This window comes from Rutidosis leptorrhynchoides, chromosome 7, assembly GCF_046630445.1.
Source record: "Rutidosis leptorrhynchoides isolate AG116_Rl617_1_P2 chromosome 7, CSIRO_AGI_Rlap_v1, whole genome shotgun sequence".
Taxonomy (NCBI): domain Eukaryota; kingdom Viridiplantae; phylum Streptophyta; class Magnoliopsida; order Asterales; family Asteraceae; genus Rutidosis; species Rutidosis leptorrhynchoides.
Window position 1 is genome coordinate 317,487,914 of NC_092339.1, and position 72,089 is coordinate 317,560,002.

The following is a 72,089-nucleotide window of genomic DNA, read 5'->3' on the forward strand; positions in this document are numbered from 1 at the left end:
ATCAACAGTTCCCAAATCAGATGTGGGGTCCGTATCAGACGCCGATGTTTCAACAACCAAAGAAATGTACCTTCAAACAGTTTCTGAATTGTAATCCACCAGAGTACTCAGGAAGTTTTAACCCAACGGTAACACTTAACTGGTTAAGAGAGATAGAAAAGGTTTTTGAGGCCTGTCAGTGCGAACCAGAATTACAGGTTATTTATGCTAGTCGTATGTTGAAAAATAGGGCAATGGTTTGGTGGGATACGGTTATTTCTAGTATACCAAAAGAGCAAGTGAACATGATTACTTGGGAACAATTTTATAGTAAAGTTTGTGAGCAGTATTGTTCGTCTTATGACCTCAATTGAATTAAGACGGAATTTCTGGCAATGAAAATGACACCTCAGATGACGATAGATGAGGTGATTGAGCAGTATATGGATAAATTAAGGTTTGTGCAACAGTGGGTTCCAGATGAGCAGTCCAGAATTCAGCACTTTGTTAATATAATTTTACCGGAGTACAGAACAATGGTTAGGATGGCGACGACGTTATCGCAAGCGTTTGTTATGGCAAAGATGGTAGAGGATGACGTCAGAGCAGCAAGGAATAGAATAGTAGGTTATGAGTTGCCACAACAAGATCAGGTAATGAGTCATTCAGACTCTAGGTCAAAGAAGTCTGTTAAGTTGAAACAGAAGAGTGGGTCAGAACATAGTGGGTCAGCATCAAGTCAGAATTCTTGGTGTTATAGTTGCAGATCATCTCATAGTGGTCCTTGTTCAGATTCAATCAAAAGATGTTTGAGATGTCGTATTGTGGGGCACGAGATTCGAATGTGTTCATTCCAAGAGGATGTATGTTGGAAATGTCATCAAGTAGGGCATAGGTCAGCTCAGTGTCCGTATGTAAGAGGATCAGGTTCTGGGGCGGGGCCAGGAGCGCAGTCGGGATCAGTAGGTGGATCTTCTGGTTCTCCAGTTGGGCAGAAAAGAAAGAATCCACCTACAGCAACAGCAAGAGCTTATCAAATGGTTGTAGATGCAGATGTTGATTATGATGTGAATGCAGGTATGATTCAAAATCCTCGTACTTTTTAGTTGTATATATGTATGATTGTGTATATATACATATATGTGCGTTTTAGATTGATAAATCTTGTTGGTAGTGTAAAATTTATTTTGTTGTGCTATGTTGTTGTATGCTTAGTTGCGACCCTTGTGTGCCTGGTTGGGTAAGGGAGACCTTTAGGTTAATTTTGAGATTGAAAACTGTGACTTTGATAGAGATGTGTTGGGTACCCTGATGTAGTGGACTTTTTGTCGACATGAGATTATATGATAGTAACACTGTTGTAACAGATATGATAGAAAGAGGACTGTGCTGATTGGATAATTCCTTTGCTTAAACAGATGTATGATACTGCTAGTTAAGCGTATTTTTGACATTGATGAACATATGTTGCGATTTCCTATGCTTGTTGGATGTGTAGTAATGTTGGTAGATTATATTTGAGTATTTGATGGACAATGTTTTGAGTAACTATGATTGGACAGATGTTGTGATTGATTAGTTATAAAGTAGTTAAATTAATTACCGATGCTTATTGAGGTGATTGATTGGACATAAGTTAGTGAATGAGACAAGTAGAATTTTTTCGTTACGAGCAACTCAGAATGAAGGTATGATTTAGGATAATATGCTTGTGTCTGGCCAACAGAAGTATATTGTGATAAATCATACGGAATTTCTGGGAAGCTGAAGGAAAATTAGGCGGCCTGTGCTATATTGGATTGTGATGTGACTGGATATGAGATGAATAACCTGTGAAGTTCTGTTGACTTACGAGGCAATTTCGTAGACATAGGTATAGATTTTAGCATGATGACTAATTCTATTGCCTAAGCTTTGGATAATTGGGAAAAGTGGACAGTATAAAGAGTTGAATTGGATGACAGATCGTGAAATTTATGATGCGGAATGGCGAAGAAACACGAATTTGACTCTGATTATTTGACTTGATCGTGTAATTTGTGGGCTTAAGTGGATTAACGGACGTTGATCGATGAAGATTATGACAACTTATTTTGTACCGGGAGTGTATTGACGTCAAGAATCTCATTTTCCTATGCAATTGTGGTGGATATTGTCGGTATTGGGGATAAGATTGATAAAGTTAACCGTGTGTTTTGGCGGTTCGAGTAACAATTTTTGGGTTTGTTGACCATAGTTGACCCGATTCCGAGGACGGAATCTCTTTTAAGGAGGGTAGATTTGTAACACCCGCGTTTTGGGCCTAGATGAAATGACCATTGTACCCTTAGGGTATGGTGTAATTAGTGATTTTAATAATTATATGTTTATAATTATTTGGTTATTTAGTTGAGACCAGTTTGTGACAAGGGTCACAGAACAGGTTCGTTTGTTGAATTTGGACTTCGTTTGGGTTGCCAAATGATGTACGAAAGATATCAGATAACTGATAAATACCCGTGTGTTGTGATGTATGAGTTTTAAGACTCATAAGTGTTTGGTGGGAGGGTTATTCTTCCATTTTCTAGAAAATTCCCCAAACCCACCCGTTCACTCACCTCTCCATCCTACCAAACCCTAATTTCTAATCTTTGTTCTTGAGCTCAAATCATTTACATTTTCGTGTTCCTTATGATCTACTGATTCTATCAAGGTAAGAATCACAAGTTTTCATGATTTAATCTTCAAGAAAATTGGGTTTTGTGATAGTTTTTACAAAGTGGGTAATTTGGGTCAAAAGAGTTGAATTTGATGTTGGTTGAGTCCAAATCTTGTGGGTTTATGTTTCTTGATGTATAGTGTCTTAGATTTGATCAGTTTTGAGGTAAAAATCGAGCTCTAGAGCAAGAATTGGATGAATTTGGGTGAAACCCGTCACTTTGGCTTCAGCTTCTGCAGATGAACTACCCTCGGCCGATGGTCTCTGACCATCGACCGATGGAGTGAGACGATCGGTCGACGGACTAGACGATCGACCGATGGTGGAAGTCCTTCGACGAACGGTTGAAAATTTAACGATCGACCGATGGTGTAGTCCACCGGCCGATGGAGTAGTGACGATCGGCCGATAGTCTCTGACGATCGACCGATGGTCTTAGACAGTGAAATTTTTACTAAGTGTTGATTTCTAGCCGTTATGCTGTCCGTTTGTATTTTGAGATTTTGATGTAAATTTCAAAAGTGCACAAGTGTTAAGGAGAAAAATTTTAGCGGACAGATTTTCTGACAAAATTTCTATATTTGTGTTATTTTGTGTTTATGGACATAAACTAACTCGTGTATATGTATTTCTCAGGAGAAAAGGAGACAGAGAAGGTTCAGTGATTAGATAGCTGAACACCTTCTCATTTGCTGGTAATCGGTGAGTGGGATTATCTCCGGGTGTAGTATACAGTAGCAAGTTGTGCTACTATGTTATACTGTTATAGTTGCTATGCTTAGTAGATATGTTGTAATAATGATCATCGTAGAGTTGCCATGCTAGTCGTAGGAACAGTTGTTCGTAGTGGTAGTTGCTTAACAGTTGTGTGCACAAGTTATAGTTGCCTGTTGGAACCTATTGTTGTTAGGTTCAGCTCAGAGAGGTCAACCTTGTTGTGGTTGGGTCCAGTTGGCTACTGTTTGTTGAGTATAGTGCTGAATGACGCATCACCTGCGTGTGGATTTACTATACTGGAGATTCAGTAGTAAGGACTTTCGGTAGACGCTAGACTGATCAGCTAGTGGTCGTGTGCTCGTACAAGCCGCCGAGTCTCTAGTTGGAGCATAGTTGCTAGTTGATTGTTGCCAGTTGATAGTTGCTAGTTATTAGTTGTCAGTTGCCTGTTATGGATTGTTGTAGTTGCTGTAGTTGTACAAGTTGGTACTGTATGCTAGATCTGTTAGATGATTCTATTCACTTAGCCTCGTGCTAACCCCCCCTCACCTCCTCCCTTGCAGGTTTTCGGTCTTAGTGCTGGTAGGGACGGGAGTTGGGTTGACGATATGTTTGACAAGACGAACTCTGATGTCTTAACTTTTATAAATATGTAACTAGTTGTTTAACGTAACACCGGTTGTTTGTAATAAGTAACTAGCTAATGATTTGTGATAATCATGTTCGTAATTAACTAAGGGTATTTATGTGAATCAAGACTTCCGCTGTGATTTAAAAAAAAAAAAAAAAAAAAAAAAAGAGCAGGGTGTTTCATTTACCTACTAAACTTGAGGTAGTAATGATGTTCATAACATCATTCGATTCATATATATAAAACTATCTTATTCGAAGGTTTAAACTCGTAATCACTAGAACATAGTTTAGTTAATTCTAAACTTGTTCGCAAACAAAAGTTAATCCTTCTAACTTGACTTTTAAAATTAACTACACACATATTCTATATCTATATGATATGCTAACTTAATGATTTAAAACCTGGAAACACGAAAAACACCGTAAAACCGGATTTACGCCGTCGTAGTAACACCGCGGGCTGTTTTGGGTTAGTTAATTAAAAACTATGATAAACTTTGATTTAAAAGTTGTTATTCTGAGAAAATGATTTTTATTATGAACATGAAACTATATCCAAAAATTATGGTTAAACTCAAAGTGGAAGTATGTTTTCTAAAATGGTCATCTAGACGTCGTTCTTTCGACTGAAATGACTACCTTTACAAAAACGACTTGTAACTTATTTTTCCGACTATAAACCTATACTTTTCTGTTTAGATTCATAAAATAGAGTTCAATATGAAACCATATCAATTTGATTCACTCAAAACGGATTTAAAATGAAGAAGTTATGGGTAAAACAAGATTGGATAATTTTTCTCATTTTAGCTACGTGAAAATTGGTAACAAATCTATTCCAACCATAACTTAATCAACTTGTATTATATACTATGTAATCTTGAGATACCATAGACACGTATACAATGTTTCGACCTATCATGTCGACACATCTATATATATTTCGGAACAACCATAGACACTCTATATGTGAATGTTGGAGTTAGCTATACAGGGTTGAGGTTGATTCTAAAATATATATAGTTTGAGTTGTGATCAATACTGAGATACGTATACACTGGGTCGTGGATTGATTCAAGATAAAATTTATCGATTTATTTCTGTACATCTAACTGTGGACAACTAGTTGTAGGTTACTAACGAGGACAGCTGACTTAATAAACTTAAAACATCAAAATATATTAAAAGTGTTGTAAATATATTTTAAACATACTTTGATATATATGTATATATTGTTATAGGTTCGTGAATCAACCAGTGGCCAAGTCTTACTTCCCGACGAAGTAAAAATCTGTGAAAGTGAGTTATAGTCCCACTTTTAAAATCTAATATTTTTGGGATGAGAATACATGCAGGTTTTATAAATGATTTACAAAATAGACACAAGTACGTGAAACTACATTCTATGGTTGAATTATCGAAATCGAATATGCCCCTTTTTATTAAGTCTGGTAATCTAAGAATTAGGGAACAGACACTCTAATTGACGCGAATCCTAAAGATAGATCTATTGGGCCTAACAAACCCCATCCAAAGTACCGGATGCTTTAGTACTTCGAAATTTATATCATATCCGAAGGGCGTCCCGGAATGATGGGGATATTCTTATATATGCATCTTGTTAATGTCGGTTACCAGGTGTTCACCATATGAATGATTTTTATCTCTATGTATGGGATGTGTATTGAAATATGAAATCTTGTGGTCTATTGTTACGATTTGATATATATAGGTTAAACCTATAACTCACCAACATTTTTGTTGACGTTTAAAGCATGTTTATTCTCAGGTGAATACTAAGAGCTTCCGCTGTTGCATACTAAAATAAGGACAAGATTTGGAGTCCATGTTTGTAAGATATTGTGTAAAAACTGCATTCAAGAAACTGATTTCGATGTAAAATATTTGTATTGTAAACCATTATGTAATGGTTGTGTGTAAACAGGATATTTTAGATTATCATTATTTGATAATCTACGTAAAGCTTTTTAAACCTTTATTTATGAAATAAAGGTTATGGTTTGTTTTAAAAATGAATGCAGTCTTTGAAAAATGTCTCATATAGAGGTCAAAACCTCGCAACGAAATCAATTAATATGGAACGTTTTTAATCAATAAGAACGAGACATTTCAACAACCGGCATATAGACTTGAAGTAGGAATTACTTGACTACTTGTGCATTTATACTCGAACGCTTCTACTCATATCTACTCTTAGTTCATCTTAATCTTACGTTGTTTAATTTGATTGACACGCCACCTTGACTTTATAGAATAATGTCGAATGCACATAGGAATCAGGGTAATATAATTGCCGGAATTATATTACGGTGACTCATATGAACGTTCCGACATTATGACATAAAGAATTTAAGGCGAGTCGAGAAAAAACTTCTCTTTATCTTTATTCTATATCACGATTAGTATTATTGAGAATACTAATCAATGATATTCTTGTGTCTTGAAGGAACAATGGCTCCTCGTCGTGTACGCCGCAATGAAACTCCCGAACAAGCTCTCGAACGGATGATAGCTACCGCCGTAGATGCGGCCATGGCCGGTCACTCATCCAACAACAACAACAATAATAACAACAACCACAACAACAACAAAAATGGAGCCGGTAACTCAAACGAAGGGTGCTCCTACAAATCCTTCATGGGGTGCAAACCTCACACTTTTGATGGAACCGGGGGACCGGTCGTGCTCACCCGATGGTTTGAGCAAACGGAAGCCCTCTTTAGCATAAACGGTTGTCAGGACCAAGACAAGGTCAAATACTCCACTCACACCTTCGCCGGTGTCGCTCTTACATGGTGGAATACTTATGTACAATCGGTGGGTACCGATGAAGCTCACGCCCTCTCTTGGGCCGACTTGAGGGAAAAGATGATTGTCGAATATTTCCCTCGTGAAGAAACCCGAAGGCTCGAACAAGAGCTAAGAACTTTTAAGGCGATCGGAAATGATCTCAAGGCTTATAATCAACGATTTTCCGAACTAGCCTTGATGTGCCCAAACCTTGTAAACCCCGAAGCTTTAAGGGTTGAACTTTACATGGATGGTCTTCCAAAGAGTATCAAACACGGAGTAATGTCATCCAAACCCACTAATCATCAAGAAGCTTTGAACATGGCCCGTAAATTGATAGAAACGGTTGACGAAATCGTAGTTCCGGCACCTAAGGCCGAGGATAAATCGGGCGGCAACAAAAGAAAGTGGGAACCCTCCCAATCAAGCAACAACAACTTTGCTAAGAAGCCTTACACCTCCGACGGCAAGAAGGGTTATGCCGGAAATCTACCTCTTTGCAACAAATGCAACAAACATCATTTTGGCGAATGTAGTAAGCTAATTTGCCATCGGTGCCAAGGAATTGGTCATAAGACCAACGATTGTAAAAGTGCCACTCCCGTCGCTCGAAAGTGGCCCAATGCACCAAAGACGGGCACTTGTTACGAATGTGGCCAAACGGGTCATTATAGAAATGCATGCCCAAAGAAGAAAGATAACCCCAACGCGCGCGGCCGAGCTTTCAACATCAACACCGAGGAAGCCCTGGATGACACTGAACTAGTCACGGGTAAGTTTCTTCTCAACAATTCTTATGTCTCTTGCTTATTCGATTCGGGTGCCGATAAATGTTTTGTATCCAAGACTTTGACTCATTCTTTTAGCACTCCACCTCTTCCATTAGATACCACTTATACCATTGAAGTGGCTAACGGGAAACTATTAAGTGCCGACACATATTACCGGGGGTGTACGTTAAACATTTTGGGTAATGAGTTTGAAATCGACTTGATACCCATGGAACTAGGTAGCTTCAATGTAATAATCGGTATGAATTGGCTAGCCAAAACGAAATCTCACATCCTTTGTGATATTAACGCAATCCGAATTCCTATCGAGAATGGTGAACCTTTGATTGTTTATGGCGATAAGAGTTGCACCAGACTCAACCTCGTTTCGTGCCTTAAAGTTAGAAAACTACTCCGTAAGGGTTGTTTTGCGATCCTTGCCCACGTTAAGAAAGTCGAGTCCGATGAGAAGCATATCGATGATGTGCCAATTTTTAGTGACTTTTCCGATATATTTCCCGACGAATTGCCGGGTCTTCCACCTCATCGACCGGTAGAATTCCAAATCGATCTTATTCCGGGAGCCGCACCCGTAGCACGTGCACCGTATAGACTTGCTCCATCCAAAATGCAAGAATTGCAAAGTCAAATCCAAGAACTACTTGACCGTGGTTTTATCCAACCTAGCCATTCACCATGGGGCGCTCCGATTTTGTTTGTTAAAAAGAAAGACGGATCCCTACGAATGTGCATTGATTATCGTGAACTAAATAAATTGACGGTTAAGAACCGATATCCTCTTCCTCGCATCGATGACCTCTTTGATCAACTACAAGGGTCTTGTGTATATTCGAAAATCGATCTCCGCTCGGGTTATCATCAATTAAGGGTTAAGGGGGAAGATGTCTCCAAAACCGCTTTCCGGACTCGTTATGGTAGTTATGAATTCCTTGTCATGCCATTTGGTCTCACTAACGCACCGGCGGTGTTCATGGATCTTATGAACCGCGTGTGCAAACCGTATCTCGATAAATTCGTTATTGTGTTCATCGATGACATATTGATCTATTCTAAAAACGAAGAAGAGCACGAACAACATCTCCGACTTGTGCTTGAACTCTTGAGACAAGAACGACTTTATGCCAAATTTTCCAAGTGTGAATTTTGGTTAAAGGAAGTTCAATTTCTTGGTCATGTTGTAAGTGATCAAGGTATTAAAGTCGATCCCACGAAAATCGAAGCCATTAGTAAATGGGAGACTCCTACTACTCCTACTCACATTCGTCAATTCTTGGGTCTCGCCGGGTACTATCGTAGATTCATCGAAAACTTCTCTTTGGTTGCAAGTCCTCTAACCGCATTAACTCACAAGGGAAAGAAATTCATTTGGGCGACCGAACAAGAATCCGCATTTCAAATCTTGAAAACAAAGCTAACCACCGCTCCTATCTTGTCACTTCCCGAAGGCAATGATGATTTTGTTGTATATTGCGATGCCTCGAAACATGGTTTTGGGTGTGTATTGCTGCAACGGAAAAAAGTCATTGCTTATGCCTCTCGACAACTAAAAATTCATGAACGGAATTACACGACCCATGATCTCGAACTCGGAGCCGTTGTCTTTGCACTTAAAATGTGGAGACACTATCTTTATGGAACCAGGAGTACTATCTTCACCGATCACAAAAGCCTTCAACACATCTTCGATCAAAAGCAACTAAACATGAGACAACGAAGGTGGATTGAAACCTTAAACGATTACGATTGCGAGCTTTGTTACCATCCCGGGAAGGCAAATGTAGTATCCGATGCCTTAAGTCGAAAAGAAAGAGCGGTGCCTCTTCGTGTCCGAGCCTTAAACATCACCATCCACACAAACCTTAATAGCCAAATTCGGGTAGCCCAAGATGAGGCTCTCAAGGATGAAAACCTTTCACACGAGCTCTTGAACATTCTCGTCTCTCGATTCGAAATTAGGGAGACCGGACTCCGATATTACGCCGGAAGGATTTGGGTGCCTAGTTATGGGGACCTACGAAGTCTTATTTTAGATGAAGCCCATAAGTCACGATACTCGATTCACCCCGGTGCCAATAAGATGTACCACGACCTTAAACAACTATATTGGTGGCCGAACATCAAAAGGGACGTAGCTACTTATGTTTCCAAGTGTTTGACATGTTCCAAAGTCAAAGCCGAACACCAAAGACCGTCCAGACTACTTCAACAACCCGAGATCCCGCAATGGAAGTAGGAAAGGATAATGATGGATTTTATCACCAAGCTACCAAAAACAACGGGCGGTTATGATACCATTTGGGTTATTGTTGACCGTCTCACCAAATCCGCACACTTCCTTGCCATGAAAGAAACGGACAAAATGGAGAAACTTGCACAACTTTACATTAAGGAGATCGTAGCCCGACACGGTGTACCTTTATCGATTATCTCCGACCGAGATGGCCGTTTCGTTTCTAGATTTTGGCGTACATTGCAAGAAGCGTTGGGAACGCGTTTAGACATGAGCACCGCATATCATCCTCAAACCGATGGACAAAGCGAACGTACAATTCAAACCTTAGAGGACATGTTACGAGCTTGCGTGGTTGATTTCGGAAAAGCTTGGGACAAGCACTTACCTCTCGCCGAGTTCTCTTACAACAATAGTTATCACGCGAGTATTAAAGTCGCACCTTTTGAAGCGCTATATGGCCGAAAATGTCGTTCACCTCTTTGTTGGGCCGAAGTAGGCGACGTACAAATCGCCGGACCCGAACTCATTCACGAAACCACCGAGAAGATCGTTCAAATCCGAGATAGGCTTCGGACGGCCCGGAGTCGTCAAAAGTGCTATACCGACAAAAGACGCAACGACCTTGAATTTCAAGTCGGTGACCGCGTCATGTTAAAAGTCGCACCTTGGAAGGGTGTAATCCGTTTTGGGAAACGCGGGAAGCTAAATCCGCGGTATATTGGTCCTTTCGAAATCTTGGAGCGTATTGGAACCGTTGCTTATCGTTTAGATCTTCAGCCTCAATTGAACTCCGTTCATCCTACCTTCCATGTATCTAACTTGAAAAAGTGTCTTGCCGAACCCGATATCGTCATCCCTCTCGAAGAACTTACTATTGATGACAAACTTCATTTTGTGGAGGAACCGGTTGAAATTGTGGACACCTCCGTCAAGACATTGAAACAAAGCCGAATCCCGATTGTTAAAGTCCGTTGGAACGCCAAAAGGGGACCCGAGTTTACTTGGGAAAGACAAGATCAAATGCAAAGGAAGTATCCTCATCTATTCGTGAATTCGGAAACGCAAGATCTCGAGGAAGAAACAACGACTACTACGCCTACTTAAATTTCGGGACGAAATTTCTTTTAAGGAGTAGGTAATGTAACATCCCGCCTTTTTCCGTTTACTTTCCGTTTATTCATTTTAAAGTCCGTTATATATTTATAACATCTTTCGTTAATATGCGTTTTAAATTATCTCGTTTAGGTAATTCACGCACCCGATTCAAATTAGAGGGACTAAACTTGCCAAGAGGCCAAAGATTTGACTAGGTCAACTAGTCAAACCTTCAACCTCCTCCTCTCATTTCAACATCTCCATCTTTTACTACTTCCTTTTTCTCTCAAAGAACACGAACAAGAATCATCATCCAAATCCGAGCTAGCGGGTGTTTTGCAAAACAAATTACATTTTTGGAATCCTTGCAACTTTCTCTTCGATTCCATACCAATTTCATTACATTTGGGTAACTTTTTAAAATCACTGGATTTTGTGTTCTTGATGTTTTTAACTTATAAAGTTGTTAGTTAGTGTCTATGGCTCAAGTCTAACATGAATATATGATTTATATGCTCGATCTCGTTGTTTTAGTGTAACTAGCATGAACATAAATAGTGTGTGTTTGATTTTGAGTTTTGGTTGATTTAATGTTGTTGTTATGATAAAGTGCAAGTATTAAATGTGTTCCTAGTATCACTAGTTTCAATTTGATGTGTAGGTTGCTTTAGAAAACTTCATGAACTTGATTAGTGATTTTGGTGAAATTGGGTTAGGGTTTGATGAACTTGAAATGGACTTTTGATGCTTGAAATGACATGAAATGTTATTAGTAAGTATTAGGTTGTATTGTATGCTTGATTACCTTCGAGACGACATATCATTCATGTAAATTGGTTGCCGAATCATTGATTTGCATTTATGAACTTGAATGCCTTAAATGATTGAGCATTCAATGTGATTTTGGTTGTTGTAAAGGTAAATGTGATTGATGAAATGTGTTTAGATGTTTTCCTCGTCAAAATACCTTCCCGATGATATAAGATACATGTTTTGGTTGTTTGCGGATCATAAAATGTGTTAGTTTGGTTTTTGGTTCGTGCACTTAGGAGTTTCTGCATCAGACTTGAATACCAACCTGGACGCCGTCCAGATCCTTGGACGCCGTCCCAGATTTCAAAGCTGGACGCCGTCCAGATCTTTGGACGCCGTCCCAGCCTTCAAAGCTGGACGCCGTCCAGAAAATCTGGACGCCGTCCAGATGCACTGGCAGGCTTCTGTCTTCGTTGGTCATTTTACGAAAAATGTTTGCTATGCTATGGACCTCCGATTCACATGAAACTTGTTCTAACATGCTCATATATGATTAAAAACCTCAGAAAAATAGTTCGGGACCCGACCCGAACGTGTTGACTTTTTGTTGACTTTGACCCGACCTAAGTTGACTTTTAATCAAACTTAACCAAATGTTTGTGCAATCGTTCTAACATGCTTTTATACTTGTACCTTGCATGAAACATGACAATTTGATTCACATGCTATTATGATCGAGTCATAACGAGCCATAGGACTAATTGAACATCTTTGACCTATCGTGTTTACCATTATTGATACAACCTATTGTTTAGGTCAAGACTAGCATTGTTCTTTGCACACGTTTACTTGTTGAAGTACTTTACTACTCGTGCACTCAAGGTGAGATCATAGTCCCACTTTTACTCTTTTGAAACTTACATTTGGGATGAGAAAACATAAACGTTCCTTTTTAACTAAGTGAACACAAGTACAGGAAAACAAACATTCTACATACGAGTTTAGAACAAAAATCCTCAATTCGATTATCATTAGTTACACTTGCCGGGTGTAAGCGAGAACTTATGTTATATGGCCATATGGGTTTGACAAACCCTCATTCAAACGGTTCGCTACCGTTTACGAATGAAATGTATTTTCGAGAAACAGTGTATGTTCTAACACTATTGTGATGGGGTTCTATGGAAGGAATGTTAAGCATTGATAATTGGGTGCTCGTGAAACAAACTTTTGGAATGTATTACTATTATCTCATTGTTGCAAATCTTGTGGTTCACTTGTACTTACTTACTCAAACCTATGATTTCACCAACGTTTTCGTTGACAGATTTCTATGTTTTTCTCAGGTCCTTGAACGATACATGATACATGTTTCCGCTCATTATTTTGATACTTGTTTTGGATGTCGAGTATATATGCATACATGGAGCGTCTTTTGGCTACTTTTAAATTGTGTCGCATAAGTTTCATTTGTACTTATAACTTTGTAACGTAACTTGTGGTGGAACTATTCTTGTAAACTTTGAACAATCTTTACATTTGAAATGAATGCGACATATCTTTTGGTCAAACGTTGTTTTAAAGACTTATGACCACGTAACGGGACCTAAGTAGACGGCGCCGTCAAACATGATTTGGTCGGGTCGCTACACCAAATTCACCATTCAAAAGCAAAATTAAATTAAACGCATAGAGGTTGACTTAATTCTTCCCCGCCTTCAAAATTTGTATCAAATGACCTCAGATTGTACTGTAAAATCAAAGGTCGAGAATCAAAAACCCTAGACTCACATAGTTAAATGCATATAAATATTATCTACTACTTGTCCACCTTTAATTTTGCATCAGCTGATCTTAAATTTTACCGTAGAATTAAAACCCTGATTTGACCTAAAATCACAAAATTAATTCAAATCAAACATGTGTATTATACAACGTCTGTTATCTAATTTCTGCATCCAGATCAAACATTTGTTTTCAATAATGATTGGGATAGTAAAAAGGTTATGAAGTATTCATGGAATTAAGGGGATAGATGAGTTTCAAAGGGAATTGTATTAACGACTATATATACGTATTGAGCATGAATTCGAATTTGAGAAGGAGCAAAGACCAAACCTGATTTGGGGAAATATAAAGCAAGTTCCGAGCCTATGAGAGAATCTTACCGAATCCCAAACCTGCAACTACGGGAATTTTGTAACGCTGATGATTTTACATTTTTACCCTTGTCGAACTCATTAATTTCCATGTATTCGTCATGTGAGAATTTTTTTTTACTAATTTTTTTTTGTTACTCAGTTTAACTGATTTTTTTTTTTTTTTTTTTTTTTAACACCAGTACGGATCACTCAGGGATGACTTAACCATCCACGCGATGTGCGGAAGGCATCCTTAGATGGAATTCAAGGGTAAAGAGGCAACTTTGTGTGCAATGCTACACCCCACAGGAGTCGAACTTCTCACCTCTCGCTAAGAGAGACAAGCCACTACTACATGAGCTACAACACAAGGTTCGGTTCAACTGAATTATTTGGTGTGAAAAGTAAGCAACTCATCAAACGGTTTATGGTCTAGTAGTATCAAGGGAGTTCATCAACTTTGTGGTTGTGAGTTAGATTTCCGCCGTGGACAAAATCGATGTGTTTGTAGATAAAGAGAAAGTAACAAATTTCTTGAGAAAGGAAGTTTAGCTACGAATGTGTAGTCACTAGTAAACACTATTGTATAGATCATGGTAATTGTATCCGTTCAACTTCGCCGTGATAGTCTAAACAGAAAGATGTAGATGAGGTTGTCGAAAAGTAGCGAGGAAAAACCAAAGTAAATGAAAGTATTGTATATGTGAAAAATGTATATATCAATAATGACACTCAAACCCTGTATTTTTTAAAGAAACCCATCAAACTCACTCCATAAAAGTCGAATGGTTGTGAGATACCTCCATCGAATACCCCTATGTGATATGAACGAGAGTAATCCCACGAGAGTAATCCTACTATGACAAGAGTTGCAAATTCTTGACACAAATGGGGTTAGAACCCGCACTCACATTTGTAACACTCACATTTGACAAGAGCTTCCACATAGCGGGTCTCAACTTCTAAGGCAACATGTATCATTAGTGGTGAAGCGGGTTGGTGTGTTGTATATGTTTTGAAAGGGTATTTTGTACTTCATTTTAGAGTATTTGTTAATCCGTATTTGTTAAGTAGCGATATAGTGTTTGATTATGTTTGATTATAAGAGTAAAGATTTTAATAGGTTGGTCAAGTCTTAAATAGTTTTATCAAATTCTTTTTTAGAGGGTAACAGATGCAGAATAAAAAATAATTAGCATGCCCTTATATAGCACATTTTCATCGAGTTACAAGGCTGTTTTCTAAACAAACAAACCTAGCAGTGCAAATGTAATTAGTGTGTCGTTAATGACGATGAAAACAAGAATGGACAGCAAGATTGAGAAGGAAAGCAACTGAAAAACTTTCTCAATCATATATTCATAACAGCTCTACGCAATGCTTTTTATAACACCACAACAACTGAAGTACTAGTACAATTTTGCTGCCAAAACTGTCGTTAAATGCCATAAAGTTTAATTTTTCCCTCACGCATGAACTCCGTAACTACCTGAAAATACGATGAACACGCAAACCTAAATTATTTTCAGCAGATGCCAATTAATATGACTTAAAACGTAGTTCGAGCTTTGATTATTTTGAATTTGTCTAAAAGTTATAATATTACCTTCAACAAATAATAAGATAATGTTTGTCAACCCAAACCTAGACTATCCATTTACATATAGTGAGACACTGCAGATAGATAGGTTTAACTTTAGAACCTTTACAAGAGAAGAATAAAAAAAAATGCAGTAATATAAAGAATGGGAATTTGAAAAGTGATATTGAAACTTATACATACCAGATTCAAGAACTGAATTATATGCTTAAAAATGATGGATCCTGATTAAGTGCGATGCAAGCTTCACTCTTAACACTGCATTAGTAATAACCTTGATTAAGAAGCAAACTAAATAAGTAATGTTTCAGGTTGACCAGATCATTAGGTTCAAATTACTTTATAACAAGGTTACAAAAATCGCTACTCGTTCGGGAGTTTTTAGGGAGTACTCGGCAACTCAGGTAATACTCATGTCGACCAAGCTCGGATTTCACCGACTTTGACCAATATTTCGAGTAATCCCAAGTTTGACCGAATTTTGACTGTGTTTGACCAAGTTTGACCAAGTTTGACCGAGTACTCGCCGAGTTGCTAAAACCGAGTACTTGCCAAGTAATTCCATGTTCTGCAACCCTGCTGTATAATGAATATCACCAATTCATCGTCTTAATTACAACTAGAAAATATGAACAAAAGATGGTTTGAGACAAAGGTTAACTTAGCTATAATAAGGTGAAAAGGTCAATTAATTAAACTATAACATAATGAACATATCTAAACTATGGTTTACAAAAATTTTGTCATAATGGGCAGCTGAAACCTGCTATATATGTTGATTTAGCGCTATGGCACAAGAGTCAACCCAACCTTTAGAATAATCACAGAGTGCAACAGCCCCAAGTGTCAACCCAATATAAAGTAACCATTTGAGCCACAAAAGTTTAATATTATATCAGTCTTTCTAAACCACAATATTAAGCAAATTATAATTTGTTTAACTGAACATCCAGATAACAAGAATTGTATGACCAAATTATGAAGATAAAAAAAAAAAAAACCTTTCATTCACCTACACAAATTTCCAGGAGAAAACTAATTGAAGTAAAATACTTCAAAATGATACAAACGCACCTGATAAATAAATGAGATCCAAAGCACCTATACGAGTCAAAAGAGAGATATAAAACTCAGAATTAGCAGGTGTTCACAAAAGAATTCAACAAGTTCAAAAAGGCTTATACAAGTAACCAATAACTCGTTCCTTATAAAGACTACAAATTTAAAAATGATTACTTTATCATACCTTTAGGGTTGCAGAACTTAGAATTACTCGGCGAGTACTCTCTTTTTGCAACTCGGTGAGTACTCGGTCAAACTCAGTCAAACTTGGCCTAAACTCGGAATCACTCAGAAAATCGGTCAAAGTCGAAATCACTCGGAAATTGGTCAGAACTCGATCAAAATCGGTCAAAGTCAAACTTGGTCAACATCCAAATATCACAGTACCCACATGCATTTAGCTGCAAGCAAACAAGAAATTTCGAAACTTTTTGTATCACGGTGATGTCATCATCCTAGTCACTAACACCATTCATAAGTTGCCTTCCAACCATCTCATTTTGTAACTCTTCGGCTTCTCTTATATCACCAACCTCATAATATTTATTCACAAGACACTCGTAAATAATTTTATCCGGATAAACACCATTCGCAATCATCTCATTAAAAAAACTTCTTGCGTCCACTACTCGACCACATCTACAAAGTCCACAAATCAAACAAGTATACGCATACAGATCAAACTTCAATCCACTTTCTAACAGTCTGTTCCTTAAATCAAGAGCATCTTCAACATTCCCGTTTTTTAAATTCCCATCAATCAAACATGTGTACGCAGTTATATCCGGATTCAAACCCTTTCCCTCCATTTCATCAAACAATTTAACCGCCAACTCTAATCTATCGTTTTTACAAAGCCCGTCAATCAAAGCTGTATAAACAACGATATTCGGTTCCAATCCAATTTCCGACATCTTATAAAAATAGTCAAGACCCTCTTCAACATATCCAAGTTTGCACAAACCATCGATTAATGCACCGTATGTCACAACTGATGGGCTTGTAATTGGGTCACTCATCTCCTGAAGCAAACTAAAAGCTTCGGTTTTTTGTCCTGATTTTAAATACGCGTCCATAATCGTCGTTCGAATCACAAAATTAGCATCAGTACCATTTTTCTTCATTGCCTTAAGTATATACTTAACATCATCAAACTTTTTTTCATTACATAGTCGCAGAACAAGAGTACCATATAGCAACAAGTCCGGTTTAATGTTTTTTAACTCCATTTGTTCCCAAAACTCCATAGCCTTACTCAAATTTTTCGACTTTATGTAACCATGAAGAAGGGTTGTGTAGCTTTTTACGTTAGGCGAAATACCCATTTTAATCATTTCTTTATAAAATTCCTCCGCTTCTTTCATTTTACCTTCTTTACAAAGCCCATCAAGTAACGCACTACACGTAACTGTATTAACCGTAATACCTGCTTCAAACATCTCTTTGATTAACTTCACAGCTTCTTCAAGTTTACCCGTTTTACAATTTGCATCGATTAACGAAGTGTACGTAAACTCATTCGGAAAAAGGCCAACGCGTCTCATATCCATAAAAAACTTGATTGCTTCCTGCATCATTCCTTCTTTACAGAAAGCATCAATGAACGTACTGTAAGTTACAGTGTTCGGTTTTAATCCATTTTTCTTCATATGATGAAGAAACTCAAACGCTAGTGCCATTTTCCCGAATTTACAAAAACAATTTATCAATGCATTGTAAGTGATTAAATCTGGATAGCAACAGATGTTTTTCATATGATTATATAAACACAACGATTCATCTAACTGCCCAAGCTTACCATGCCCATCAATAAGTGAATTATAAGTAACGATATCCGGTGTAACGTTTAACACTTTCATATCGTTATAAAGCCTTAATGCACCATCCATATCGCCTTCTTTACACAAATAATCAATCATAATATTATATGTAAATACCGAAGGTTTAATCCCCGATCCAATCATCTCCTTAAAAAACCTCTTCAAAAACTCGCCTTTTCCCGTTTTAGTCAATCTACCCAAAAGCAAATTACAAGAACGGGCTTTCGGGAGCACCTTAAACGACCTCATCCTTAAAAAACACTTGTTTGCTTCATCGAATCTCCCTAACTCAACTAACACATTGAACAACGTGTCAAACACTCCCCACCCGTATTGACAAGTATTCCTAGTTGACCACATTAAGTCAAACACATCACAACCCGACAAAAACATTTTCGACTTTAGAAACTCTAGCAAAACACAATGCGCATCGTTATAGAACCTATGAAAAAACAAAATGTGAACAAGAATACAATATGCCTCATTAGTGTGACTAAACTCAGGTTTAGTTTCAGCCCATTTGAACAACCTTAAAGCTAAAATAGGCTCATCCTTCAACTCTAACAATATATTCGAAACCCAAATTGGGGCAAAAAGTGACCCAAATAATTTCCTAAACCTAAAATCATCCCATCTCTCATTTCTAACAATTTCACACACAGATTCTCGATCGATACTGTGGCCCGTTTCGTCGCTAGCCTTACTCGAATACGGGCGAAATAAACATATAAAACTAGTAACACAAAACATGAATGTATATGAAGATGATGGTGGTGATAAAGAGTTGTAAAAAGTTAAGTAATTTGGATTGAAGTAATTTGGATTGAATAAAGATTGATAATTTATGTTTGATGATGATAATAGAAAGCTTACATGATTAGGGTTTCTTGTTTTAGTTCTTCTTCCCATGATAACAAGACTCCGAAGAAAGATGAACATGGTCCGGGTAAACTATAAGATGAATTGGGTTTCATTCATTGCTTGAATTTAAAGTTTGAATTTTTATTTATAAAAAATGATACTCCAATAATTAGGGTATTTGTTGAGGTTCTGGGGGTGATTTAATGATGAAGAAGGTGATGAAAAGAATCAAAGATTTAGGGTTTAGGGAGCAAGGGTTCAAGAAGACAAGCGGCAAACACAAATTGTGTGACTGTAAATACGGGTCAGGTTTATTTGACCCGTTTTGAATAAAATGGTTATCGGGCTTATTGGTAGGAGACTATGAGTGGATTTAGAGTGGACTATATAAAATGGGAAACCCTGATGAAACGGTTTAGGGCATTAAGAAGTCTAGTGTCTTACGAGTTGACTCTACCATCCTTTTTTTCGGGATAAAAATCAAAAAAATAGGGGCGTGTTTGGCACATAAGTTTCTTACGGTTTATAGGAGTTTATTGAAACTTGAGCTAGTTTTAATAAGCTCTAAATCATAAATTTTGTTTAGTAGACTTAAAATGTAGACTTATGAAAATCATAAAACTCTTAAAAAATAAGCTACTTCTAGTATTTTATGAAAAAAAAGTAGAACTTTTGAACTAAAAAATAAGGTTCAGCTAGTTTACTAAACACTTATAAAAATAAGGGAGGTGATACTCACACACCTAAAATTGATTCATTCACACTTTTTAGCACAAAATTGACAGTTATAACCCCAAGTTTATCTAGGGACTTGAGCCTTTAAAATTGTAAATTAAGGGTATAATAGTAAGTTGGTGTGTATGGATCAATTCTTGATGTGTGAGTATCATCTCCCTAAAAATAACATAAGCTCCAGCTACCAACTTTAAAAATAAACTCCAGCACCAGCTAGTTTTATCCAAACACACCCCAATCTAAAATATTTAAATTGAGTACAAATGATAAAGACTCAATTAAATTTGTAAATCTGTATGAATAGATGCAAAGATTTAAAGTTTTAAGAGTTGACTAAACCATTACACTCGTATTAATAATTTTTTAAAGGGAGTCGTAATGGTTTAGTCAACTCTTAAAACTACCCCTTGATTGTAATGAAACTACAATATTCGAGTGTAATGGCGGTGGCTGTGGCTAAACCATTACACTCGAATATTGTAGTTTTAACAATGGCGGAGTAATTTTAGAATTTGAGAAGAATGCAGCGGCTGTGGCTAAACCTTAAAATACCTCTTTATTGTAATGAATATTGTAGTTTCTGTTATAATAATAATAATAATATAGATATGGATAGTCAATTTTGGTGTATACATATAGTCAATTTTGGTACACAAAGTATGTATTTTTATATTGAGATTTTAGGCTATAAATACTAATGAATGCAAGCATTAAACTTGCACCATTTCTCACACTTACAAAGTGTTTCTTTCTTTCTCTCCATTATCATTTTTGTTCTTACACTTCATTATTAGTATTCTAAATCAAGAATCAAATCACTAAAGGTAGTTATAAGCCTACTGAATTATAACATCAAGAATCAAACCACTAAAGGTAGTTATAAGCCTACTGAATTATAACATCAAGAATCAAACCACTAAAGGTAGTTATAAGCCTACTGAATTATAACACGTTATCAGCACGATAATCTTAATACTAAATATGGTTGGCTCTGCCACCAAAATGATATATGGTCGGTTATACCACCAAAATGATATATGGTCGGTTATACCATCAAAATGATATATGGTCGGTTATACCACCAGAATGATATAGGTCGGTTATACCACCTGAAAAAATATATGGTCGACACTGTCGCCAAATTTTCATTTATGTTTACTAATATTTATATTTTTGTTATATAACATTTATTTATGATTGCTTACACATGGTCGACACTGTCACCTACTTATCATTTATGTTATATTAAATTTATGTTTAATGTTTATATACTTATGAATATAAATTGACTCTGCAGAGGAGATTGATGATGTCAATACAGAAATTGCAATCAATTATGCATATTCAAAAATATTATGGAACCGAAATGAAATGAAAAATCTTGATGAGAAATTTTTCATTTAATGTTGCATATGACATCATGAATAATGATGATGATCCAGAACCAACATCTATGGTTGAATGTCAAAATAGACATGATTGGGCTCAATGGAAAGAAGCAATACGAGCTGAATTAGAATCACTCAATAAAAGAAAAGTTTTCGGATCCATCATTCTCACTCCTAAAGATGTGAAACCTGTAGGATACAGATGGATTTTTGTCCGAAAAAGAAATGAGAAAAATGAAGTTACAAGGTATAAAGCTAGACTTGTAGCTCAAGGTTTTTCTCAAATAATAATAATAATAATATAGATATGGATAGTCAATTTTGGTGTATACATATAGTCAATTTTGGTACACAAAGTATGTATTTTTATATTGAGATTTTAGGCTATAAATACTCATGAATGCAAGCATTAAACTTGCACCATTTCTCACACTTACAAAGAGAATCAAACCACTAAAGGTAGTTATAAGCCTACTGAATTATAACACGTTATCAGCACGATAATCTTAATACTAAATATGGTTGGCTCTACCACCAAAATGACACAACTCATTACTGATTCTTGTGGACTAGAACGCGATAAAAGTCCAACAACTATCTATGAAGATAATGCAGCTTGCATAGCACAGATGAAAGAAGGGTATATCAAAAGTGACCGAACAAAACACATACCACCTAGATTCTTCTCACATTAAATGAAAATTTCTCATCAAGATTTTTCATTTCATTTCGGTTCCATAATATTTTTGAATATGCATAATTGATTGCAATTTCTGTATTGACATCATCAATAATGATGATGATCCAGAACCAACATCTATGGTTGAATGTCAAAATAGACATGATTGGGCTCAATGGAAAGAAGCAATACGAGCTGAATTAGAATCACTCAATAAAAGAAAAGTTTTCGGATCCATCATTCTCACTCCTAAAGATGTGAAACCTGTAGGATACAGATGGATTTTTGTCCGAAAAAGAAATGAGAAAAATGAAGTTACAAGGTATAAAGCTAGACTTGTAGCTCAAGGTTTTTCTCAAAGACCGGGAATTGATTATGAAGAAACTTATTCCCCTGTTATGGATGCAATTACTTTTAGGTACTTAATCAGTCTGGCAGTTTCTAAAAATTTAGAAATGCATCTCATGGATGTTGTGACTGCTTACCTATATGGATCACTTGATAGTGATATATATATGAAGATACCTGAAGGATTTAAGGTACCAGAAGCATCAAATGCAAAACCCAAAGAAATGTATTCGATTAAATTACAAAGATCTTTATATGGGTTAAAACAATCGGGACGTATGTGGTATAACCGATTAAGTGATTACTTGATAAGCAAAGGGTATACAAATAATCTTACTTGCCCTTGTGTTTTCATTAAGAAAACAACATCCGGATATGTGATCATAGCTGTTTATGTTGATGATCTTAACATCATAGGTACAAATAAAGAGATCCATGAAGCCATTCAACTTCTAAAGAAAGAATTTGAAATGAAAGATCTCGGAAAAACCAAGTATTGCCTTGGTTTACAAATTGAGCATATGCCTAATGGTTTACTTGTACATCAAACAACATATACTGAAAAGATTTTGAAACGTTTCAATATGGACAAGGCAAAACCATTAAGTACTCCTATGGTTGTTAGATCACTCAATGTTGAAGCTGATCCATTTCGTCCATGTGAAGATCAAGAAGACATTCTTGGACCAGAAGTACCATATCTTAGTGCAATTGGAGCTCTTATGTATCTTACAAATTGTACAAGACCTGACATTTCTTTTGCAGTTAATTTGTTGGCAAGGTTCAGCTCTGCTCCTACCAAAAGACACTGGAATGGGATCAAACACATATTTCGATACCTTCGAGGAACTACTGATTTAGGATTATTTTATTCTAACGAATCAAAACAAGATTTGGTTGGTTATGCAGATGCAGGTTATTTATCTGATCCACATAAAGCTAAATCTCAAACTGGATATGTATTCCTAAATGGAGGTACTGCAATATCATGGCGTTCTCAAAAACAAACACTTGTTGCTACATCGTCAAATCATGCCGAAGTGATTGCATTACATGAAGCTACTCGAGAATGTTTTTGGTTGAGATCAATGACACAACTCATTACTGATTCTTGTGGACTAGAACGCGATAAAAGTCCAACAACTATCTATGAAGATAATGCAGCTTGCATAGCACAGATGAAAGAAGGGTATATCAAAAGTGACCGAACAAAACACATACCACCTAGATTCTTCTCATACACTCAAAATCTCATTAAGGACAACCAGATTGAAATGAGATATGTGCAATCTAGCAAAAACTCTGCTGATCTTTTCACGAAAGCACTTCCAACTGCTATTTTCAGAACACACGTTCATAACATTGGCATGAGACATGTTCAAAAGATGTAACAGCTGAAGCGATGTCTACTTGAGGGGGAGTCAACTCCATGCTGCACTCTTTTTCCCTTAGCTAAAGTTTTTTCCCACTGGGTTTTCTTTAGCAAGGTTTTTAACGAGGCAGTAATTTATAGTTGATCTTCAACAAAATAAAATTGCTATCCAAGGGGGAGTGTTATAATAATAATAATAATATAGATATGGATAGTCAATTTTGGTGTATACATATAGTCAATTTTGGTACACAAAGTATGTATTTTTATATTGAGATTTTAGGCTATAAATACTCATGAATGCAAGCATTAAACTTGCACCATTTCTCACACTTACAAAGTGTTTCTTTCTTTCTCTCCATTATCATCTTTGTTCTTACACTTCATTATTAGTATTCTAAATCAAGAATCAAATCACTAAAGGTAGTTATAAGCCTACTGAATTATAACATCAAGAATCAAACCACTAAAGGTAGTTATAAGCCTACTGAATTATAACATCAAGAATCAAACCACTAAAGGTAGTTATAAGCCTAGTGGTTTGATTCTTGATGTTATAATTCAGTAGGCTTATAACTACCTTTAGTGGTTTGATTCTTGATGTTATAATTCAGTAGACTTATAACTACCTTTAGTGATTTGATTCTTGATTTAGAATACTAATAATGAAGTGTAAGAACAAAGATGATAATGGAGAGAAAGAAAGAAACACTTTGTAAGTGTGAGAAATGGTGCAAGTTTAAAACAATGGAGAACATTAATGTTCCAAGACTTTAAGAAAGTAAATGAATACAGCTCAGCTCTGTATAATACATGTTCACAACTTAAATTCTGTGGACATGAAATTAGTGATGCAGACATGATGGAGAAAACTTTCTCCACAATGAATGCTGCAAACATCACAGTGCAAAGAAATTTGAGAATGCTAAAGTTCAAAACATATCCTGAACTTAATTCATATCTCTTAGTTGCAGAGCAAAATGATGAGCTATTAATGAAAAATCAGCAATCCCGTCCTACTGGTACACTTGCAATCCCTGAAGCAAATACTGCAAATAATTATAAACAGGGACAAGGACGCGGGCAAGGTCGTGGTTATAATAACCATCACCATCATCATGCCAAAAGCCATAACTATGGTAGAAACCATCCTTATGGTAATGGTAATGGGCGTGGACGTGGTCGTGGTCGTGGCCGTGGTGGTCAAAGAAATAGTAATCCACGAAAATATAAATATCAACCACAAAACAAGCCCATTAAACAAGATGTTGAAGAAAATTCTTCTAAAAATTCTGAAGAATCTTGCTACAGATGTGGTAGAATGGGCCACTGGGCTAATACTTGCCGAACATCTAAACATCTTGTTAAGATGTATCAGGATTCGCTGAAAGGTAAAGAAAAGGAAGTAAATTTTGTGGATAATATTGATCCAACAGTCACTGAGAAACCATCTGATTTATATGAAGATTTCTTGAATGTTTAAGTTGTGTGTCTTTTGAAAAATAAACGATTTAATATCGTCTGTCTTTGTCATTATGTTTGCTAAATGTTTCAGTACTATCTATTTGCGTTTAAAATATTGTGTAATATTAATGTACTCACTATTTATTTCTTATATATGAAGTTCAATATGAATTTTGCTGGAATACAACATCAATCAAGTGGTGGAGATCTCTGTATAGCAGACAGTGGAACTACACACACTATACTTAAATCCGAGAAATATTTTATTGATCTAAAACCAACGGAAGGAACTATACATACAATATCAGGACCTGCTAACTTGATAAAAGGGATAGGAAAGGCAAATTTCATACTACCAAATGGTACAAAATTTTTAATAAATGATGCCTTATTTTCTCCCAAGTCAAGCAGAAATTTATTGAGTTTCTCCGACATATACCTTAACGGGTATGATTATCAGTCAGTGACAACAGAAAATGAGAAATATTTAAGTATCACTGACAAGAGTCATGTGGTTGAAAAACTGCCAAGACTTAGTTCTGGATTACATTATACACATATAAATGTACCAGAAATACATATGGTAGTTAACGAAAAATATATTGATCCTGGTGTATTCAGTTTATGGCATAACAGATTAGGCCATCCAGGATCAACAATGATGAAAAGGATTATTGAATGTACTCATGGACATCCACTAAAGGATAGAAAAATCCATCATGATACAATGGTTCCATGTACATCTTGCTCTCTTGGAAAATTGATAACTAGACCCTCACCACTTAAGGTTGAGAAAGAATCACCAATGTTTCTTGAAAGAATTCAAGGTGATATATGTGGACCAATTCATCCACCATGTGGACCATTTAGATATTTCATGGTTCTAATAGACGCATCTAGCAGATGGTCTCATGTTTGTCTGTTATCAAGCCGTAATGTGGCATTTGCAAAATTTCTTGCCCAAATTATTAAATTGAGAGCTCATTTTCCTGATTACACCATTAAAAGGGTGAGACTTGATAATGCTGGTGAATTTACATCTCAAGCATTTAATGACTATTGCATGTCTATAGGAATTGTTGTTGAACATTCTGTTGCTCATGTGCATACACAAAATGGTTTAGCCGAGTCATTGATTAAACGTTTACAGTTAATCGCTAGACCATTGATAATGAGAACAAAACTCCCTGTATCTATATGGGGTCATGCAATTTTACATGCTGCTGCATTGATTCGCATCAGACCAAGTGCAAGTCATAAATATTCCCCCCTACAACTTGCTTTTGGTCAAGAGCCAAATATTTCCCATCTTAGAACATTTGGTTGTGCAGTGTATGTTCCAATTGCGACACCACAACGTACAAAAATGGGTCCTCAAAGGAGGTTGGGAATATATGTTGGATATGAAACATCTTCAATATTAAGGTATATTGAACCTATGACAGGTGACGTTTTTACAGCACGTTTTGCTGATTGTCATTTTAATGAAACATTGTTCCCTAGATTAGGGGGAGAAATGAAAAATAAAGAAAATGATGTTTTCATGGTGTGAACCTCAATTAAAGTATCTTGATCCTCGCACAAAAGAATGCGAGACAGAAGTTCAAAAGATAATGCATATACAAGAACTTGCAAATCAATTGCCTGATGCATTTACAGATACAAAAACGGTGACAAAATCATATATACCAGCAGTAAATACTCCAGCTCGAATTGAAATTCCAAAAGCTGGCAGTAACGTCACTCATGAATCTTTGCCACGTCAGAAACGTGGAAGACCAATCGGTTCAAAGGATAAAAATCCTCGAAAAAGAAAATCAGCTGATAATGAAGTAAAAGAAAGTGTTCAAGAAGAACCACAAATCAGTACTCCTACTGCAGAGGAGATTGATGATGTCAATACAGAAATTGCAATCAATTATGCATATTCAAAAATATTATGGAACCGAAATGAAATGAAAAATCTTGATGAGAAATTTTCATTTAATGTTGCATATGACATCATGAATAATGATGATGATCCAGAACCAACATCTATGGTTGAATGTCAAAATAGACATGATTGGGCTCAATGGAAAGAAGCAATACGAGCTGAATTAGAATCACTCAATAAAAGAAAAGTTTTCGGATCCATCATTCTCACTCCTAAAGATGTGAAACCTGTAGGATACAGATGGATTTTTGTCCGAAAAAGAAATGAGAAAAATGAAGTTACAAGGTATAAAGCTAGACTTGTAGCTCAAGGTTTTTCTCAAAGACCGGGAATTGATTATGAAGAAACTTATTCTCCTGTTATGGATGCAATTACTTTTAGGTACTTAATCAGTCTGGCAGTTTCTAAAAATTTAGAAATGCATCTCATGGATGTTGTGACTGCTTATCTATATGGATCACTTGATAGTGATATATATATGAAGATACCTGAAGGATTTAAGGTACCAGACGCATCAAATGCAAAACCCAAAGAAATGTATTCGATTAAATTACAAAGATCTTTATATGGGTTAAAACAATCGGGACGTATGTGGTATAACCGATTAAGTGATTACTTGATAAGCAAAGGGTATACAAATAATCTTACTTGCCCTTGTGTTTTCATTAAGAAAACAACATCCGGATATGTGATCATAGCTGTTTATGTTGATGATCTTAACATCATAGGTACAAATAAAGAGATCCATGAAGCCATTCAACTTCTAAAGAAAGAATTTGAAATGAAAGATCTCGGAAAAACCAAGTATTGCCTTGGTTTACAAATTGAGCATATGCCTAATGGTTTACTTGTACATCAAACAACATATACTGAAAAGATTTTGAAACGTTTCAATATGGACAAGGCAAAACCATTAAGTACTCCTATGGTTGTTAGATCACTCAATGTTGAAGCTGATCCATTTCGTCCATGTGAAGATCAAGAAGACATTCTTGGACCAGAAGTACCATATCTTAGTGCAATTGGAGCTCTTATGTATCTTACAAATTGTACAAGACCTGACATTTCTTTTGCAGTTAATTTGTTGGCAAGGTTCAGCTCTGCTCCTACCAAAAGACACTGGAATGGGATCAAACACATATTTCGATACCTTCGAGGAACTACTGATTTAGGATTATTTTATTCTAACGAATCAAAACAAGATTTGGTTGGTTATGCAGATGCAGGTTATTTATCTGATCCACATAAAGCTAAATCTCAAACTGGATATGTATTCCTAAATGGAGGTACTGCAATATCATGGCGTTCTCAAAAACAAACACTTGTTGCTACATCGTCAAATCATGCCGAAGTGATTGCATTACATGAAGCTACTCGAGAATGTTTTTGGTTGAGATCAATGACACAACTCATTACTGATTCTTGTGGACTAGAACGCGATAAAAGTCCAACAACTATCTATGAAGATAATGCAGCTTGCATAGCACAGATGAAAGAAGGGTATATCAAAAGTGACCGAACAAAACACATACCACCTAGATTCTTCTCATACACTCAAAATCTCATTAAGGACAACCAGATTGAAATGAGATATGTGCAATCTAGCAAAAACTCTGCTGATCTTTTCACGAAAGCACTTCCAACTGCTATTTTCAGAACACACGTTCATAACATTGGCATGAGACATGTTCAAAAGATGTAACAGCTGAAGCGATGTCTACTTGAGGGGGAGTCAACTCCATGCTGCACTCTTTTTCCCTTAGCTAAAGTTTTTTTCCCACTGGGTTTTCTTTAGCAAGGTTTTTAACGAGGCAGTAATTTATAGTTGATCTTCAACAAAATAAAATTGCTATCCAAGGGGGAGTGTTATAATAATAATAATAATATAGATATGGATAGTCAATTTTGGTGTATACATATAGTCAATTTTGGTACACAAAGTATGTATTTTTATATTGAGATTTTAGGCTATAAATACTAATGAATGCAAGCATTAAACTTGCACCATTTCTCACACTTACAAAGTGTTTCTTTCTTTCTCTCCATTATCATTTTTGTTCTTACACTTCATTATTAGTATTCTAAATCAAGAATCAAATCACTAAAGGTAGTTATAAGCCTACTGAATTATAACATCAAGAATCAAACCACTAAAGGTAGTTATAAGCCTACTGAATTATAACATCAAGAATCAAACCACTAAAGGTAGTTATAAGCCTACTGAATTATAACAGTTTCATAATATTACAAATAGAAAAGAAATGATTTATCAAAACAAAAATTCTTGACTACTAGATAATTGTGCATGATTATGATCTTGGTTTCAAAAATCACTGCTGCTCGCGGAGTATTCGGTCAAGACTTTTGAGGGAGCAATCGAAAAATTGAGGATGAATCGAGTTTGACTTTTTATATAAATGATAACTGTAGGTATTTGAGATCGATATGAAGATATCGATAGGTGATTAATTGTTGCATCCTCTCGTAAAATGATCAAAATCATGCGACGATCCGATGACTCGAAAGTGAGGTGCCGAGCGGGCAGACGATCGTGGCGCAAGACGTAGGCGCAAGACGTCAAAGTGATGTTTATAGCATATATCATTCCTATCAAAAACCTAAACCTACAACAATGGAATTAGCTCTATCAATCTCATCAAAATTTTCATTCCATCACCAAAAAACCTCAATTCTCCATCTTCAACCCTAATCAAATAATCAATTTACTTCCATCCCCAAACCTAACGAACACCGCCAGGACCATCATATTCACCGCCACAGCCGCCGCCTTTTTCTCAAATTCCAAAATTACCCCGCCGTTGCTGATCCCATTACCCAAACGGAATCCGAAAAACCCTTGAAGAATCTCAATTACCAGATATCTTGGAATCAAATTCCAATCATATTACCCAAACAGAAATCGTATTGACAAATTTATTGGAATCTAATTCAGAAGCGATCACTGCTATGAAAACATTACCAGAACAGAAACAAGAAGCAGGTGATGATGAAGAAAGTTTAAAACTTTTAGAGAGTTTAAATTCTTAATTGCGAGATTAGTAAAGGAAATGAGCGAATTCGAACCGGTTCGAGAAGCATTAGAATAAATACTTGAAAAGAACCCGGTTTCATTCGAAGCAGTATTCGAATATGCATTGTGGATGGATAGTTGTGGTGAAGGTGAATTAGTAATTAAAAGATTCGAAAAGGCTATAGAGATTGCAGTTAATGAAAATAAGGAAAAAGATGATAGGGATATTAGGTTAATAATTGTACAAATTCAATTTTACACAACAATTTTGACGAGGCATTGAAAAGTTATGATGAGGTACTTAGTTAAGACCCGAATGATTTTCGACCGTATTTTTGTAAAGGAATCATTTTTAGTTAAAAACGATGAAGCGAAAGTTCAGTTTGAAAAGCATTGCGAACTTTCACCTAAGAAATTTGATGTTGAAGGGTATATTAGAACACCATTGCAATCCTAAGGGGTGGCTTGGTGGTAAGATGCTTGGAAAGTTTCAAAGGAACTCAGGTTCAATCCTCACCTGCTACACTTTGTGGGCTTGCCTTTCAAAAAAAAAAGAAAAAAATTAGAACACCATTGTCATGAATGAAGCTTTTTGGGAGTGTTGAACAGAATTGAGAGTTTGAAAGATAGAAGTTGGTATGTTTCTTGTTATGATTGGGTCTTTTTTAGATATAGAGATATAGATTAAGTGAATTTGTGCTGTTAAATGCCATGATTTACTGCAGGAAAAACTTACAGTAATATGATTAGTTGTGATTTTGGGATGACATTTTGGTGGCCTTATGTAGTATTGCTTGAATGAGCACTGTTTAATTTTAAAAATCACCATTTGAAACATTTTTATTGTTTCATGTACTTTGTATGATACTGACTATGTTTGCAATGTTATATATTTGAGAAATGGATCTTTAGTTTTTGGGTCACTTGCACTCTATTTATGTATGCTTGTTATCTGCCCAATTTCCCCCTTTTGAAGTGGTAAAATGGGTGGGACTAGTGGCAGGGTAAATATTGGATGTGGTTTAAATGTATTCACAAAGATTGTATGATGAGATTAATAATCAAAGCTCTTGTATAAAGCCATTAGGAGGTTGTATTCAGCTCACTTTGGACGACCCGTTTGACCCATTCGTCATAAGAAAAGGTAAACATGTTAAAGGACCAAGTAATTGAAGTTCTATAGGAGCAGTTTTAGTTATTAGTATTGATTGTATTGATTTGTTCAAAATTCAACATAAGAATGATAAAATTTTCATCTTCAGATAGTCAAGGACTACTTTTGTAAGTAACTGCATAATTTAGGGTATAAGTTGTAACTTTTTATGAATAGACCTATCTAATATAGTTGATGCATGATCACCTACTTTTTGTGTGTGCAATATTCACCAAACAAAATTCCAAACAGGATGATAAGGTATATATACACTCCTTATTCTTCTTCCTTTAAATTTCAATGCCTTATCTCATATATCAACAATGGCTGTTTCCCCTTCTTCTTCAGATTTCCAATTAACTTCCACTAACAAAAATCACAAAAAATTCAATTTCAATCAAATTAAATCTTCACCAATTCTTCTTTTTGTATCCCCACTCTGTTCATCTTTTTCAAGAATAAAGATCCTTAATTTATCTAGCAGCAGTTACCCGCCACCCATTTTAGAAGAATTTCAAGATTTTCAAGAACCCGAATCTGAGAACCTTAACGTCTCAATCCAAAATCTGTTCAAGAATCAAGAAACTGAAGAAAATGGTTTCGAACGGTACTTAAAAGCTATTAGAACTCCAGATTTTGTACCCGAAAGATCAACTTTGCATCTTGTCATAAGGTATTCGTTACGTTTGAAAGATTGGAATCAAATTTGGTTAATTTCTGAAGATTTTAGGAAATTTAATGTCTACCCAGATGCTTCATCCTGTTGTAGATTAATCAGTAGTTGCATTAGAGCTAGAAGATTTAAACTTGCTAATAATTTGCTTCATATTTTGAAATTTGAGAAAGAAGTTGCTTGTTTAACCTTTAATGCTGCCATGAAAGCTTACAACAAGCTTCATATGTACAGTAGCACTGTAAATGTATTTCAAATCATGAAATCTTCGGGTATCGAATTAGATTCCGAATGTTACGGCCACACAATGGAAGCGTATCTTAAAATGGGTAAGAACGAGAGTGTTGTTTCGTTGTTTAAAGAGTTCGAATCCAGTGAGATCAAATGCACATCATATTGCACTCAAATTTATCGCATTTTATGCGAATCTTTAGGGAAACTTGGAAGACCGTTTGAAGCGTTAGACTTTTTTCGTGAAATGACGAAAAAGGGCTTCCCAGAAGACCCGTCTTTCTACGCCTCGTTGATCTCTTCGTTTGTGAGTATCCGAGAAGTAAAATTAGCCGAAGAGCTTTTGGATGAAGCCGAGGGTAAAAAGATGTTGAGAGACCCTTCGGTGTTTTTAAAGCTGGTTTTGATGTACATTGAATTAGGTTTACTCGAAAAGACCATCGATGTTGTTTCTTATATGAAGAAAATGAGTGTTAGGGTTTCGGATTGTATCTTTTGTGCTATAGTTAACGGGTACTCGAAGAAAAAAGGCCCGAGTAACGCAGCTAAAGTGTACGAAGATTTAGTCTCGCAGGGTTGTGTACCGGGACAAGTGACCTACGCGTCGGTAATAAATGTGTATTGTAAAATCGGGCTCTATGAAAAAGCCGAAGGGGTATTTTCGGAAATGGAGAATAAGGGTTTCGACAAATGTGTGGTGGCGTATTCGAGTATAATCGCAATGTATGGGAAAACGAATCGGATTAGAGACGCGATGAGGCTCGTGGCTAAAATGAAAGAAAAAGGGATCGAACCGAACGTGTGGATTTACAATTCGCTACTCGATATGCACGGGAAAGTGTTGAATCTAAGGCAATTAGAGAAGATATGGAAGGAAATGAAAAGAAGGAAAGTTGTACCCGATAAAGTTAGTTATACGAGCGTTATAAGTGCGTATAGTAAGGCTCGAGAGTTTGAAACGTGTATAAAGTATTTTAACGAGTATAGGCTTAATGGTGGTGGGATCGATAGGGCGTTGGGTGGGATCATGGTTGGGGTGTACTCGAAAATGAGTAGAGTTGATGAGCTTGTGAAGCTTTTGCAAGATATGAAAGCGGAAGGTACGTTGTTAGATACGAGGTTATATCGATCTTCTATGAATGCTTTACGAGATGCTGGGGTGCAAATTCAGCCTAAATGGTTGGAAGTAGGATTTGATCCAAGTGTGAAAGTATAGAATTACAGGTTTCTAATAAGTTCTATTATGATTATGATTATGAAGTGTACATTTAAATTGATTCAAGGTTACAAAAATCATAATTGTGGGTATGATGGATTCATGGTGGGTAAGTCTATATTTTGTATATCAAATAGATAAAAAAAACTCCCAATATAATTTAGTGGTTAGGGTCTGATATGCTCACGAGTTTAAACCTTTTTAGTCGGATATCTTAGCTGGCTAGAGAAAGATAGAAAATGATCACAGGATAACCGATTAGACTACTTACATGAGTAAAATACTCCTTTTAGTCTGAATAACTTGACAACAGAAAACTAAAATGAATAGATACATGATCATGATAAAGTATAAACCTTAGCCTTTAGGATCCAATGTTTATTGTTCTATATCAGCCCATCACATATTAGCTCTATTAATTGAGTCGGTAAGCGTCGATTTATTGACGACTTGACTGCCGCTTAGAGCCTAAATTGAATGTGCAGGATTTAAAACCCATGAAAATTTGATCCCACCATTTTCATGGCGTCTCATGTTTTATTTTTTATATTTTATTTTAATTTTTTATACAATTTTTTCCTTACTTATTGGCCGGAGGTCCATTCGGAAGCAATCTCTCTATCCGTCGAAGAGAAAGAGAAAGTTTTTTCTCTACTTTTTGGAGTGTATCACTTTAGGTGGAGAAATGACTTCTCTTTATTCAAAGATAGGGGAAGGATTGTCTGTATCTCACCTCCCCATACACCACACATATGGTATTGGGTTTTGTTGTTGTTGTTGTTGTTGGAAAGACTGAAAGTGATGTTGATTATTATTATTGTTATTATTATTATTATTATTATTATTATTATTATTATTATTATTAAGGCCCGTGACTTCGCGGGCACTATTGAATGTGTTTTATGGTTAATATGAAGCTTTAAGTAACTTATGTTGAGTGTCGTAAAAACACATATCATTGCTAAAGCATTAGTAACCATAGGTTGCTTTTCTTAAATGCATAAAACTAAAAAAAAACACAATTAACATATTAAATCTGTGCATGTAATAAAGTTCAATATATGCGACCAAAACATAATACGACGCATATGTGAAAATTATAAAAATGCAGTTATGTGATTGTGAATTTAGTATTTTGGCCGAGTTTCTCATAGCTTGCTCCATGATTTCAATCTCTTCACATGTTGATAAATTATGTAGACAGCTCACGCTGTTTGTTTTTTCATTAGGATGCGTTGAATTTCTTTTAAATTGAAAGCTCTCAATGTATCTGCTTGATCTAAAATGTCTTGAAAAACAGTTAATTTTCCCATTTGCTCAAACATGTTGTTCCTATAGTTTGACATAGCTGCATAATCTCCTTTGTCCACAAAACATTTTCCAATGAATGTACTTCCAATATTGTTTTTCAACCGATCCATAATGTTAGAAATATCTGCCTCTTTTTTCAAAGTGGATATTCTAAATGATTTGTTATTAGCTGCAGAGAAACAAACAGAGAAATTATACAAAATTGCATAGTATAAATTAAACTATTGCAAAAATCTATAGATGTCTTAAAACATTTGGGAAAAATAAAATATAGGCCAAAAGGATGATGATAATTTGAACTTACTATAAGAATATCTGAAGGACGCAAACCACCAATCCACATTAATGTTTGCTGAGCGGGTGACATCCAGGTGGCGTTAACAATAGAAATAACACAAATCTTTGCAGCTTTTTTTTTAGAAGTTCAAGGTAATGATCATTGATTTGTTGAATTGTTGGAGATATTAAATCATCGGTGGAAGAAGCAGACATTTGTTTTGTTAGAGTGATTATGATTTTGTCCATTTTAGAAGACCAATCATCATAAGAAGTAGCAAAGTTTGTAATATCTGTAATATAGTTAGTAGATATAAAATATCAATTCTATAAATATAGTTGGTAGAGTATAACATTTTTGGATATTCTAAACATACCTGATTTTGTAGCCAAAAATGTGTTTTCCTGTAAGATGATATGTTTAGGCATTAAAATCGTACTAACATATATGTATACTATAATATAAAATGATAGTAAGATACATAGTATATGACTGTAAACAGGTCATTTTGAACTTACCTTTAGTAAATAATCAATACGTTCACTCTGTTTTTTGACTTTTCCTTCCAAATCGTTGATATAAGCCTTCATACAAAGAGATTAATCTAAATGTTTTTAATAAAAAATGTTCATTCCATTTGAATTATATAAATGTATTATTATGTAAAAGGAACAGTTTTATAAAATAAGTTTTACTCAAATTTTGCTTATATTCAATCTGCTTATAAATCAATTTTGAATGGAATTATGATGTTTATATGAGATTGAAGAACTAAGTGGTAAGAATTATATAAAGATACTACAGTTACCTGTTTATTTTAAGAATTATATAAAGATACTACAGTTACCTGTTTGCGATCTCTATGCCTTTTAGAGTTCTCGTTCCACTTAGCGCTCTGTTTTAGAACCTAACATGAATGAAAAACACTATAAATGTTTACAAAAAAAAAAAAAAAAAAAAAACAGTATGTATTGAGCGTTTATGAATATGAATTACTGATAATACAAATTCTTGAATACCATTTCTTGTTCATCCAGCCTTTTTTGATCCGTCGTGCTTGTCTCCCAATCCTTTTATTTCTAAACAACTAGAGGCAAGTGCCATGTTAGTGGATGATTTTCCTCTTTCTGAAGTCAAGCTTTCTGCCTTCTTGGTTAAAAATTCGATGTTGGTTAAACATATATGTAAAATTAGTGCGTTTGGATGCGTTGTTGTGTGCTTCGACATTGAAAACTGCAATCGACTTTTAGGTGCAGATCCTGTAGGCTTTGTACTTATTTCACCAATTTCGTTGTTCGCTGGAAAATACTTCCGGTTCGCTTGGGTGGAAATGAAGGGTGTTCCGGCCACCTATGCGTCGGCCGATAGTGCCAAGAGAGTGGCTGGACGTCTCAGTGATGTTCTTTCAGTTGCTAAATCGTCTTTGGAGCTTGATAATCTTGGCTCTTTATTTGCTTTCATTTGTTGTTCTCACGTCAAACACATCCACGAAGTGGTGGAAGCGGATTTAGATGGTTCCGAGTTCTCGAGATCATTTGTTTGGGTCAACGAATTAGGTGCTTTGTCTGAGTATGAGCAGGTTGTCAATGATCGTTTCTCACGGGATGCTCTGGTTTCATTGAACTGCATCATAATGGAGGTGAATGTTACGGTTCCGGGGTTAAACGAGTCAAACAATGTTAATCATATGAAGGCTGTAATGGATGAAGGTAACAACCCCCTTGATTCTGATCCGATTGTAAATGATGGGCGTAATATCCAGGACGAGTTGGTACCGGTTAATTTTAATGTGGTGTAAGACCCGTTTATTCGTACGATGTATATATGTAGAGCACGTACGACGTATAACGAATATATGTATATATAGGGCGTACAATGGACTTAACGAGATAATATTCGAGTAAGTATATATGTTGCATGTATGTAAATAGAGTACGAGAGTGATCGAAGGGTTGTTATACGTGTTCAAGAGGGTATATACGTCTAGTGGACAAAACCCACACTAGGTCACGGCGTGGTATTGAACTCAAATCAAGATCAGACAGCATGTAACCAAGACCACTAGACCACGCTGTAGGTCGCGGCGCGGAGAAAGAAGGCCGCGGCGTGGCTCTTCTGGGAGTTTGGTTCCGGATTTTGTAATTTTAAAGGGAAAGTGAGGGCATTTCGGTTTTTTCACGTATAGGGCAGATTTAAGCCCCAATTCTGGTCCACTCATTCATTTATCTCATTTTCTTTTCTTTCTAATTTCTCTCCCAAAACATAAAACCTTCCTAGATTCAAAGTGTAAATCGGGCGTGAGGATTCGTGATTCGATCTTTAGAGCAAGAAGAAACGTTGTTCTCCTCGTTCTTAGCTACGTATTGATACTAGCAGCTCTAACTCCAAATTTCGTTTCCGTGTTCATCATCTAAATTTAGGGCTTTTGATTGTATCTTCATAAATGGAACCTGATGTGTGCAGAGGTGTATACGAAATAGTTATATTTTTATTGCGAAATACTATTAAATACGATACAATTTTGCACAAGTTATTTATTTATTTACAGAGTGGATATACCTAAACCTTGCTACAACACTATAGGTAGTGTACCTAATCGTAAAGTAGTGTAGTTTTTAGTAAGTCCGGTTCGTTCCACAGGGAGCTAGCTGAGTTTAACGCTATATTTTAAAAACTATATTTGTATAAAATATATATAATTATATATAGTAATATTATTATAAAAGGGGGTTTTTACCGTTTAATGACCGGTTTGTCGATTTTAAATAAAGCGTAAAGATAAATGATGATAATATAAATGACAGAATTTAAATTGCGATAAACTAAATTGCAGTAATTAAAATGACAGTACATAAAGGTACGATGAAATATGAAATAAAAGTATTATGCTTATTTAAACTTCCGTAATCATGATGTTTGACGTTTTGATTTTAATTAATTATTACCCGGGTTAATTGTCCTTTGTCCTGGTTTATTTGATACCTATCTAGTTTTTGTCCATAATAGTCCATCGGTCATAATTATAAAATGCTCGTCAAATTAACCTTATTCCCGAAGTCAAATATTCCAACTAATTAAGGATTCGAACTGTAACAAGGTTTTAATACTTTGTTAATAATTACTCCAGGTTATCGACTGCGGGTAATTCAAGGTTTTAATACTTTGTTAACAATTACACCAATTATCCTTGTATGTAATCCACCCCTGTTTTAATGAGATATGAATATTAATTTACCCACTTGATCAGAATGAATAATCAATTACCCAATCCGAATAATTAACTAAATGATCGTAAAAGATGTCGTATAAACGTCACTAAATAGAACATAAATAATCATTTTAATAATTATTAGATTAACTAATTTGAAGATAGGTTCGACAGGTTCCAATAAGTTATCGCTCGATTAGACAATACCCCCTATCTATTAATAGTCAATAGTCCAATGTCCACAAGTGTCGGTCTTTTGTCCAAACCTTAATTATGGTACAAAATCTAATAACCCCGTCTTAACATTTAGTCTAACATCACGATTACTTTGGCTCAAATAAGCATAATAATAACTTAGTTACGAGACATTAATTTAAAAAGGAAGAACATAGCCTACAGTGATGATTAATCGCGTAGCGTTGCACGGACAGAACTTCGACTTAAAACCCGTAAAACATTCTTAAAATAACCTTATTATTATTAATTTAAAATTAAAATTATATTATAAATATATATATATATATATATATATATATATATATATATATATATATACGTTACAGAGAAGGAAAAAGAAAAAGATGTGTTTTGAGCTCGAGCACCAGACTGCCTTTTATAGGAATGTGACCAGAAAAAGAAGGCCATGCGATCACATGAGAATTAGGCCTCCAGGCCATACGATCGCATGGAGCAAGGATCCAGCTCACAATCGTTTGTCTCCTAGTTTGCCGACGGTTTTTAATATATAATATAATATATATATATAATTTTAAGAATTATTTATATATTATATTATATTTATGTGCATAGTTGACTTGTAATTTTAGGTCCGTTGCGTCGTGCGTTGATAGTTGGCTCAGGTCCCGGTTTCGGATTTTCGAACGTCCTTTCGTACGCTGAGATATTTTGTATTTTGCGTTCCGCGGCTCGTACTCTTGTAATTTATAGACGTTTCTTATCAATAAATTAAACCACTTGGATTGTACTTTGTACTTTTGAGCTTTTTGGTCATTTGCGTCTTCAAATCGTCGTTTTCTTCTTTTATCTTCGCACTTATTTATTTAAACGAATATTACATTAAAATAGAACAATTACAACTAAAAGCTTTTCATATTGGAAGGATATTGTGCCTAAATATATGTTCATTTGGAGCACTATCAAATATTCCCACACTTGAACGTTGCTTGTCCTCAAGCAATACAGAACTTGAAATAAAATCACACTTCACTCGAATCACTTTTTTTTTATTCTCACACTTTATACATCAGTGATTTTGATACAGCGGTATAAACAATGATAGTAACGATGTGGTTTACAGTCCCACATGACTTATAAAAATTTAGATCCTTTAAGGAAATTGGATCTTTATGAAAACATTTGATCTTTTAAAAATTCAATCTAGCTTTTACCCTAGATAAGTTTTCCGAAATAACCCTTCACCGGTGTTTGCAAAATGTTTTTGTGGGTTTCAAATTTGAAAATTTTAGCTCAAAACTTATGGTTTTGTGTCACCCACTTGCTAACCTTGTATTAGGAAAGCAACACGTCCTGTATACTTGCTCCGTATATTACCTTTCGGTAAACTACCGTCCGGTTGTAAAGGAAAGCATTGAACAAGCAACTGTTAAGGCAATGTCCCGTGCCATGCTTTTAATTATGGTCTATAACGTGTTGAATGCAATTACTATCCTTTGTAGGAGCAATAGTAAAGATCACCCTATAGTTTTTCGGTCTGGCACAAGGTCATGTCTTCGACCATGCTATGCAACCACCGTTCTTACGGTTGACACCCGATTTGGTTCAGGTGACCTAATGAATTCCAGGTGAATTCCTAGGATTTTACGTTCAATGGTAATGAACGCATTGAAAATAGGTTTTCTAGAAAACAAATCGGTTTTAATTTTGATCAAAATATTTTCTCGTTCAAGCTCGAGTTTAGATATCATCTAATTCCATGAGTTTGTAATTCTCAATCTTTAAAGTCAATCTCAAGGACTGAGTAATATCAGGCTTAAAAGCTGATTTTTAATCTTTTAAGGAGATTATCCTTTCTGGGGGTCTGATTCATTAGTCTTATCAAGCTAATTTGCACGGCGCCCTCCCCATTTTACGAGACATATCCTCTCATGGTTAGGATAAGTCTGACCACTTGGCGACCCTGTTTGATGCCGAAGTCCGTGGATTTCCAGCTGATTTTCGAGAAAACCTTTCAAGGTTTTTCGTAGACTCTACAACTGGTCTGGACGACAACTTCCTGACCTAAATCAAGAAGCACGTGTCTTTTTCGGAAGACTTTACTTCCTTTTAATGATGGAATTGATTCATCGTGTAGATCCATCTTTCTTTCAAATATAATATAGTAAATCGGGTAAAACTGATTAAAATTGTCCAAAACAAAAGTACCTGTAATAATCTTGTACAAACATATGTGATATGTGTTTTAAATAACTTGGTAAATTCTTCCCACACTTAGCTTTTATTTATTTTTTTTTCTTTACCTTTTTATTCTCCTCTATTCTATTTTAAATAAATTCTAATGTTTTGGGTTGTTTCTCCATTTATGTTCTCTCCGAGGTAACAATAATTTCGGTAATAAAACCTAGTTTTATCGTTCATAAATATGTATAAACATGATTTTGAATTCATTATATTGAAATTTTTTCAAATTTTCACAAAATTTGGCAATTAAACTAAGTGTAAACCCGAGAGAATTTATAACCCTTCCCCACACTTGAGATCATGCAATGCCCTCATTTGCATGAAATCAGACTATAATTATAAATTCATGAGGGTGATTAGACCACCCCCTATCGTTAGTTACCCATCCGTTACCCGCACATTACCCGTCATTACCCGTAACTAACCATAGGCACGGGCTCATTACCCGATTTAGTTACCCGCATTTACCATGGATTTAACGAAAGTTTTAAGTTTAGTTATAGGAATTGTGGGTCCAGTGGCTTTTTATTGTTGGACTTGATGCTTTATTGCTTGTACGTTGTATATTAAGTGGGAGTATTGTTTTAGCCATTATAGGGAGTGTTTAATTATGAGTTAGTTATAGGATATTGGTGTTGATGTGGTGCTGATGTGGAAGATTAAGAGGATGAATAGTTTAGTTACGATAGGGAGTGGCCTTAGTGTAGAAAAGTGATTAAAAATACCGAGTTTGCAAACATATTATTTTATATCACATTTGATATTTTGCGTCTTGTCGTCAAAATTAATAGCTTTTGCTGAACTTTAATGCCAGTCTTTGAAAGTACGATGTTTTACCCTGTTTTATTCATAAGATAAACTACAAACATACATAATATTTTAATTATATTTTTTTTATAAAGCCTTTATTTATTAAAACAATTTAAATGAATAATTTTTTAAAATTTTGTTTCCTTTTACTTTAGGTAGTTTCGGTATGTTTACTTAGTCCGTCCCTCGACAAAATTTAAAATTTATCGTTTTTAAAGCGATTGTTTTAAAAGCAAAGATTTTTGGGTTTTTTTAATTTTTTAATTTTTTTGGTATACTTTAGATCAATAATATTAAAAATAATGATAACAAAATTTGTCGCCCCGCCCTCGGGTAAAGCAATTTTGATTCTATGATCTAGTCTTTAACTTACGACAAATTTTAGAAATCATTTTTTTTAAACTTAATGAAATAAAGTAATTTTTTTTTAAATTCACACAAAACTTAAATTTTAAAAATGCATATTAATTTCCTACAAAACCTACAAAACAAAAATTCAGAATGGAGGGAGAAAACTAGTTATTTAGTGTCTGCTAGTGGAAAAGACCAATCGGATTCCATTCTCGGAACTACACGAGAACAGAACAACTAACTCTAGACATCATTATTTCTTAGAACATTTGAATCTCCCCACACTTAGGTAGCTGTGGTGTCGAATTTGTGATTAACTTCATTGTCAATTTCTTTTGGACCATAATCAACTTGCATATCTGTGACTTTTGATTTAAGCCATTGGTCGGATTCCTGTGTAATATCCACAAATTCAACTAGTTTTGCCTTTTCTTTAGGCGATAGATTGGATACTAACCGGTTACATAACTTAAAGTTCCCCTTGGTTCTAGCATCGCGAATCCGTTTAATAAGTTTCTTCATTGAACTATTAATAACGGAGTCATTTAATTTCGTATCAACAATGGGGTTCTTTGTTATCAGGTCATCATTAGGTGTTGCTTCATCTTCCCTACACTTAGGCGTTTTATTATTGTTAAGCACTACCGTTGGAGTTGGTAAAACAAAGGTGATCGATTTTTCATCATTACTAAGTGTCATTCTACCCTCTCTTACGTCAAATAACGCCCCGGTGGACGCTAAGAATGGTCGACCTAAAATTAGAGGAATGTTTGGGTCCTCTTCTATGTCAATGACAATAAATTCGACCAAAAAGGTTAAATTACCCACTTGAACGGGTAGGTCGTCAGCAATTCCAACTGGGTACTTAATGGTTTGATCAAAGAGTCGAACGCTCATTTCTGTTAGACTTAACTCACCTACTCCTAATCTCTTATATAATGAAAGGAGCATAACACTCACACTCGCACCTAAATCTGCTAGTGCATCATACATGACACAATCAATAAGTAGGCAAGGAACAATAAATTCACCCGGATCACCCAACCTGGGTGGAGGTTTTGGTGGAACTGTCTTCACCGGGTTTACTTTTACGGTTTTTGTTTCTTGTACCTTCTTATTTTTCTTCTTCTTCTTTCCAGAGGTATCACAAACTTTATTACCTATTACTTGCTCATACTCAACTCCTTTTCTTGGAAACGGGATGGGTGGTTTGTATGGTGCCACCACTGGCTTTACATACTCGGGTGGTGGTGGTGTTGTAACTTCTTCATTGTTACTCACATCAAAAACCTTCCCATCTTCTGATGATGGTTTTTCAGAATTTGTTGACACCGTATTAACATTCTCATTCCGAGGATTTACTTCAGTATTACTCGGTAGCTTTCCTTGTTCCCTCTCACTCATCATGCTAGCAAGAGTACCTACGTGTTTTTCTAGATTCAGAATGGAAGCTTGTTGAGTTCTTAATGATTGATCAAACCTCTCATTTGTTTGGGTTTGAGATGTAATGAATTGTGTTTGAGATTCCATTAGCTTTGCCATCATTTCTTCCAAATTTGACTTTTTCTCTTCGGGTTGTTGTGGTGGTTTATACAAGCTAGGTCTTTGTTGATTGAAAGTGTTGTTTTGAGTTAATTGGTTATTCAGACCTTGTTGGTTGTACGAGTTATTGTTAGGTCCATTTGGATTGTAAAGAATGTTTTGATTTCGATTGAAGTTTGGCCTTGGCGGTTGATAATTATTTTGATAATTATTTCCCGACATTTGGTTCATGTAGGAAACATTCTCACGTTGTTCCATCATTTGTTCAACATTACAATCTTTCGTTAAGTGTGGTCCACCGCATTGCTCACAACTGATTCGTATTGCGTGAATATCTTTAGTCATCTTTTCCATTCGTCTCTCGAAAACATCTATTTTTGCGGAAACGGAATCAAAGTCATGGCTAGAATCGGCTCTAGCCGCTTTAGATGAACGAAAAATATCTTTTTTATGGTACCACTCATGTGATTGGGAGGCTGTGTTATCAATGATTTTGTAAGCTTCAGTTGCGGTTTTCTTCATAATGGAACCATCAGCTGCTATGTCGATGTCTTTTCGTGTAGCAACGTCGCATCCTTGGTAGAATATTTGTACTATTTGATAAGTCTCTAAACCGTGTTGAGGACATCCTCTCAACAATTTTTCGAATCTTGTCCACACCTCATATAATGTTTCATTTGGCTTTTGCGCGAACGTAACAATTTCTCCTTGAAGTCTCACGGCTTTAGATGCCGGAAAGAATCTTTTAAGAAATTTCTCAACTAAGACATCCCATGTGTCAATCGCTCCTTCAGGTAATGATTCTAACCAATCTTTGGCTTCTCCCTTTAAAGTCCAGGGAAATAACATGAGATAGATCTGTTCATCCTCAACTTCTCTGATTTTGAATAGAGTACAGATCCTATTAAAGGTTCAAAGATGTTCGTTTGGATCTTCTTTTGGCGTACCACTATATTGGCATTGATTAGTTACCATGTGTAGGATTTGTCCCTTGATTTCATAATCTGGTGCATTAATATCTGGCTTAATAATGGCGTGACCTTGGCCAGTGCGCGTGGCTCTAATTCGATCTTCCATACTTAGAGGTTCCGTTACTTCCATGATTGAATTTGTTGAATCTGAATCACTAGAGGATTCTGATTTAATGGTTTCTTCCTCAACAATCTCTGAATGAGTAATCTGAGTAATTTGTTGGTTCAGGATCTCTGAATTGTTGGTTCCGGAGGAATGATTATTGGTTCAGGATCTCTGAATTGTCCTTGAATATCCTCCGGGTTCTCAATTGTGAGGTCGGGTTCAAAAAATGGATTAACGGAAATTTGAGTTGGAGTACTTGGTCGACTAGATGACGATTCTAAAGAAAAATCAACGGCGACAATATTGGCTAGATGTCTTGATCGAGTTACAGGTGGTGAAAGTATGAAAGGTGGTGAACGTTTTGCTCGGTGCATTCACTGAATATCCTATTAGTTATAAAAGATAAAAATTATATAAGTTATCAAATTAATAGACTTTTCTGATTTTGCCCACGTTTCGAATAGCCAATAGATGCAGCAGGTAGCCAGGTCCCTTTAAATCGGAAGCCCACAACTCGCCACTAACAAATCCAACTATTACTACGAACCAGAAAATTTTGGATGTCTATCAATTTAACCGCTTAAAATAATTTTTTCGTTTTAAAATTGTAGAGAAGAAATAGAAAATTCTATGTCCTAAAAACTAGAGCGTCGAGAAATAAGAAAGAAAAAGAGTGCGTCGAAAAACATCGAAAAATAAAAGGTCAAAAAATAATAATGAGAAAGTAAAGCTTCGAAACTTAAAAGCCTAAAAATTAAATATTAAAAGTTGCGTCTAAAGGTATTAAAGCTTAAAAGGAATTCTATATCCAAAACGGCAATAACTTAAAAGGCACTAAAATATATAAACGGCGTCGCAAAATTTTAAAGCGCCTAAATATTAATCTAAAGAAAAAGCACTCAAGGGATTTTACGGCAAAGTCTTAAAATCTAGAAATAAAAATTAACTACGGCAAAATACTAATCTTAAAACTAATTACGAATGAAAAATATACAAATTACGAATTAAACGATTAAAATATACAATTTATAAAAAGAAATAAAAATGATAAAATTACAATTTTATAAAAATATTATTTTTATATTATTATTTTATAAAAGTATTAATTTTATAAATAATAAAACTAATTGAAACTTAAAAATACAAAATAAAATAAACTAAAACTTAATTATTAAATAACTAAACCCTAATTAATATTTAATTTATTATAATTATTATTAATTACGTAACCCTAATTGTGTTGGCAGAGGTACCTGGGCTGTCAAATCACTCCATGCGATCGCATGGAGTGTATGCTATAATTTCATGCGGTCGCATGACCCTCGGATCCAGTTCAGATGTTGGACTGCTACAGTGTAGTGGCCCGATTACTTTTTATATTTTTTTTATTTTTTTGTTTTTAATTTATTTATATAAAATAAATAAAAACTTAATTTTTAAAAACTAAAATAGAAATTGAAAAACTTTATAATTTTATATATTTTAAACAAACTCTTAAAAATATATATATTTCGTTTTTCTTTTTATATTTTTGTATTTTTAATATTTAAAACATATTTTTATAAAAAGAAATTAAAACTTAATAAAAATCTTTTTTTTATAGCGTTTCGCTTCGGCGTCCCCGGCAGCGGCACCAAAAAATTGATGTGTGCAGAGGTGTATACGAAATAGTTATATTTTTATTGCGAAATACTATTAAATACGATACAATTTTACACAAGTTATTTATTTATTTATAGAGTGGATATACCTAAACCTTGCTACAACACTATAGGCAGTGTACCTAATCGTAAAGTAATGTAGTTTTTAGTAAGTCCGGTTCGTTCCACAGGGAGCTAGCTGAGTTTACCGCTATATTTTAAAAACTATATTTGTATAAAATATATATAATTATATATAGTAATATTATTATAGAAGGGGGTTTTTACCGTTTAATGATCGGTTTGTCGATTTTAAATAAAGCGTAAAGATAAATGATGATAATATAAATGACAGAATTTAAATTGCGATAAAGTAAATTGCAATAATTAAAATGACAGTAAATAAAGGTACGATGAAATATGAAATAAAAGTATTATGCTTATTTAAACTTCCGTAATCATGATGTTTGACGTTTTGATTTTAATTAATTATTACCCGGGTTAATTGTCCTTTGTCCTGGTTTATTTGATACCTATCTAGTTTTTGTCCATAATAGTCCATCGGCCATAATTATAAAATGCTCGTCAAATTAACCTTATTCCCGAAGTCAAATATTCCAACTAATTAGGGATTCGAACTGTAACAAGGTTTTAATACTTTGTTAATAATTACTCCAGGTTATCGACTGCGGGTAATTCAAGGTTTTAATACTTTGTTAACAATTACACCAATTATCCTTGTATGTAATCCACCCCTGTTTTAATGAGATATGAATATTAATTTACCCACTTGATCAGAATGAATAATCAATTACCCAATCCGAATAATTAACTAAATGATCGTAAAAGATGTCGTATAAACGTCACTAAATAGAACATACATAATCATTTTAATAATTATTAGATTAACTAATTTGAAGATAGGTTCGACAGGTTCCAATAAGTTATCGCTCGATTAGACAATACCCCCTATCTATTAATAGTCAATAGTCCAATGTCCACAAGTGTCGGTCTTTTGTCCAAACCTTAATTATGGTACAAAATCTAATAACCCCGTCTTAATATTTAGTCTAACATCACGATTACTTTGGCTCAAATAAGCATAATAATAACTTAGTTACGAGACATTAATTTAAAAAGGAAGAACATAGCTTACAGTGGTGATTAATCGCGTAGCGTTGCACGAACAGAATTTCGACTTAAAACCCATAAAACATTCTTAAAATAACCTTATTATTATTAATTTAAAATTAAAATTATATTATAAATATATATATATATATATATATATATACGTTACAGAGAAGGAAAAAGAAAAAGATGTGTTTTGAGCTCGAGCACCAGACTGCCTTTTATAGGAATGTGGCCAAAAAAAGTAGGCCATTTGATCGCATGGGAATTAGGCCTCCAGGCCATGCGATCGCATGGAGCAAGGATCCAGCTCACAATCGTTTGTCTCCTAGTTTGCCGACGGTTTTTATTATATTATATAATATATATATAATTTTAAGAATTATTTATATATTATATTATATTTATGTGCATAGTTGACTTGTAATTTTAGGTCCGTTGCGTCGCGCGTTGATAGTTGGCTCAGGTCCAGGTTCCGGATTTTCGAACGTCCTTTCGTACGCTGAGATATTTTGTATTTTGCATTCCGCGGCTCGTACTCTTGTAATTTTTAGACGTTTCTTATCAATAAATTGAACCACTTGGATTGTACTTTGTACTTTTGAGCTTTTTGGTCATTTGCGTCTTCAAATCGTCGTTTTCTTCTTTTATCTTCGCACTTATTTATTTAAACGAATATTACATAAAAACAGAACAATTACAATTAATAGCTTTTCATATTGGAAGGATATTGTACCTAAATATATGTTCATTTGGAGCACTATCAGAACCCCACTAGTTGTTAAAGGAAGATGATAATTAGGATTCGGGTTTAAAGGTGTTGAAGGCGGGTTTTGGTTTGGTAAACTAATTAACTAAGTTTAATGCTTACAAACGAGTGTAATCACTAGTATTTAGTGATTATTAAGGTATTGGAAGCCATTAGTGTTCATGTGGTTGGTTAATTTTGAATAGAGTCAAAATTAGGGTTGATGATGATTGTGGCCCGATTGTCGAATTAGTTGAGTTTATAAACTTAAAATGAGTTAATTTAAAGTATAAACTTGTGTTGGTGGCGTTTTGAAGTCAAAACTTGTAAATGTGAGAATTTGACTATGTAAAGGGTCAAAATGGGTTTTCAAGCGAAACACGGGTTAAAATGCGTTCGAATGCTAAAGTTGGTACATTTAGGTACTTCGGGTACGCGGGATTTGGTCTTGTTGGTTTTCGACCTTCGAGTAGCGTTAAAAGTGCATAAGGGCGTATTTTGCACTTGTTGTTCATTTGGGCGGGTCGAGAGTCCAAATGAGTTTGTATTGATGATTATGTGATAAATGGAATAGGTACGTTCCATTGGCGAGTTGCGGGATTGGATTGCACTTCATCGAGGCGTTTAAGCTGAGTGTAAATTTACTATACGTGTATGTATGTATAGGATGGGTGCGTGTGTGTAGGGTGACCCTTGCTTGAGTTTACTCTATGTTTGTGTAGGAGAATGGATTCCTCTTGTACTTCGGGTCCATGTGATACACTTATGCGTTTTGGGTTATGATGTGTGTAGAGGTGTATAAAAAATAGTTATATTTTTATTCCAAAATACTATTAAATACGATACAATTTTACACAAGTTATTTATTTATTTATAGAGTGGATATACCTAAACCTTGCTAATCGTACAGTAGTGTAGTTTTTAGTAAGTTCGGTTCGTTCCACAGGGAGCTACCCAAGTTTAACGCTATATTATTAAAACTATATTTGTAAATATATAAATATATATATATATATATAAGTAGTATTATTATTATAAAAGGGGGTTTTTACCGTTTAATGACCGGTTTGTCGATTTTAAAACTTTAGTCGCAGTTAAAACCTAATGTAAAATATTAAAAATACAAATAACTTAATTTAAAGCGTAAAGTAAAAAAACGATAAATGAAATTGCGATAAATTAAAATGCGATAAATAAAATGACAATAAATAAAATTGCGATAATTAAAAAGTACGATAATTAAAAGTGCAATTAAATAAAATAACAGTAAATAAAAGTGCGATGAAATATGAAATAAAGGAATTATGCTTATTTAAACTTCCGTAATCATGATGTTTGACGTGTTGATTTTAGTTTATTACCATGGATTAATTGTCCTTTGTCCTGGATTATTCAATATGTCCATCTGGTTTTTGTCCATAACAGTCCATCAGTCATAAATATAAAGTGCGAGTGTCCTCATCAAATTATCCTTATATCCGAAGTCAAATATTCCAACTAATTGGGGACTTAAACTATAATTACACCAATTTTCCTTGTATATAATTCACCCCTGTTTTAATAAGTCCATTGACTATTAATCCATTCCCGTGTCCGGTTAAATGAACGACTATTAGTACTTATAAATATCCCGCCCATCGTGTTCGATTGAGTGTATATGGTTATTTATAATTACGTCCAATTGTAAATCTTTATATTAAATTAACGAACTATCATTCAATTAAACAAATATAAAGCCCATTAATAGCCCATAGTCTAATTTCCACAAGTGTCGTTCTTTTGTCCAAACCCCAATTATGGTACAAAGCCCAATTACCCCGTCTTTAATATTTTAGCCCAACATCACGAGTACTTCGGCTTAAATAAGCATAATAATAACTTAGCTACGAGACATTAATTTAAAAAGGATGAACATAACTTACACGGACAGAATTTTGACTTACACACTTACAACATTCGCTAACATACCCTTATTATTATTAAATTAAAATTAAAATTAAAATTAAAATTATATATATATATATATATATATATATATATATATATATATATATATATATATATATATATATATATATATATATATATATATATATATATAACGAGAGAGATAGAGAGTAGAGAAAGATGTGTTTTGAGCTCGAGCACCAAACTGCTTTTTATAGGAATGTGGCCAGAAAAAGTAGGCCATGCGATCGCATGGGTATTAGGCCTCCAGGCCATGCGATCGCATGGAGCAGGAATCCAGCTCACATACTTTGTTTTCTTGTTTGCCGACGGTTTTAATATATAATATAATATATATATATAATTTTTAAGAATTATTTATTTATTATATTATATTCATGTGCATAGTTGACTTGTAATTTTTAGTCCGTTGCGTCGCGCGTTGAGAGTTGACTCTGGTCCCGGTTTCGGATTTTCGAACGTCCTTTCGTACTATTTAATATCTTGTACTTTGCATTTCGCGGCTCGTACTTTTGTAACTTTTAGACGTTTCTCATCAATAATTTAAACCACTTTGATTGTACTTTGTACTTTTGAGCTTTTTGGTCATTTGCGTCTTCAATTCGTCGAATCTGTCTTTTGTCTTCACCTTTTATTATTTAAAAGAATATCACTTGTAAATAGAACAATTGCAACCAAAAGCTTGTCTTTCTTGAGGGATAATGCTATGAAATATATGTTTGTTTTTAGCATTATCAAATATTCCCACACTTGAGCGTTGCTTGTCCTCAAGCAATATAGTCTTGAAATAAAAATACTAGAATCACTTCTTTATTCTTCACACTTTGTACATCAGTGATTTCGATTTGGCGGTATGAACAATGATAGTAACATTATGGTTTACAGTCCCACATGACTATGAAAATTTAGATCCTTTAGGAAATTGGATCTTTATGAAAACATTTGATCTTTCAAAAATAAAATCTAGCTTTTAACCTAGATAAGTTTTCCTGAATAACCCTTCACCGGTGTTTGCAAATTGTTTTTGTAGGTTTGGTGGGTTTCAGATTTGAAAATTTTAGCTCAAAACTTATGGTTTTGTGTCACCCACTTGCTAACCTTGTATTAGGAAAGTAACACGTCCAGTTTATTTGCTCCGTATTTTACCTTTCGGTAAACTACCGTCCGGTTGTAAAGGAAAGCGTTGAACAAGCAACTGTTAAGACAATGTCCCGTGACATGCTTTTAATTATGGTCTATAACGCGTCGGATGCAATTACTATCCTTTGTAGGAGCAATAGTAAAGATCACCATATAGTTTTTCGGTCTAGCACAAGGTCCTGTCTTTGACCATGCTATGCAACCACCGTTCTTACGGTTGACACCCGATTTGGTTCAGGTGACCTAATGAATTAAAGGTGAATTCCTAAGATTTTACGTTCAATGGTAATGAACGCATTGAAAATGGGTTTTTAGAAAACAAATCGGTTTGTAATTTGATCAAAATATTTTCTCGTTCAAGCTCGAGTTTAGATATCATTGAATTCCATGAGTTTGAATTCTCAATCTTTAAGGTCAATCTCAAGGATTGAGTAATACCAGTCTTAAATGCTGATTTTTGATCTTTAAGGAGATTATCCTTTCTGGGGATCTGATTCATTAGTCTTATAAGCTAATTTGCACGGTGCCCCCCCCATTGTACGAGACAGTTTCTCTCATGGTTAGGATAAGTCTGACCACTTGGTGACCCTGTTTGATGCTGAGGTCCGTAGATTTCCAGCTGATTTTCGAGAAAACTTTTCAAAGTTTTTCGTAGAATCTACAACTGGTCTGGACGACAACTTCCTGACCTAAATCAAGAAGCGCGTGTCTTTTTCTCTCGGAAGACTTTACTTCCTTTTAAATTACAATAAACTTGGTAAAACTGATTAATATCGTCCAAAACAAAAGTATTTTCAATTATTTGTACAAAAATATGTGATATATGTTCTAAATAACTTGGTAAATTTTTCCCACACTTGACTTTTATTTTCCTTTCTTTGCCTTTTGATTGTCCTCTATTCATTTTAAATGAATTCTAACATTTTAGGTTGTTTCTCAATTTATGTCTTTTCCGTGGTAACAATAATTTCGGTGTTTAACACCTAGTTTTATCGTTCATAAATATGTATAAACATGATTTTGAATTCATTTATTTGAAAATTTTGAAAAATTGTACTAGAATTGGGTAGTCAGTATATAAGACTAGGGCTGTTCTTTATTATCAGAGAGCACTAGATTCTAATACAACTACTGCGTTACTAGTATTTTTAATGGTAACCAAGTGTATAAGTCAAAAATTTTAAAAATCCGAAAGAATTTAACCCCTTCCCACACTTAATATCTTGCAATGCCCTCATTTGCAAGAAATCAGTACAATTTAAATTATTGAGGGTGATTGGCGTAGAAAAATGATTAAATTTTACCAAAGTTTCCAAACATATTAGCGTTTGTTTGTTGAATGATAAATGGTGCACATCATTTGTTCATTCCGTCTTGTTGTTACCTCTCATTTGTTTTTCGTTTTGTTGTCAAAATTAGTAGCTTTTGCTGAACTTAATGCCAGTCTTTGAAAATGCGCTGTTTTACCCTGTTGTGTACAATTGACAATATACATACATATAAATAATAACATGCATGGTAATTTGAAATGGGACTTAACACCCTACTTTCAAATCAAATATGAAATATTAGTACAAAATAATAAAAATATTAAACATTACATTAAAAGTATCACAATATTATATGTTTAAACATAAATAAATAAAAAATAATAAAAGATAAAAATCATAGAAATCACCAACGGGAACTATATCAATCTGGATATGGGTTCCAGTTCATGTCGTCGGGCGGGTTCCATGGTTGGTTATAGGTGTACTGATAGGCCTGGTTAGGGTCGTAGAGAGTAAATGGTGGTCGCATATCGGGCTGGTGTGGAGGATAGTAAGCAGGTCGGGTCGGTACGTAGTTATTTGGTACCTGAGGTGATAGCTGGCTCATGATCTGATGCTGATGATAGTGCCATCTATCATGTTGTCGTTGCCTGGAATGCTCGTACACATTCTCGGCTTGCAACTGCTCGTACCGACTATGTCTATACTGGTTTGTCATTTCTACCTCATCTATACGCTGGTAGACGTCAGTCATAGCCTCCCTAATGACATCCCTAATGTCATCCGGTTCCTCCATTTCTTCATCTGAACCTCTCTCTACCTGTGGATGACGGCCATCATATGGTACTGCCTGATTGCGTCTGCTCTTTAATACCTCATCACCCTGATAGACCTTCAATCCTAAAGTGTCAACCTGTTCCCTACACACCATCAGTGGACCTCCTCCCTATCTACACCCAAATACTCTCCAATGAGAGTAACAAAAATACCTCCTCCTATTATTCCCCCGTCCTGTATTCCTGCTACTATTTTGGACAGATAAAAACCAACACAGTAGGGGATATTAACAAAGCTTCTAGTGTTTCGAATACACTTAAGGTAAAATAAGTCGTGTAAGGTCATCTTCTCCTTGTTTTTACCTCTTTGTGTAATCGAATTAGCTAAAAATCTTTGTATAATACGTAGCTCTGCTTTGTTAATATCTAAATAGGAGTGTCTTCCTCCCAGCGAAAAAACATTATAATTTGACATACGCTTCCAGACGGCGTCCGCCTCAAAATTCCTATCTACCCGCTCATCATGATAAATCAAATTTGTACAATCGGGTAGGAGTAATTCACCAGGAGTGTAAATCTGTAAAGCCCTGGCCATGTCCAGCATGGACATCCTGTACATCCTACGACCAAGTAAAAATCTAAGAAAACTTCTATCATCTAACCTAACTACATCCGCATTAAGTGAAATAGTACTCATAAGCTCAACACACCATTCCTTATATACAGGCCTACGAATGGTGAATAAACGTTCCCAATCGGGAAAAGAAGAGCTGCCATACCTTTGGATCAGATGCTGTCTAACTGAGTTAACTGTGATGACCCGGGAATTTCCGACTAAATTTAAACTTAATCTTTATATGATTTCGATACGATAAGCAAAGTCTGTTATGTTGAGTCTCGAAAACTTTGGAACTGTTATATGAATGCATTTGCCCTTTTGACTATTCTCGAACATTCACGAACATCGATGTATAAATAAATATGTACGATACATATATATATATATAATTATTAAATATTAAAGATTCAATAAATTATATAATTGGTAGATATTATATATTAAATGAAAATATATTAAATCTAATTACAAGTTGAATATAATTATTATATTAACACTATTATCATTATTGGTATTATTATTAAAGTAACATTATCAATGATATTATTAAATAAATTGATATTATTAATATTATAATATATATATTTAAGGTGTAGATGTTAAATTCTAAATATATGTTATTATAGATATAACTATTAAATATTACATAACTAGTAAATTGTAATATTAAATGTAACTACAAGATTAAAACATAAATAAATATTATGTTAATAATGTATTATTACTTTCATCAAGATAAATAGTAATATTGAAATCTATAAAGAAGATTATACATATAGAAGTAAAATACATGTAAGTTGTTATGTTAATATTATTATTATTATTATTATTATTATTATTATTATTATTATTATCATTAGTAAATAATGCAATTTATTATTATCATTAACATTAATAACATTATTATTATTATTTTTATTCTTTTTAGTATCATTATTATTTACCATTATGAATTTAATTATTATTACTATTATATTTAGTTATATGGTTATTTTTATAATTACCATTATCATTAAAGTCATTATTAATATTATAAATGCTATTATAAAGATAATACAAAATATTATGTTTATCATTGTAATATCATATTTAAGAGTGTCATTTATAATTTTTTTTATTTTTTTTTATTTATTTTTATTTTTTACTATCAAGGTTGTTAAGCCTATTAATAACTATTATTGTTATATTTAATTAATAGTTATATTTAATTATATAATTATTATTATTAGTATTTTTTTTTATTATTAATGAAATTATCCATACATTTATTATTAATATAATTATTAGTTAATAATACTAATTAAACATAAAAGTATAAAATCACAAGAGTCATACTGGGTTGTTACCAGTCTTAATCGATATTCCCTTTATTTTATTATATATCGAAATCATCTATCAGTACAAACAAAGTCCGTGAGTATTAATATCTGCTATCTAAATTTTTTTATTTTATTTCCTGACTGAACCTGTCGATCCAAATTTTTCTATATAATCATCGATGAAATCAAGCTGTTAGGTATTTCCATTTGATCTTTCATTATCTCTATCAACTGCACAATTAATTAAACTGCCTTTGTTTTGTCAAATTTAACAAAATATTTAAGAAAAACAGTTTTAAACTCTGTTCATGGATAAATTTTGTCAAAAGCTCGATTCGAATGAATTTTTAAAATCTAAAAATGCAGAAGAGATCCAAATCAAGTCGTGATACTTTCTGTAAAGTTTCAACATTCAATTCCTTATAACGAGTCTTAATTTTTGAGTCAAAGTTTTGTTTCAAAAAGTCAAAGTTATGAACATTGATCAAATTCGAATTCGTATGATTGTTTTAAGAACAATTGATGATTCCAAAGGTTTCTAGGATGTATTTGAAAATTATTTTGTATTATAAACTTTGTCAAATTCGTGCTCAAAGATGAAATCAAATTTTTTTTTATGCTTAAACAGCGACGGCAGCCCAGCAGTTTTTTTTTTTTTTTTTCTTGTATATAAATAATACCATTTTATATTCATCTTGCTGTTATAAGTCTTTAACAAAACTTAAAAGAAAAAATACGTTATCTTAATCTTTGAGTTACTTTGTAGTGTTTGGTTTAGTCTGCAAAAGCTTGAGAAGAAGAAGAATTAAGGAACACTTACAGGATATAGTTAAATATATTTAGGATGCAAAGTGTTTGAGAAAAACATAACTGGAGCCGTGGTTTAGGGGGTTGTGTGTAAGCGGGAGGTCGCGGGTTCGAGTCCCGTTCGCGACAGTTTCTTTTTAGGACTTTTTATTGAGGTAGTTCCATTTTCTATTATTATTATTATTATTATTATTATTATTATTATTATTATTATTATTATTATTATTATTATTATTATTATTATTATTATTATTATTATTATTATTATTATTATTATTATTATTATTATTATTATTATTATTAATGTTGTTATTATTATTATCGTTATTGTTACCACGCATATAATTAATTATTTTTATTACTTCCTTAATTATAAGTATTCTAATTACTACTATCGTTAGTATTAGTATATGTGTATTATTTATATAATTATTATTAACTTTATCATTTTATGTATCGTTACTAATATGTTGATTAATATTGTTGATGTTATTGTTAAGTATTATAACTATTATTATTAATAATATCATATTTATATCTATAGGTATTAAGAATGATATTAACATTAGTATATTTATAAGTATTACTGAGATTATTATAAACTGTATCTTTTATATATTATTATTAACACTATTATAACTTATATGAAAATAATAAAACCTATTAGTATTTTTGTTAATACTAGTATTTGTATCATTTTAAAATTTTAAAGTATTATTAGTATTGACGAAGGTATTATTATTAATATTACCACTTTCGTTAACATGAATATCAATAACAAGTACTATTATTATTAAAAATTAATATAATTATTATCAAAAGTATCGTTACTTTAAATCTATATGTTTATAAAAACTACTATTATTGTCATAAATATTATTAATCCTATGAAAAATTATTATTATTATCAGTATAGTTATTCTAGTGTTATTATAACTAGTCTTTTGTAAACAAAAGAGTAATTACCTAAAAGTATATTTAATCTACATAACTTAACTATAATAATATTTTTATATACAAAATGAATACATTTAATTAAATAATGAATTATATATAAGTTGTTAATATAAAAATTATATCACTAATAATAATATAGATATTTATTCGATTACGATTATATATATTAATGAATACACAAATGATATAGGTTCATGAATCCGAGGCCAACCCCGCATTGTTCAGTTGTTCAATATAGTCATATGTATTTTTACTATAAAATACATTAGATGAGTTTCATTAATCCCTTTTTAAATGCTTTTGCAATATATATTTTTGGGACTGAGAATACATGCGCTGTTTTTATAACTATTTTACGAAATAGACACAAGTAAACGAAACTACGTTATATGGTTGAATTATCGAAATCGAATATGCCCCTTTTTATTAAAGTCTGGTAATCTAAGAATTAGGGAACAGACACCCTAATTGACGCGAACTCTAAAGATAGATCTATCGGGCCCAACAAGCCCCATCCAAAGTACCGAATGCTTTAGTACTTCGAAATTTATATCATGTCCGAAGGAGGATCCCGGAATGATGGGGATATTCTTATATACATATTGTGAATGTCGATTACTAGGTGTTCAATCCATATGAATGATATTTTTGTCTCTATGCATGGGACGTATGATTATGAGAAATGGAAGTATGAAATCTTGTGGTCTATTAAAATTATGAAATGATTATTTATGTTAAACTAATGAACTCACTAACCTTTTGGTTGACACTTGAAAGCATGTTTATTCTCAGGAACGAAAGAAATCTTTCGCTGTGCATTTACTCATATTAGAGATATTACTTGGAGTCATTCATGACATATTTCAAAAGACGTTGCATTCGAGTCTTTGAGTTCATCAAGATTATTATTAAGTCAGTTATGTTTGGATATATTATGAAATACTATACATGCCTGTCAACTGTCGATGTAACGAAAGTTTGTCTTTTAAAAACAAATGCAATGTTTGTAAAATGTATCATATAGAGGTCACTTACCTCGCGATGTAATCAACTGTTGTGAATCGTTTGTAATCGATATGGACTTCGTCCGGATGGATTAGGATGGGTCCTTTCAGTTGGTATCAGAGCGGTGGTCTTAGCAAACCAGGTCTTGCATTAGTGTGTCTAACTGATAGTTGATTAGATGCATTAGTGAGTCTGAACTTCGACCGTGTCTGCATGTCAAAAGTTTTGCTTATCATTTCATGTCGAAAATTACCTGATTATCATTCTTAGTCTAGACACATCTTACTGCATTGATTGCATGAATAGTGTATAGACAAAATTCGTATCTTAGCGTATCTACTAATTCATATCTTAGCATATCTGTTACTGTAGACTTTGCCTGACAGATTCCGTAGATTCCTCCGTAACTTGTGGGATTTTAGTATTTTATATGCATATGTAAATTATGTATTACAGGACACTAATCTACATCCTATAATCTATTTCTTATAAAAAATCCTTAATCTGATCGTACGAGATGAATTCCTCAACCAGTTCGAGTCCCTCAGATTCCGATAGTTATTCCGACAGCTATTCCGATATGGATTTCCACTCGAACTCCGAAAGTAGTATAACCAGAATGAATCAACCAATCAGCCATCCTCAATTCATCTGATGAGTTCGTAGTTGGCTTAAACAATGGAGACGCGAAGAAGGCGACCCTTTCCATCCACCAAATTTCCCTCTTGGCGAAGAACCTGAAGCATCTACCGGCGAATCTATCCGAAACACCATTTTCAGCCTCATTTCCAGAGTAGTTCGACACGATTATATTCTATCCACAATTCTAAACCTTAATCATCCACTCGTTCGAACCGCCAATCATCCCAGAGTAATCGAAGAAGTCAACGAGCTTCGCGCATGAGTAATAATTTTGGAAAATATGGTACAAAACATACCAGCTTTAGCAACATCACCGGCACCAATAGTACCACCAACATCAATACCAGTAGCACCAACAACCCAAGTTTCAATATCATATGCCTCAACATCTCATTCTGTACCTCGAGCATAATCATCATTCAACATGATGTTCTACATCATTTATCGTCGTTCGACATGGTGATTATGTAATCTCTAATGTTCTAGAGATTATATATTCTAGATCTAACGGTAAATCAAATGAGTTTAATATTTTATCTACTCATTAAATCCATGATTACATCTGAAGAAAATATATATGTATATATATATTTTCATAAAGATTGTAATTAAAAATTCTTTTGTACAAACTGTTAATGGTGAAAATATTTTAACGGGTAGGTAATACCCGAGGGATATTTAAGATTTCACATTAATAAGTTACATTGTACGTTCTTCGAATCTGATTCAACAGTCATTTACTATCCTACTTACATCCACAGGTATATGTATCCGCTCACCGCCTAATAACCATTTTAATTCAATTTCATATATGGATTTTGACCTATCAGAATCCAACAAGTGGCATAATGAAGAAAACATTTGACAAAATAAAAATTTGTTAGAAACAGACAAATTAACTATGAGGAATTTTGTTAAGAATCCACGCTAACTGTTCTTAGCTAATTGTTCCTAGCTAACTGATTACATTTTATTTATCGCAATTTAATTATCGCAATTTACATTCTCGTAATTTTATTTATCGTCATTTAATTTCTGTTATTTACTCTACGCACTTTATTTATCGTCATTTAATTTCTGTTATTTATTTTACGCACTTTAAATATCGGGACACGTATACAAGGTTTTGACATATCATATCGACGCATCTATATATATTATTTGGAATAACCATAGACACTCTATATGCAGTAATGCGGGAGTTAGCTATACAGGGTCGAGGTTGATTCTATAATAATATATATAGTTTGAGTTGTGATCGAGTCTGAGACGTATACGGGTCACGATACATATTAATTAATTCGAATATTATATATTAAGCTATATATGAATTATTGGACTGTTAAATGTGGACTATCAATTGTGGACTACCAACATTGGACAATTAAAATGAATTAAAATATTGATTATAACATGTGAAACTAAACAATTCTTCAAGTTTGCCACTTGATTTCATCTTAAACCTCGTTTAAATCTTGACAATTACAATCTGCGTTCAAACCTTTCGTGATTCTTGAAAACACCTCAATCGAGAGGACGAACCAACCGCACTTCATCTACGGAAGGAAAGATTTATGCATACAATTATGTACCTGAAAACACTCGGAACCTGAGTAAACGTTTAACACATATCAGTGCTAGCTCCGTTGGCCTTGTTATTACTGAAAATAACATTTCAATTCTTTTTCAAAATAGCCAATTTTGTCACAGCTCTAGGAAGACAACTTCGACTTTTCATTCAAAACAGCCTTATTATAACCTTGATATATATGTGTACTCTTTTATTGTTATCGAGGAACCTTTTATATTCCACGACATTATCAGAAGATGTACCAGCAACTCCGTTGATCTTTGATTTTCCGAAAATCATTATATTTATTCATTGAAACCCTATCATACACTCATCCGCATCTTATAACGAGAACTGCCATAACAATTACCGGGAATCAGCAATCAGTACTTTGAAAACTCACAGCATATCTACATCAACAGTTATATGTATGACATTTATCTCTTAGAATTATGATCTCTCATTCTGAAATTCTGAAAAGCACTCAGTCACAAATCAATACTCTGAATGTTGAAAAAGCTGAATGAAGCAGCAGATACTGTAGATAACCATAAACGACCATAATCATCGAAAGTTTGATGATAAAGATTAGTATGTTGGAAAAGCTCAGAAAAGTTGGAACTGGAAAGCGGATTGAGCTAACCATAAAGGAAACCAAGGAGAAATACAAGTAACATACCCTAAATTCATAGAACCCAGATAAATCTAGATCCATTGAAATCTTTAGAGAATATCTTGCTCCGAAGTCATGTTAAAATCTTGCGGAAAATCTTTCTCCATCAACCATCGAACTTAGAAATTCCAAAATATCCTCATCAATATCTTCGATATTTCTGAGGATATTTTCATAAATATTCTCGTCCGAAATTATATACCTCTTCGTGCTTCATGTGTATCATTATATTGGAAACATTCAATAGAAAATTTAGTACCGAAAAGTAGATTATGCGAAACTATGAAGAACGCCGTGGACAAATCGCAAAGAATAAGTTTGACTTCAAAGAATCCAAATGATTCTATTTCTGATGAAATCTTTAGCGAATACCTTGCTTTCGAATCTAAACCTTTACGGATAAATCTTCTTCATCATCCATCGATATTAGAAATTCCAAGATATCATCGTATCTTTCATTATAAATATCCTTCATATTTCTGAAGATATTTTCATAAATATTCTTATCTAAAATCATTAATCTCTTCGTGCTATCAGTGTTACATCATATAGAAACTGTTAGTTTCTATATTCTGTAAACTTTCGAACTTAAAATATGAATGTTATTGAAGTAGTGTTGGGAACTGATGCATGAGTTAGTATAATATAATGACACTTGATCAACGTGATTATATTACAATAAGTCATGCTGAGCTTCTATTTGGAACGTGATGATTCACAGATCATAACGTCATCATGTGCCATGTTATATAACTCTTTCATTCTACCTAACTCCTGAACAAATCAAGAAAATGTATTCTTGATGGTTCTATCTTCCGTGATGTGATAAAATTGAAAATCAAATCATGCTATCACATTCCTTCCTGCTTAGAATATTATAATCATTCGAAACACTATATCTACGAATTCTGGACCATTATTCGCTTAACTTGAAGTAGGGAAGAGAAAAACAAAAGCATAGAGCTTTGAAATATAAGGGAGAATATAAATCCCAATGACAACACCGAAATTACAAACCGTGGATATCAGTACGTATAGCAATATAAAGACACGGGAGGATTATAAATACAATAATCCCTAGAGCATAATAGAAATAAACAGATTCTTCAGGTGGGAGTTGGAAAAGGAGAATGAATGTTACGATAGTAAGAAAAAAGACAAGGATCAGAGCCGGATTAAGCATTTTTTAAAGTTTTGAATTTTGGAATTGGGTATAGGAATGGTAAAATTAATGGAACGGAAGAAGTTAATTTATAGTGACATATCTGATAGAAAAATCAAGACAGATCTCCGCATTTAATTAGAGAATCCTAATTTTCTTACTCGCCGAAGAATCAAATCTTTTAGATTTCGAAGATTTTCTTTAAAATCCCTTGAATTCCGGAATTCAACCCTCTACGTCAAAGGTTAAGACTCACCTTATTTTCTAAATTCAATCACGACTACGTCAAAAGTTATGGAAAATCTCCATCTATTCATCTCGATCTTTTGTGATCACTTCATTCATACGCTTCGATTAATCAAATCATTTTATCCATATTACTCAATGATAATAAAACTCTATTTATCAACTCACATTCATCATGAAAACATTTTTTATTGTTAACTATGACCACCTCACTCAAATTTCGGGACAAAATTTCTTTAACGGGTAGGTACTGTGATGACCCGGGAATTTTCGACTAAATTTAAACTTAATCTTTATATGATTTCGATACGATAAGCAAAGTCTGTTATGTTGTGTCTCGAAAACTTTGGAACTGTTATATGAATGCATTTGCCCTTTTGACTATTCTCGAACATTCACGAACATCGATGTATAAATAAATATGTACGATACATATATATATATATATATATATATATATATATATATATATAATTATTAAATATTAAAGATTCAATAAATTATATAATTGGTAGATATTATATATTAAATGAAAATATATTAAATCTAATTACAAGTTGAATATAATTATTATATTAACACTATTATCATTATTGGTATTATTATTAAAGTAACATTATCAATGATATTATTAAATAAATTGATATTATTAATATTATAATATATATATTTAAGGTGTAGATGCTAAATTCTAAATATATGTTATTATAGATATAGCTATTAAATATTACATAACTAGTAAATTGTAATATTAAATGTAACTACAAGATTAAAACATAAATAAATATTATGTTAATAATGTATTATTACTTTCATCAAGATAAATAGTAATATTGAAATCTATAAAGAAGATTATACATATAGAAGTAAAATACATGTAAGTTGTTATGTTAATATTATTATTATTATTATTATCATTAGTAAATAATGCAATTTATTATTATCATTAACATTAATAACATTATTATTATTATTTTTATTCTTTTTAGTATCATTATTATTTACCATTATGAATTTAATTATTATTACTATTATATTTAGTTATATGGTTATTTTTATAATTACCATTATCATTAAAGTCATTATTAATATTATAAATGCTATTATAAAGATAATACAAAATATTATGTTTATCATTGTAATATCATATTTAAGAGTGTCATTTATAATTTTTTTTATTTTTTTTTATTTTTTACTATCAAGGTTGTTAAGCCTATTAATAACTATTATTGTTATATTTAATTAATAGTTATATTTAATTATATAATAATTATTATTATTAGTATTTTATTTTTGTATTATTAATGAAATTATCCATACATTTATTATTAATATAATTATTAGTTAATAATACTAATTAAACATAAAAGTATAAAATCACAAGAGTCATACTGGGTTGTTACCAGTCTTAATCGATATTCCCTTTATTTTGTTATATATCGAAATCATCTATCAGTACAAACAAAGTCCGTGAGTATTAATATCTGCTATCTAAACTTTTTTATTTTATTTCCTGACTGAACCTGTCGATCCAAATTTTTCTATATAATCATCGATGAAATCAAGCTGTTAGGTATTTCCATTTGATCTTTCATTATCTCTATCAACTGCACAATTAATTAAACTGCCTTTGTTTTGTCAAATTTAACAAAAATATTTAAGAAAAACAGGTTTAAACTCTGTTCATGGATAAATTTTGTCAAAAGCTCGATTCGAATGAATTTTTAAAATCTAAAAATGCAGAAGAGATCCAAATCAAGTCGTGATACTTTCTGTAAAGTTTCAACATTCAATTCCTTATAACGAGTCTTAATTTTTGAGTCAAAGTTTTGTTTCAAAAAGTCAAAGTTATGAACATTGATCAAATTCGAATTCGTATGATTGTTTTAAGAACAATTGATGATTCCAAAGGTTTCTAGGATGTATTTGAAAATTATTTGTATTATAAACTTTGTCAAATTCGTGCTCAAAGATGAAATCAATTTTTTTTATGCTTAAACAGCGACGGCAGCCCAGCAGTTTTTTTTTTGTTTTTTTTTCTTGTATATAAATAATACCATTTTATATTCATCTTGCTGTTATAAGTCTTTAACAAAACTTAAAAGAAAAAATACGTTATCTTAATCTTTGAGTTACTTTGTAGTGTTTGGTTTAGTCTGCAAAAGCTTGAGAAGAAGAAGAATTAAGGAACACTTACAGGATATAGTTAAATATATTTAGGATGCAAAGTGTTTGAGAAAAACATAACTGGAGCCGTGGTTTAGGGGGTTGTGTGTAAGCGGGAGGTCGCGGGTTCGAGTCCCGTTCGCGACAGTTTCTTTTTAGGACTTTTTATTGAGGTAGTTCCATTTTCTATTATTATTATTATTATTATTATTATTATTATTATTATTATTATTATTATTATTATTATTATTATTATTATTATTATTATTATTATTATTATTATTATTAATGTTGTTATTATTATTATCGTTATTGTTACCACGCATATAATTAATTATTTTTATTACTTCCTTAATTATAAGTATTCTAATTACTACTATCGTTAGTATTAGTATATGTGTATTATTTATATAATTATTATTAACTTTATCATTTTATGTATCGTTACTAATATGTTGATTAATATTGTTGATGTTATTGTTAAGTATTATAACTATTATTATTAATAATATCATATTTATATCTATAGGTATTAAGAATGATATTAACATTAGTATATTTATAAGTATTACTGAGATTATTATAAACTGTATCTTTTATATATTATTATTAACACTATTATAACTTATATGAAAATAATAAAACCTATTAGTATTTTTGTTAATACTAGTATTTGAATCATTTTAAAATTTTAAAGTATTATTAGTATTGATGAAGGTATTATTATTAATATTACCACTTTCGTTAACATGAATATCAATAACAAGTACTATTATTATTAAAAATTAATATAATTATTATCAAAAGTATCGTTACTTTAAATCTATATGTTTATAAAAACTACTATTATTTTCATAAATATTATTAATCCTATGAAAAATTATTATTATTATCAGTATAGTTATTCTAGTGTTATTATAACTAGTCTTTTGTAAACAAAAGAGTAATTACCTAAAAGTATATTTAATCTACATAACTTAACTATAATAATATTTTTATATACAAAATGAATACATTTAATTAAATAATGAATTATATATAAGTTGTTAATATAAAAATTATATCACTAATAATAATATAGATATTTATTTGATTACGATTATATATATTAATGAATACACAAATGATATAGGTTCATGAATCCGAGGCCAACCCCGCATTGTTCAGTTGTTCAATATAGTCATATGTATTTTTACTACAAAATACATTAGGTGAGTTTCATTAATCCCTTTTTAAATGCTTTTGCAATATATATTTTTGGGACTGAGAATACATGTGCTGTTTTTATAACTGTTTTACGAAATAGACACAAGTAAACGAAACTACATTATATGGTTGAATTATCGAAATCGAATATGCCCCTTTTTATTAAAGTCTGGTAATCTAAGAATTAGGGAACAGACACCCTAATTGACGCGAACTCTAAAGATAGATCTATCGGGCCCAACAAGCCCTATCCAAAGTATCGGATGCTTTAGTACTTCAAAATTTATATCATGTCCGAAGGAGGATCCCGGAATGATGGGGATATTCTTATATACATATTGTGAATGTCGATTACCAGGTGTTCAATCCATATGAATGATATTTTTGTCTCTATGCATGGGACGTATGATTATGAGAAATGGAAGTATGAAATCTTGTGGTCTATTAAAATTATGAAATGATTATTTATGTTAAACTAATGAACTCACCAACCTTTTGGTTGACACTTGAAAGCATGTTTATTCTCAGGAACGAAAGAAATCTTCCGCTGTGCATTTACTCATATTAGAGATATTACTTGGAGTCATTCATGACATATTTCAAAAGACGTTGCATTCGAGTCTTTGAGTTCATCAAGATTATTATTAAGTCAGTTATGTTTGGATATATTATGAAATGCTATACATGCCTGTCAACTGTCAATGTAACGAAAGTTTGTCTTTTAAAAACGAATGCAATGTTTGTAAAATGTATCATATAGAGGTCAATTACCTCGCGATGTAATCAACTGTTGTGAATCGTTTGTAATCGATATGGACTTCGTCCGGATGGATTAGGACGGGTCCTTTCATTAACTAGTTGGACCTTTTCCAAAGGCTCCCAATCGATTACCCTCGGTACTTCTACATTTTTCGTTACCAGTTTGAATTTGTTACTTTGGTATGTCGGGTAATCTCTCCAACTTCGATCAACTCTCAAATTGGGATGCAACTGTTCTTCATGAATCGTTGGGTGTTCTATTATCGGATGAATTGGAAATTGTACGTAGGCATTAACATATTATAGTTGCGGATCATAATATGGTATGTGTTGATCAGGTTGTTGTTGTTGTTGTTCCTGTTGTTGCTCCTGTTCAGGTTCTGGTTCATATTGTGGCTCATATTGCATTTCTGGTTCAGGTTCCGGAGCAGGTTGCCTAGATGATGATGATGCACCATCAGTATCGGTATTTTTCTGCAAAACACATTAAACACAAAATTTGTGCATCCAAATATGCATTAGTGTTAGCAAAATAACAACTTGAAACAATTACAATAACATGTTTAATCAAAATTAAACTTATACACATTTTCACAATTTTAACAATTCTACACTTTTTCAAATAAGCATATATGAAAATGTTTACAAAGTTCATAAGCATTCTACTCAAATAACATGTTAAAATAACCATTACTAGAAATTAAACAAGTTTCAAATGGCATTTATATCAATTTAATCAAGTTCATGAATTTTAGACCTAAAAATTCCGCTTTAATTCTCAAAAATCATGTTTAGTATCAAAGTTTGGATCATTTAGCTACCTAAACATGTTACACTACATAATTTAGCAATAATTCATGACAAAAATTGGCCATAACCTGTTTATATCAAAAAGCCCCAAATTGCTCAAGAACACAAACCCTAGATTTCTAAAATTTTTGAAGTTTTTGGCTTCAAATCATGTTAAAGAGCATCAATCTAGGTTATACATGCATAATATACTAACAATTTAACTCTAATTACACTAGAAATTAACAAAATCAAATTAGCTAAAATATTTATAAATATCACAAAAATTAAGAAATTTAAGAGTTTAGGGGTGTAATTTTTACCTTCTTGCTAAAAAATCTGAATCTAGGCATGATTAGAGCGGATTGTAGGACAAAATTTGGTTGAATTTGGTGAAAAAATGGCGATTTTAGAGTGATATGTGTGTTTTTGCTAGTGTATGTTTGTGTTGTGTTATGAGACAGAAGCAGATCGACTGGATTTAAGTTCCTGACCAGTTTTTCTTGGCCATGCAATCGCATGGTTTTGCTGTGCAATCCCCATGCGAACGCATGGGGGTCTGGGTTTTTTTTTAAATAGTCTTTTAACTAATAAAACATAAATTAATTAAATTTTAAAAATTTTGTTTTCCTTGTTATTTAGGACGAGGTCGTTTCGGATCGTTGTCCTAGTCCGTCCCTCGACAAAATTTTAAAATTTGTCATTTTTAAGCGTTGTTTTAAAAGCAAAGATTTTTGGGTTTTTTAAATGTTTTTGGCATACTTTAATTCAATAAGATTAAAAATAATGATAATAAAATTTCTCGTCCCGCCCTTGGGTAAAGAAATTTCGGTTCAACGACCTAGTTTTCAACTCACGACGAATTTTTAGAAATCACATTTTTAACTTAATGGAATAAAGTAAATTTTTGTATTTAAATTCACACCAAACTTAAATTTAAAATGCATAAAATTAAAAATTCATATCATTAATATTTTTATACATACAAACTTATATTAAAAATATTAATTTTTCAAATATTTACAAACTTAAATATATTGATTTTAAAAAAAGTTTACAATATTAAATTAATATTTATATAATAATTTAAAAAACAAGGTAAAAATTAAAATAAAAAATCTTTTTGGTCTTTTATCCCACTTTAATCAATCAAATATTATCAAAAATATATGCCCCTCTTTTCTGTAAAGTAATTTTGGTTCCATAACCTAGTTTTACTCCTGACGAATTTTTGAAATATTTTGGGTTGATTGATTAAAGATATTTATACCTTAAGAATGAACGGTAAATTTCGCAGTGATGTAATAAATTTTTATATGATATCAATAATTTCGGTTACGCATACCTAATTTTATTGAATACCAATTTAATACTTTATAGCGAACGATTCAGCGTTTATTATCAAAAGGTTAAAAGCAATAAAAATAAAAATAAAAACTGTACATACTTACCTGTGAGATAGAATTCTCAGAGACCTGCTTTAGCCGACTCATATGAGAGTCGTGTGATTTGATTTTCCATAGCTACGTAAGCGTAACCTCGATTCTTCAATATCTTTTCTTCTATACATATGAACGGTCCTTCTCTGCATAGAGTAACAAATTCAGTATTTGAATATGTTTGATTGTTTGAACATTTACCTTCATGTGACCATTTTCCGCATTTATAACATCTTTCAAGGTGTCGTGCTCTTCTTTTTGTTGCAGATTTTGATTTTCCTTTACCAAAATGTGTCTTATGATGATCTTTTCTGAGTTCTTTCCTCACTTCGTCACATCTATTTCTTATTACTGACACCAGGTCACTCGAGAGTGTGTCATTATTACGTTTAGTAATTAAAGCGTATATCATTAGACCATGGTTCAGATCAAAGGAATTCTTCATCTCGTAAAACCTAAAAAAATAAAAATTCAGAATGGGGGAAGAAGACTAGTTCTTTAGGGTCTGCTAGGAAAAGACCATTCGGATTCCATTCGCGGAAACTACACGAAAACAGAATATCTAACTCTAACAGAAATAACTATTATCCTAAAAAGATTCGAACCTTCCCACACTTAGTTAGCTATGGTGTCGAAATTGTGATTAGCTTCATTTTCAACTTCCATTGGACTATCTATGTAATGTTTAACTCTGTGACCATTAACTTTAAATTCAATACCATTTGAATTTATTAACTCTATTGTTCCGTATGGAAAAACTCTTTTGACTATGAATGGTCCAGACCATCTTGATTTTAATTTTCCAGGAAATAGCTTGAATCGTGAATTGAAAAAGAAGGACTCTGTCTCCTTCTTTAAATTCTTTTGAACTTCTGATTCTTTTATCATGTCATTTCTTCGTTCTTTCTTTATAGATTAACGAATTTTCGTATGCTTCATGTCTTAATTCTTCTAATTTGTTTAGTTAACTTAACCGTAGGCGTCCGGCTTCATGTAAATCAAGATTACATGTCTTCAAAGCCCAAAATGCTTTATGTTCAATTTCTACTGGAAGATGACATGCTTTTCCGTAAACGAGTCTAAAAGGTGTGGTGCCAATTGGAGTTTTGTAGGCCGTTCTAAAAGCTCAGAGTGCATACTTCAATTTTATGGACCATTCCTTTGGATTTGATCCTACGGTTTTCTACAGAATACGTTTTAAAGCTCGGTTGGTATTTTCAACTTGTCCACTTGTTTTTGGATGATAAGCAGTGGAGATTTTATGAGTTATTCCATATCTTTTGAGAACTTTCTCAAGTTGATTATTACAAAAATGTGTACCCCGATCACTTATTAAAGCTTTTGGTGTTCCGAACCTAGCAAAAAGACGTTTTAAAAAGTTGACTACAACTCGTGCATCGTTAGTTGGGAGAGCTTGTGCTTTCGCCCATTTATATACATAATCAATGGCAACGAGAATGTAGATTTTATTATGAGATTTTAGAAATGGACCCATAAAGTCAATACCCCAAATGTCAAATACTTCACATACTTGAATGATATTTTGTGGCATTTCATCACGTTGACTTATTTTTCCGGCTCTTTGACATGCATCACAGGAATTGCAAAGAAGGTGTGCGTCTTTGAAAATTGCAGGCCAATAGAATCCAGCATCGTAAACTTTTCTTGCTGTAAGTTGAGGCCCATAATGCCCTCCTGTTGGTCCTGTGTGATAATGGTTTAAGATTTGACTGGCTTCATCTCCGAATACACATCGGCATATTATTCCATCGGGACAACTTTTAAACAAATGTGGATCTTCCCAGAAATAGTGTTTTATATCACTAAAGAATTTCTTTCGTTTTTGGTACGACAACCCTTTTTCAAGGAATCCACATACTAAGTAGTTTGCATAGTCTGCAAACCATGGAATTTTACTATAATCTATCTTCAATAGATATTCATCAGGAAAGTTATCTTGTATGGCCGATTCATTTAGAACTTCTAATTCAGGATTTTCAAGACGAGAAAGAAGATCAGCGGTGAGATTTTCTGCTCCCTTTTTATCTCGGATTTCAATATCGAACTCTTGTAAGAGTAAGATCCAACGGATTAATCGTGGTTTGGCATCTTGTTTCGAAAATAGGTATCTAAGAGCAGAATGGTCAGTATAGACCACCGTTTTAGCTAGAACAAGATATGAACGAAATTTTTCAAAAGCAAAGACAATAGCAAGGAGTTCTTTTTCAGTAGTTATGTAATTTGTTTGTGCTCCTTGTAATGTCTTACTAGCGTAATAAATAGGTTGAAATCGTTTTTCAATCCTTTGTCCTAAAATGGCTCCCATTGCAAAATCACTTGCATCGCACATAAGTTCAAATGGTAGATTCCAATTTGGAGTTATCATGATCGGCGCATTAGTGAGTTTTTCTTTAAGAATATTCAAGGTTGGAGAATTCGGATCTCGGGGAGATCTCGTTTGGAATTTTTTAGGGAGATCTCGACATCTCGGAATAATCTCGGGGAGATCTCGGACGTTGACTTACGTTGACTTTATAGTGTTTTCAATAAAAGTATACATAAAAACATAAATATATGTATATTTATATATGTTTTTATGAGAATTTACAAAAATATCCGAGAAATGGGCGAAAAAATCTTAGAAATTATGAATTTTACAAGAAAATCTTTCAAATTAGCAAGAAAATTCGAGAAATCGTGGCTTTGACTAAGTTTGGCCCCGTTGACCGAGAAATCTCGGGAGATAAACATCTCGTCTCGGTTGCCTTCTAAAAACGAGATCTCGGGGGAGATCTCGAAGAGATCTCGGGAGATTTACAACACTGAGAATATTAAAAGATTTGATGCATTCATCTGAAAAGATGAATGGAGCATCCTTTTCAAGGAGTTTATTCATAGGAGTGGCAATTTTAGAAAAATCTTTTATGAAACGTCGGTAAAAACCGGCATGCCCTAGAAAACTCCTAACTCCTCTAACATTGGTGGGATGTGAAAGTTTAGCAATTACATCTACTTTAGCTCTATCCATTTCAATTCCTTCCTTTGAAATTTTATGACCAAGAATGATGCCTTCTTTAACCATGAAATGGCATTTCTCCCAATTAAGAACTAGATTTGATTGTTCGCATCTAATTAGCATTCGTTCAAGATTAACTATACATGTTTCAAAAGTATCACCGAAGACTGAAAAGTCATCCATGAAAACTTCCATGCATTCTTCTATCATTTCGTGAAAAATCGCCATCATGCACTTTTAAAAGGTTGCAGGGGTGTTGCAAAGTCCAAATGGCATGCGTTTATAAGCAAAAGTACCATAAGGGCACGTGAATGTGGTTTTCTCTTGGTCCTCGGGTGCTATTGGAATTTGAAAGTATCCGGAAAAACTGTCAAGAAAACAATAGTAACAGTTTTCGGCTAATCTTTCCAACATTTGATCAATGAAAGGTAAGGGAAAGTGATCTTTTCTGGTGGCGTCATTTAATTTTCTATAATCAATACAAACACGCCATCCTGTTACAGTCCTCATAGGAATAAGCTCATTTTTTTCATTTGTGATGACAGTCATGCCACCCTTCTTAGGTACACATTGAACTGGGCTTACCCATGGACTATCAGAGATTGGAT

General features: G+C 33.5%; 3 protein-coding genes and 1 pseudogene across 4 annotated transcripts; 2 read left to right on the forward strand and 2 right to left on the reverse strand.

The window, feature by feature from the left end:
- Nucleotides 1–15,145: 15,145 nt before the first annotated feature.
- On the reverse strand, nucleotides 15,146–19,274 carry LOC139857932 (uncharacterized). Of its 2 annotated transcripts, XM_071846779.1 has the most exons (5): nucleotides 16,698–19,274; nucleotides 16,526–16,552; nucleotides 15,635–15,709; nucleotides 15,458–15,525; nucleotides 15,146–15,340 (listed from the first exon to the last, which is right to left on the reverse strand). In XM_071846779.1, the coding sequence occupies exon 1, from the start codon at nucleotides 19,270–19,272 to the stop codon at nucleotides 16,969–16,971; it is 2,304 nt and encodes a 767-aa protein (XP_071702880.1). In that variant the 5' UTR covers nucleotides 19,273–19,274; the 3' UTR covers nucleotides 15,146–15,340; nucleotides 15,458–15,525; nucleotides 15,635–15,709; nucleotides 16,526–16,552; nucleotides 16,698–16,968. The 2 variants fall into 2 exon arrangements, with proteins under 2 accessions (XP_071702880.1, XP_071702881.1); XM_071846780.1 differs by lacking the exon at nucleotides 15,458–15,525.
- A 10,471-nt stretch (nucleotides 19,275–29,745) lies between these two features.
- On the forward strand, nucleotides 29,746–30,601 carry LOC139860217 (protein SLOW GREEN 1, chloroplastic-like; annotated as a pseudogene).
- A 987-nt stretch (nucleotides 30,602–31,588) lies between these two features.
- On the forward strand, nucleotides 31,589–33,820 carry LOC139857671 (pentatricopeptide repeat-containing protein At5g13770, chloroplastic-like). The gene has a single exon (XM_071846496.1). The coding sequence runs from the start codon at nucleotides 31,621–31,623 to the stop codon at nucleotides 33,415–33,417; it is 1,797 nt and encodes a 598-aa protein (XP_071702597.1). The 5' UTR covers nucleotides 31,589–31,620; the 3' UTR covers nucleotides 33,418–33,820.
- An 802-nt stretch (nucleotides 33,821–34,622) lies between these two features.
- LOC139860218 (transcription factor TGA2.3-like) lies at nucleotides 34,623–36,109 on the reverse strand. The gene is made up of 6 exons (XM_071848988.1): nucleotides 36,044–36,109; nucleotides 35,853–35,912; nucleotides 35,524–35,589; nucleotides 35,382–35,409; nucleotides 35,094–35,297; nucleotides 34,623–34,897 (listed from the first exon to the last, which is right to left on the reverse strand). The coding sequence occupies exons 1-6, from the start codon at nucleotides 36,107–36,109 to the stop codon at nucleotides 34,623–34,625; spliced, it is 699 nt and encodes a 232-aa protein (XP_071705089.1).
- Between the last annotated feature and the right edge of the window lie 35,980 nt (nucleotides 36,110–72,089).

Bases quoted from the DNA above. Each gene is read 5' to 3' on its own strand.
- LOC139857932 (XM_071846780.1), bottom strand. From the start codon at position 19,272: ATGTTCATCTTTCTTCGGAGTCTTGTTATCATGGGAAGAAGAACTAAA.
- LOC139857671 (XM_071846496.1), top strand. From the start codon at position 31,621: ATGGCTGTTTCCCCTTCTTCTTCAGATTTCCAATTAACTTCCACTAAC.
- LOC139860218 (XM_071848988.1), bottom strand. From the start codon at position 36,109: ATGGCACTTGCCTCTAGTTGTTTAGAAATAAAAGGATTGGGAGACAAG. The intron at 35,410-35,523 runs GTAAGTTCAAAA...ATCATCTTACAG, and splicing joins GTATTGATTATTTACTAAAG to GAAAACACATTTTTGGCTAC. The intron at 35,298-35,381 runs GTATGTTTAGAA...ACTATATTACAG, and splicing joins ATTTTTGGCTACAAAATCAG to ATATTACAAACTTTGCTACT.